The sequence below is a fragment of the Quercus lobata genome, chromosome 6 (assembly GCF_001633185.2).
Source record: "Quercus lobata isolate SW786 chromosome 6, ValleyOak3.0 Primary Assembly, whole genome shotgun sequence".
Classification (NCBI taxonomy): Eukaryota; Viridiplantae; Streptophyta; class Magnoliopsida; order Fagales; family Fagaceae; genus Quercus; species Quercus lobata.
This window is the reverse complement of record NC_044909.1, coordinates 15,280,478-15,352,566: the sequence shown is the minus strand read 5'-3', so window position 1 is coordinate 15,352,566 and position 72,089 is coordinate 15,280,478. Positions and strand designations below refer to the sequence as shown.

Genomic DNA, 72,089 nt, shown 5'->3' with positions numbered 1-72,089 from the left:
CACCTAAAAAAAAAATGTAAGGTTATAATTTGTCTCCAATAAAATAACAAATATAAAAGAAACAACGTGAGAAAATCACTTTTTATTTTTTTTAATATTTTTCTGTGAACCGAGAAAAATCACTTACAATAAAAAAAGAAATAGTCCAAATTTGACTAGTCAAAAACAACCACGTGAGCTGGAAGTTATGTCACCCACCAATTATAAATAAATAATAAATAAAACCAAGTCAGCTACTAAAGTCATACTTTGTCTTTTGCAAACTACTACTATCTTAATAATTTAGTGAAGTCTAGCAAACCTCAAAAAATAAAAATATAATGCATGCAAAACTAGTTAAATCATAAATGTGAAAACAACTTTGTTTTTATCAATGGCCTATCTATTTTAAAAGAGAAATTGGTGATGAGTCATCACTGATGATTCACACATCCATTTGGATCTATCTAAGCGGAAACTCCAAGAAGGGAAAAGGTTGAAAAACATCTCATTTTCACCGTTTGGTTGTACCAAAGCGAATAAAAATGGATAAGGTGGAATGATATTCCATGGAGTCCATTGTTTTGGTATCAGATCAATATGGACGGAAATGAGAGGAAAAAAAATAGGAGATTATAAATTTTATGGGCCTGTCATTTTATACTATAAAATGACTAATATATTTTTAATATTTTAAAAAATTACAAGTGTTATATATGAATTTTTTCTCTACGCATTTTTCTTTTCTTTTTTTTTGCAAACTAAACAAAAGAAAGATAAAATACTCATATTTTCTTCTTCTTTTTTTCTTACCCATATCCAAACACATAAAGAGAAATATTCTTCCCCTCCTCTTCCTCTTTTCCTTTCTCTTCCCATCCCCCAAGTACAACCAGACACAGAGTAATCGGTGATGACTCACGCCACACCCATTTGGAGCTATATACGGGGGAACTCCAAGATAAAGTTCACGTGCAACACGCAGCACTACTACTGCGAATGAAATAAATAGGTGGGCGGATTTTTTGTGCATAATCCAATGAGGCGATAACACATCAATATCAATCAATCAATCGCCACATTGTCGTTTACAAAAAAAAAAAAAAAAAAAAAAAAAAAAAAAAACCGAAGTTGTTTTCACATTTATGATTTAACTAGTTTTGCATGCATTTTATTTTTATTTTTTGAGGTTTGCTAGACTTCACAAAATTATTAAGATAGTAGTAGTTTGCAAAAGACAAATATGACTTTAGTAGCTGAGTTGGTTTTATTTATTATTTATTTATAATTGGTGGGTGACATAACTTTCAGCTCATTCAGCAAAAAAAAAAAAAAGACATAACTTCCAGCTCACGTGGTTGTTTTTAACTAGTCAAATTTGGACTATTTCTTCTTTATTTTAAGTGATTTTTCTCTGCTCACAGAAAAATATTAAAAAAAAATAAGAAGTGATTTTCTCACGTTGTTTCTTTTATATATGTTATTTTATTGGAGACACATTATAACCTTACATTTTTTTTAGGTGGTTTAACTTGAAACCTATAGTTTTAGAAGTTTTTAAAATTAAATTCTAAATTTTAAGATTGTTACAAATTAAATTTTATAATTTCTCTACACCATTGATATTTTGAGTTTTATGCGGAGAGTTTTATATCACAAATCTCCCATTCATTATCATAAACGTCAACCATCAGGCTATAGATGATTTCTATATTTCTTTTAATGAATAATTATTATATTTGTTTGAATATAAAAGCATAATAGTTACTAAAGGAACTCTCTCTCTCTCTCTCTCTCTCTCTCTCTCTCTCTCTCTCTCTCTCTCTATATATATATATATATATATATTTATTTATGAAAGTCTTTCCTATTTTACCTAATATGTACAATTACATGACAATCATTCCAAAATTGATTGTCAAGAATGATTTTCATCACTGCCTTTGCGTTCTAATCTTTTGCATATCTTGATTCAACATAAAATTTGCTAGTCATCAATGCTTGTAAGTCATGCTTATGTTCCTTAAGACTCCCTAAGGCAATGAAAGTTGTATTTTTTCTAGTCCTCAACCAAGCTTGCAAAGCCACATGGTTATAGATGAACACTGTGATCTTGGATGCACACTTTGCAAGTTTAGCTACATGATCCATCTTCCCAATCTCCTTAAAAATTAGGTTTAGACAATGTGCTGCACAAGGTGAACAACTAATGTTCCTATATTTTCAACAGAAAATTCTTCCAGTAGCTACATAATTTGCAGCATTGTCAGTGACCAAATGTACTATATTTGCAGGACCAACCCAACTAACAATTTCATCAAACAAGTTACTCAAATTAATAGCATCCTTAACCAAGTCAAAAGCATCAACAAAACGTATAAAAATAATTCCTTTAGGACAATAGATAAGGAAATTAATCAATGTTCTATGCCTAGTATCAGTCCACCCATCAGCCATTATTGTACAACCAGTGTCAGCCCAATATGAACGATGAGAATCAACAATCAATTGGACTTCTCTTTTGCGTCTCTCAACAAAGGCACTCGAAGGGCATGATAATTTGGGCCTCTATATCCAGGACCATAAGAAGCTACAGCACTGAACATAGGTTGATAATAACTAGAATTCACAACATTAATTGGAATGCAAGCATCATACATCCATCTTGCTACAAACATATCAACCCTCCACTTCTTTTCTTTGCTAGCAATCACACTTTTAATAGAAGGTTGAGCTCCCGATTTTGTTCTAGGAGCGAAGTAATTACCAATGTCACCAACCTTTCTCTTGCCAATATTGGATCTTGATGGAAAACTACTAGTACCACTTCTATTTCCCCTACCTAACCCCCTACTGTTAGGCTTTGTGGAGCCTAGTTTTGTTTGATTTGGTTCGACGACCCGACCCGACCCGAATAATATTGCGTGGTTTTTTAATGGGAGATTTACTGAGGTTTAGTCCATGGAGTGGAGGCTTAGGTCGATAAGCCCAAGCCGGAGCGCTCATGGACAAGCCTTTTGGGGGTCGGAGGGCAACGCCCCTAGGAAAAATTTTTTGGCCCGTTTAGCCCATTGTGGAACCGACTTTGGTGATTAGGGTTTTATAGGGTTGTTGCCGTGTTTTTTGAGATAGTGAAAAATCTTGTAGCCGCACTTTTGTACTTTCCCTAATAATAGTGAAATCCCTGCAACTCTGTGGACGTAGGCAAATTGCCGAACCACGTAAATATTGTTTTGTGCATGTGATTTTTTTCTTTGACGTGTGTTTTCTCTATTTTTATTTTCTCACAGGTTGGGATTTTGATTAAACTCCCTACACCTACCTCTAGGAGTAATTGCTTGGACATCTTAAATTCTAGTGAGTCCTCTAATGGCGGATAATTAGATGCTTCTTGATCCTTTTTTGTTTGTTCTTTAGATTTTGAAATTTCCTTCAAATTCTCAATCATTTGAAACCTAACATCATAAGGTATACCCATACATGCAACCACATCACCTTTAATTCCAGGTAGATGTCTTTTCATCCTATTGATGCCCCCTCCTTTATAAGTTTTCCCACAATGTATATATCTATAACTACTTTTTCCGTCTTTCAACCCTTCAGTTACATGATCTCATGTGGGATCACATTTCACTCTCACAGATGAAGAATTAGCATTAGACCCGGCTGTAGAAGCATGTTCATTAGATGGTACAGGCGGACTCCATTTCAGTCAACAATTTCAGACTGGCAGCAACCATTTTATCAACAAATAAATTCATCAAAACAACATACACAATCAATAGTATAATACTCTATAAACTATATTTCACAAACAATAATGCTCTGTAAATCAAATCCACAACATACAAAAAATCACAAATAAACTAAAATACTATTGTAAACTAATAATTGAAGTTACCACTTACCAGTGAAGTCACGGAAGGAGAACCTGAGATGAAGCCGAGAACATGAATTAAGAATCTGAGATGAAGCCAAGAGAAATGATTAAAAAAAAAAAAAAAATCCCAAAACAAAGAAAATGATAAATCAAAATCAAAATCAAGTAATCAAAATCATAAAAAAAAATATATATATATATATATATATATATTAATTATTAGTTTATTACCTGATGAAGCTGAGAGAAATGAAAATAAAAAAAAGAACAAGAACCGAGAAAACGAAAAAGAAAATCAAAATAAAAAGAAAAGAACATTTCCTAATTAGAAAATCCAAAACCCAAACACCGAGAAGCAGAGAGCAGAGCACAAAGGATGAGGGCGAGACCAACCAAGAAGGAAAAATAAAAAATAAAACCCTCAGCTTGAGTTGAACTTCAGAGAGCGCAGTGAGAGTGTGCCGCTATGTGTGAGGCAGAGAGCGTAGAGAGAGGTGCATGCTTGAGGTGAGTGAGGCAGAGAGAGCTTGACTGATCGTGAGATGAGAGAGTTAAGATTTGAGAGCTTGACTGATCGTGAGGGAGTAAGGCTGAGGCAGAGTGAGGCGTGAGTGATCGTGAGATGAGAGAGTTTGAGGGTGACGACTTTAGGCTTAGGGTTAGTTTTAGGACTTTAGTATAAATTTTGAGGACCAAAACGACGTAGTTTTCCCGGAAAAGTCAAAAAACCCCAACCAGTCATTAACCGGTTCGACCTCCAATTTTTCCGATTCTCAGGTTAAACCGGTCGGTTTTTACTATTTACCGTGTTTTAAGTCATTTTCGGTTTTTTATCATAACCGGATCGGATTAGAGGCCGGTTCTCGGTTGAACCGGTCAGACCGGCCGGTCCGGTCCGGTTTTTAAGCCCATGTACCACATTATTTATGTTTTTATTTATGTTTTTAGCTAATTAAAGCATCTGTAGTAGATGTTGCATAAAAAATGTCATTTTGATACATTAAAAGCCTATTTTATTATTTTACCACATCATTTTACAATATCTCATTTATTAGATGTTTTATCATTTAATTCTATACATTAAAATAATATTTACTACACATTAAAATAATATATTATTTCCTCCCCATTATCATCAACAAAAGCAACAACATCAATGGCACAACCACCAGCCACCAATATCCACTGCCACAACAACACCTCTACTGCAAACCAACCACCACAATTACTCGCTAATATGGCAATATCAGATCAACCCAAATTGCAGCAAAAAAAAAAAAAAAACCCCACAGATTGAACAAATTGCAGCAAAAACCCATCTACCATAGATTGCAGCAAAAAAACCCACAAAAAAAAAAAAAAAAACCCAAATTTCAAGCTCACACCGCCAAGCACCACCTTCAACCATTAAATCCACCAACCACTGGTTGCTGTTAAAACCCATCTACCACCATTGATGAACCCAAGAGAATCGATGAAACCTTCAAAGAATCAGTAAATCAATGAAACCTTCAGAGAATCGGTGAAACTGAGATTGAACAGCAAATCAATGATACCGAGATTGAACAGCGAATTGGCGACTCTAAGATAAACTAAACCGATTCGGTGTATGAGATAGAACAGAGAGGAGAGAGTGAACAAAAGAGGGGAAAAAACCGGTAAAGAAGATTTTATAGATCAGTGATGATGGAATTTGTGAGATGGTAGAGAGGAAATCGGTGGTGGCTCATGATTCATGAATGGGAAGAGAATAGAGCAAAAGGGAAGAGGGAAGAAGAAAGGGTATGAGAGAGTGGAGATGGAGGTGGTGAATCTGTGGCTGAAGGAGAAGATGAAAGAGATATTTTAATTGAGATGAGAGAGAAAGATGAATAAAAAAAATAATAAACCATATGCCATTCTTCGTCTGTACCATGTCAAAATAAAATGGTACTGTAGCATGTTGCAAAAGTTTAACATATTTAACACATCTGATAAAACTCCGTTTTTGGTGTTTGGTGTGCTAGATATCAAATATTATAGCATTTAACACAAATACCACATCTGCTGTGGATGCTCTTAGTAGTGACCACTGACCACATTGTCAAGTAAGGTACTACGCCCCATTACGCAACAGCAGGAATAGAATATGCTCCTCCCCATTGGAGAATTTCTTTTTCTCTGGTCTTTTTCTTTTCTTTTCTTTTATTTATTAACCTAAAAGATAAATACTAGGTTTTTTTTACAAAATTTTTTATAAAGTGGTAGTGGTTATTGTTAAATGAAAAAGTGGTATTAATGATATGCTTAAATAAAAACTAACAAGAAGTTGGCCACATTAACCATTTGTAAAAATATTGTAAAATAGTTTACGACTGTAGCATTGCTTTAACTTATAAAACAAAAGCTATTATCTTGCCATATAATGTGAAAAAATAAAATAAAAAAAGTTGCCTCTAGACGAAATTTGTCCACAAACCTTTACTTGACTGACATGGTTGATATCATTAAGAAGAACTACGAATAGCCTCGGTTAAAAAACGCGGCTATAGGCCTATTGCTGCGCTGTTTAGGCCGTGTTTGTAAATGCGGCTATAGGAAACGCAGCTCTACACTATAGCCACGTTTTTGGGGTCTATAGCCGCGTTTTTGAAACGCAGCTATAGACCCCTTTTTTTGTAGTGTCAACTATGAACCCATTCCATTCACATCTCATAGCCTTTAGCTTATTCTCTTTTATTAAGTAGTAAATATAATAGTTCACCGTAGTTGAATATTATAAATTTTTAGATATAACACTTTTGATGTAGCATGATTTTTATGGTTTAGGGTGCTAAAATAGCTTTTGCATCCTCACCTTTGTTGCTCTTTCCAACACAAAGCAACTCTATAGAAACCCTTGTGTCCTTTATTACTGGATCGTTTGCAAAGGCATTTGCACTTGTAGTAAATTGTTGAATCCACTCTTTGTCCTTGCCACCATAGAAGAAAATGTACTTCTCCTCTTTGATCTGATTGAGCAAAATGTTTTAATCATCAATTTTTTTTCTGCATGAATATCACTAGTTTAATTATGTTTGAGATTAAATCACATATGTCTACTCTCAATATTTCATTTTATACTCCATCAATTATATCAAAAATTTTATTATTTTAAATGGGAAAAAAAATACGCATGACAAAATGTGCAGAGTATAAAGTGAAACATTTAGAGTAAGATAAAAGATTTTTATTCATTTGTGAATGTGTGTTAGTGCCTAAGCAATTGAGTTTTAGAACTTGTATTACTAAACTTTACCCAATTATGTAAATTTGGGTTTATGCCAGTCACTATGGACCCCATCCAGTCTCTTCCATTTGATAGAGCTTCTTCAATAGAGCTACTGAAAGGAAATGCCCTCATTCCCCATACCCGAATCATATGGATTGCATTTGGGCATTCCACCTTCCCTTTTGGGTTCATCACCACGATAATAGGCTTGTTCTTAAAGTGCCACTCCTCTTTGATGAACCTGATCCCAGCTATGGGTGAAAGGTACTGCACTACGTACCATGGCATCTTGGACTTGAGCATCTCAAACTTCTTATGCGTGTCATCGTTCCATTGGTCAACAATCGGGATCCATACAATCTTATACTGCTCCTCCTTCCTTATTGCATCATATATTGGCTTTAAGATCGAAATTTCATCAATAGAGATTTCCACGCCCGAAATGAACAATTGAATAATCTTCTTTTTTAACTCTTCAATGCTGACCTATTTGTCAATACAATTGAGAACATCAGAGAGTCTCCATATTAGCACCAACTTTTTGCTCAAAAAAAAATATTAGCACCAACTTCATACCCGATAAACTAATTATTCTTTGATTTTTTTTTTATTTCACGTGATTCAACGAAATTAAATTACCAGTGGGTTCTAAAGAACTTGGTATTTGTTATGGTGACACATGATTTTATCTTCGTGATGATATTATGTTTTACTTCTTCAAAAAATAAAAGTTATCTCTTAAATAGTAGGAGTTCAACTTTTGTCCATATTAAAAATCAGTGTTTTAGCCTGATGAGAAAAACTATCATAATGAAACCAAACATTATATATTTAAATTTTTATCGTTATTATTATTATTTTTAAAAAAGTCTATATTTTAGTCAAGTTAAATTATAACTTGTTAGGACATATGTAGAACTTGTTAGAACATATGTCATTATAAATTGGCTAATCTTTTGACAAAATGCACTTTACTTGTAATTGAGTAGATTTAGGATGAGTTTAGTACTTCAAGGAACAAGAATTCAAGTCTAGTATTGAAGCCATGCAAATCTGTCCAAGAAACAAGTGAAGAAGTTTTGTTCATTAAAATTTGACAGACATCTCGACAGATATATCTACCGAGGTCTCGACAGCTTCTCAACAAATACAGTATCTATCGAGATCTACGAAATCAGAATTTTTAAATTTGATTTTCGGCCCATGCTGACATGTATGTGTAGGGTTTCTTTTCTCACAACCCTAGACATATATAAGGCTTATTTTAAAGGTCCTCACATAAGAAAATACAAGGAGAACACATGCAAAAAGTGACCGAGTGCCTTATTCTCTCTACAAGAAGTTACTACGTCTTTTGCGCCTTAGGGTTTTATAACCAAGTACTTCTTGATCTTCATTATTGATGAAGTGAAGAGTTTTGTAGCCAACAACATCTTCAAGTTGCTGGAGTTAGTCACGTACTGTGAGCCGTGTATCATTGGTTAGTCACCTACTAGGATCCATGCAAAAAGATGGTGTTCATATATTGAAGAGTTTAGAGGTTCTGAAGTAGTAGAAGGTTCTGCTATAAGTTCATCTACAGGGATTGTAGAGTCTAGGAATAAAGGTTTTGTACTAGATCTGGAACTTCTCTTTATTATAGTGGATTGCTTTTCGAGAAGGTTTCCCCCCAGGTTTTTTACTGTGAAACTAGTTTGTTTCATTGGTTTTTTTTTTTTGTCATCATATCTTGTCTTATTTACTTTTCCGCTATGCATGATATTAATGTTTGTTTGTTTTAACAACGTTTATTCATAACAAATCTAATTAACAACTTAGATTTAAAACTTGTTAATTCTATCAACCAGGGTCTAAATTTCCCAACAAGTGGTATCAGAGCGGGTACACTCTGATTGGATTAATTTCCTGAGTGTGATCATTGACCCCATTGTCATGGATTATGGACAGTCTTTTGATTCCTCCTTTATTTGATGGCACTCATTATGCATGCTGGAAAGTTCATATGAAAGTTTTTTTGCAGGCTCTAGGTGAAAAAGTATGGCACGCTGTTGAAATTGGCTGGATTAAGCCTAAGGAAGCGCCATTGGATTGGGATGAAGCAACAATCTAAGCAGCAAATTTCAATAGTAGGGCCTTGAATACTTTTTTTAGTGGGATGACCAATGAGGAATTCAAGAAAATATCTTCCAAGGAAGCATGGACCATTTTTTAGACTACCTATGAAGGTACCAAGGCAGTAAAGACTGTGAAACTTCAAAGACTCACTAGTAGTTTTGAAGAAATAATGATGGAGGAGGATGAGAATCTATAGTAGAATCCAAAATTATTAGGAAAATCCTTAGGTCCTTACCTAAAAGATTCCATGCCAAAATAACTGCCATGGAAAAAGTGAAAGACATTGATCAAATTCCTTTGATTGAGCTTGTAAGAAACCTTCAAACCTATGAGCTGAGATTATGTTTAATGGAAAAATGTGGAAAGAGTAGAAACTTGGCTCTTAAGGGTATAGAGGAAGAAATTGATGGCTCTGAAGATGAAGATGAAAGTGAAGATAAAGATGAAAGTAAAGATGAAGATGAAGATGATGATGAGGATGAGGATCTAACCTTCATAACTAATGAGATTATCAAACTTCTTCAATTTAGGAAAAATGATAAGGACAAACCTACTAGAAAATCTAAATCATCTAGGAAGGGTAAGAATGAGAAACCCCTTATCTAGTGCCATGAGTGTAAAGGTTTTGGTCATATGAGGATAGAGTGCCCAAACTACCTTATGAAAGAAGTCAAAGATTAAGTGTTGGTTGCTACCTAGAGTGATACTGAGAATGACTCTTCCGATGAGTATGTGGATGAATGTGGTCATTTTATGGCTTTTGCTGCCACAACCGATAAGATGACTGTGGAGAGTGCTAATGATAGTGAGGATTCTTCTAATGATGAAGTACCCAAGAAGATGACCCTTCAGAAAGCCTATGATAAGCTATGCACTGAATTTATAAAATCTGAAAAGACTTCTCATCTTTGTAGGAAAGAGCTTAATGTGGTAAAAACTGAAAAAGCTAATCTGTTAGTCAAACTAGATGAGACTACAAGATTAGTTGAGACTTTTGTTATGAAGAACACCTCATTAGAAGAGAAAGTTAAGAATCTCGAGGTTGAGCTTAGTCAAGCTAGAACTCAAATAGAGAGGATGTCTAGTGCAAAGCTTGATGAGGTATTGAGTACTCAAAAGCCTAGTTTTGACAAGATTGGCTTAGGATATGCTGTTTCCTCTAGCCCCTCCTCTTCCACAGCTTCTGGATCAAGGACTGTCTTTGTGTCCCAATCTGAGAAATGTGATAAAGGTATGAAATCCAAAACTAATTTGGCTAATTTTAAATCCTTTGTTAGACCTTATGTTTATCATCATTATGGTGTTTCTGGACACATTCATCCTAATCAATTTAAGTTGTATTCTTAAAAGCAAGTGTCCAAACGATCACAAGTTTCCTCTCAAAGACCTACATCTTTGTTTGTAGAGTTATTAAAAGCCTTGAGTTTTTTAACTCAATTTCAAGAAAATTCTAATTCTTCTGCGTCCTTTAGTAGACATACTAGGACACATGCCTTATCATCTTCACGGCCAAAGACTCGTGCTGTGTGGGTGAGAAGGAGCCTAAGACTTAATTTTCTATTCTGTTTGTCCTCTACTTTAATTCTTTCTATCTAAAGTATGACTCTCTTTACTTGATTTCTTATCAGCTTTAGAATCATGCTTACATGCATATGCGTCTCTCTTTCATGCTTTCATGTTATTTATCTATTTTTGTTTGGTAGTTTAGTCTTTTTTTTTAATAAAAATAAAAAGGATAAAAAATTTACACAAACAGTGTCTCTTTTTGTACATTGGTGCTTGTGTACTTTGGATGACCATTGAAATAAAATTTTCCAAACTTTGTATTTTTTGTACCTTAGATGAGCATCTCAATGCACAACTCAGCAAGTGAGTTTTGTGGCTCGTGTTTGTAATGAGTACGATTAAGTAATCTCTTGTACTTAACACTCATATCACTCTTTTTGACGGGAATGACTAAAAAAATCTTAAGAGAAAAGCATAAATAACCATCTCACCACTAAAGCCTGCCAATCATGAATAACATCTGTGTGTTTCGGTATAGCAAAATTATGATGTTTAAGCTTAACATAATTGGGTATTTCTTCTCTCTCTTATATGCCCATGCATGATATACTCAAAAGAAAAAAATATGCAAAGAAAATCAAAAGCAAAGAGAATCAAAATACTTTTAAATATGGTTACAAGTGTGTTTCTAGGAGATGTGGGAGTTATAGGATGTACCTCGAAAGTGATAGTTCCCATCAAGCAGTTATGATTGTGTGTGAGTTAAAATTGATTTTCTCATATCTCAAATCATCATAACATAAGACACTTATGTACTCTAACTATGTTTTCACACACAACACGCAAAATTCTTTTCTACTTTTGATACATGTGCAAGTACAATGTGATTTGACCATCACAAGGGATACATGTGTTAATGTGTACTCACTAAATTGTCTTGACTTGTTTTTGAAATATAAAATTGGTTAGACTTGTTGTGTGTGTGTGTGTGTGTGTGTGTGTTTTGGATCTATGAATGTTTTGCCTTTTTTTTTTTTTTTTTTTTTTTTTTTTTTTTTTTTGTTGAGGGATGTTTTTGAGAGCTTAACATGTTGCTTGGATCTTTGGTTGAGTAGCTTTTTTGATTGCATTTATTTCTTTGTGTTTTTCCTCTCTTTGAAAAACTGCTTTTTATTAAGTTCGACAACTTCTCGATAGATTCTCAACAGATTTCCATCTATCAAGCCCCTTTTTCTTCTTGTCTCGATAGAAGTTAATGCAATCTCAATCCCTCGAGGTTTCTGGATTTCTTCTCAATAGAATCTCAACAACTTCTCAATCCATCGAGAAACTTTCTTTCTGGCCGATAGATTCTCGATCCATCGAGGTTGGCTTCTGCTCGATAGCAACTCAACAACTTCTCAATTTGTTGAAGACCCTCTCACATGAATTTCTTTCCACATGTTTTGCATCTTTATCTTGTCATCCATAGCATCTTGTTTCATTACATTCATACATTTATATGGATTCCTTGTGCCCTCTTAATCATTTTTTATTATTTTTATGTTTCTCGGGTGAAACTTTATAGCTTCTTGTACCTTTTATCAATCATGACAAAAAGGGGGAGAAAATGTGGTTTCTACATGTTAGGGGGAGAAATACACGCCTTTGTAAGAGGGAGTTGTGTTTCATCTTGTTAAGGGGAGTGTTTACCTTCTTGTTATTTTAGGAACTTCTTTTAGCTTCTTGTACACCGGTCTTGTCACCATTTTTACATACATTGTATTTATTTTCACACACACACACACACACACACATATATATATATATGATGATGTATATTGTTCTTCACCTATCTCTCCATGTGTTATTTATTTTCTCTCTTTATACACATGTTTCTTATTGTATGCAATCCTTTATTTCTGTTTCACACTAAGATGTCTTGATGAGTTTTGTTTAAAGTGTTTCAGAAAGACAGGTTGTCAAAATCTATCAAGCCATAAACTCTCTTCTTGCAAAGTTTTTCAAGAGTTTGTGTTAGGATTAGATTTTATTGTACTCAACAAGTGATTATGAGTTTAGTGATTTACGACTTCTCTCATACTTCATTTTGTTGTTATGGTTTTGTCACGAATTGTCAAAGGGGGAGATTGTTATGACATATATGGAATTTGTTAAAACATATGTCATTGTAAATTGACTAATCCTTTGACAAAACGCACTTCACTTGTAATTTGGTAGATCTAGGATGGGTTTAGTACTTTAAGGAACAAGAGTTCAAGTCTAATATTGAAGTCATGTAAATCTGTCCAAGAAACAAGTAAAGAAGTGTTGTTCATTAAAACTCGACAGATATCTCGACAGCTTCTCGATAGATACAATATCTATCGAGATCTATAAAATCATAATTTCTAGATCTGATTTTCGCCCATGCTGACATGTATGTGTAGGGTTCCTTTTCTCATAACCCTAAACATATAAAAGACTTAATTTAAAAGCCATCACATAAGAAGATACAAGGAGAACACATGCAAAAAATGACCGAGTGCCTTATTCTCTCTACAAGAAGTTATTGCATCTTTTACACCTTAGGGTTTTGTAATCAAGTACTTCTTGATCTTCATTATTGATGAAGTGAAGAACTTTGCAGGCAATAACATCTTCAAGTTGCTGGAGTTAGTCACGTACTAAGAGTCGTGCATCATTGATTAGTCACATACTGGGATCCGTGCAAAAGGGTGACGTTCATATATTGAAGAGTTCAGAGGTTCTGAAGCGATAGAAGGTTTCTGTTGTAAGTTCATCTATGGGGATTGTAGAGTCTAAGAATAAAGATTTTGTACTAGATCTGAAACTTCTCTTTATTATAGTGGATTACTTTTCGGGAAGGTTTTCTCCCTAGGTTTTTAACTGTGAAACTAGTTTGTTTAATTGGTTTTCTTGGGTCATCATATCTTGTCTTATTTACTTTTTCACTGTGCATGATATTAACATGATATTGATGTTTATTTGTTTTAACAATGTTTATTCGTTTTAACAACGTTTATTCATAATAAATCTAATTAACAACTTGGTTTTAAAACTTATTAATTCTATCAACCAAGTCTAAATTTCCCAATGGGTCTACTAGTTAACACTCTCAGCTCAGCCTTAATGGGTTGCTGTGCAGAAGCTAGCACAATATTGGGGTTGGCCATTGACGTGTTGTGTATAAACAAAGCCAGAAAACTCAGAAACTTCAAAGTTTAGGGCAGAAGAGAGAAGTGGGCTTGTGGTGTTGTGCAGTAGCATGGTCCCCTGTTTATAGTCTTCAGGACTTGAATAAGGCAACAAGCAAAGATTAAATCTTGGTTCCATGGGGTCCATAATAATGAATGCACATTTAACGTATATGTATCTCAATGAATTAGATCAGATTTTTTGTATGATTTTCAAACATATGGCTCTCCCTTGTTTACGCACTAAATATTCATAATTCAACAATAGATACTACACGAATTAAATCTATGCAAAAAAAAGTGAAAAAAAATATTATTCAATAATTGGTACAAATCAAAAAAAGAAAAAGAAATCTAAAGTCAAACATCATAAATGAATTTCTCAAAAAAAAAAAAAAAAAAAAGGCGTCATAAATGAATATATAGGCATTTGTTCACTACACGTTTCACTTCATAAATTTTTTAAATACGTGTGGGTGAAAAAAGTGTGTAATATTGTTTAAAATGTGAAAATGTAAATTTGAGATTGATGACCAAACAAGCCCTTATTATTATTGTGGGGTCTTGGGTCCAGATCATACAATTGGGTTTTGGGCTTAAGGCCCAAGCCGAGGATAAGGGGCTGTCCGAGGATGGGTAAATATAGCCAAGGAAACCCATACTAGTGGATAAGGAAGACAATATTGAACATAATGGCCTAGGAGTTTGTGCCGAGGATGAATTTGTCCTCGGCTAGCCAAGGCCGAGGTCCGTAAAGGATGCCTGCCATCTAGGGGTGCGATCCATGAAGTTCTGGAAATATGGATAAGCCTTGCAAGAGCAAAAGACAGAGAAGAATCCCGAAATATCTTGGGAAAAGCTACTGTCACCGCATTGAATGCACCCCAGATAACTCCCTGTCTGCATTAATGAGGAAGTGACTTCTGCACAGTATTAATGCAGCCCTATAACCACCCCAAAAGACTTCTAGAGGGGGCTGATGGGACAAGTATCAGCATAAACCATTAACTATCCACGTGTAGGGTAGAGATAAAAGAAAATATGTAGTACAAATAAGAGTAGAAACCTCAGAGATCAGTGGCTGGGAAAAAAGGCCAAAAACCAGAGCCTCCTAGACCGTCTCGAGGAGAATGACTCCCCGAGCGAACATGGTTTAATTCTGTATGAACACCACGACTAACCACCGTTCGGTGACCAAGGCCTAGCCTTTCAAACCCACGCTCTACAAATTATATTGTTTGGGCCTTTTTACGTGCGAACCCAATATCGTTTTGTGGTCGTTACAAATTGAGTCATTACAATTATTATTATTATTATTATTATTATTTTGAGAATGTAGTATACTCTTTTATTTGCACTTTAAATTACGGACTAAAATAAAACTATTAGTATCCCATCCAAATTAAGCGTTTATTGTTCAATTATTTTATTTTTCATATCATTGATTTTGTGAATTTGTAATATTAAATTTTGGTCCAATGAATTAATTTATAATTTTTTAAATTTTTTTTCTATATTTTTCTTATTAGTAAATCTTAAGAGGTTTTATCTACTTTAGTGTATTCTATTCTTCTTTGTTGTCTTCTTTTGGATACAATTGAATTTCAACATCTGACATTTGCTTTATGATGATTACTCTTTATCATTAGGCTAAGATATCAATTAATTTCGATGTAAGTTGAATTTGAACCCCATTTCTTTCATTCGACGAGACAAAAAATTTTACCGATTGAGTTAACTAGAACCCATTCATAACCGTTAATTAAAGTACTGATTTTATCACTAAATTGTATAAATAAGTATTGATAAGATTACACTTTACACATGATACTTGTTTCTGTTTTCAGTGATTTTCTTACAAATTTTATCACAAAAATTTCCAAAACTCCTCAATACGAATATACAAATGTAGCTACTTGGCCCTTCCTTATGTTGCAATTGGCCACAAGCCCTTCCTTGTATTGCAATTCAGGCCTTGACCAAGTCAGTGCAAGGTGCAAACTGGACACATTTGTTAGAATTATGTGATTAAGTAATTAAATTTATCATTTCTCAATTGTTTAAGTTTTTGGGTGGATTGATAATTTAACATGGTATCAGAGCATGAGGTCATAAGTTTGATTCTTGTTTTTTCCACTCTATATCATATTTAAAATCTCATGTGTTGAGCTTTGTTATGACATATGTGATTCACTTGTTAGAAACATGTGTCACTATTTTATGTAATTGACTAATCCTTTGACAAAACGCACTTTACTTGTATTTGGGTAGATCTAGGATGTGTTTAATACTTCAAGAAACCTTGTTTCAAGATCAAGTGTTAAAACCATGCAAGTCTGTCCAAGATTCAAGCTGAGAAAACGCCTATCATTAAAACTCAACAACTAGCATCTATCGAGTTTTAAGAGCTGTTCCAGACCCGTGGCTCGACAACGACTCGACAAATAGCTATCTGTCGAGGTTTATGTAAAACTAAGTTTCAGATCTATTTTGAATCTAATCTGTAATTGTATGTTTGAGTTTTCTTTTCTCACAACCCTAGACATATAAAAGGATTATTTTAAGAGCTGTCAAAGAGGACACAAGTTGCACAAGTGTTGAGCAAAGTTTGTTCAAGCAAATTATGACCGGAGACAAAATTTGCCCTAATTCATCTTTCTTGGAAAGAAGTTGCTGTGTTTGTACACCGTAGGGTTTTGTGACCAAGCATCTTCTCAATCTTCATTGTTTGGATGAACAGAAGAATTTTGCAACCAACAACCTTCTCTAGTTAGTGATTGAAGTTGCGTATTGGGATCCGCGCAATTGGTTAGTCATATACTAGAAGCCGTGCATCAAAAGGAGAGATTGTCACTACAGAATAAGTCCAATTGGGTATTGGGGTAAGTATTCAACTGTAAGTTGGTATAAGGTACTAAGATTTCTTTACTTGTAACCGCTTGTTTTGATAATAGTGGATTCTCGGGAGTGGAAACCTTAAAATCACCTGGTGGGGTTTTTGTCATGTTAGTTTTCCTCATTCATAAACAAATCACCATGTCAATTTAATTTCCGCTACACTTAGTTTAATTGGTGATTTGTTTGTGCTACCACGCGCTTTGCATGTAAATTTAATTAATTAATAAACATGACTAATTAATAAACATAGCTAATTAATCAATTGATTAATCACAAGGGGTCAATACGTTTTTGGCCTATCAGGCTTCACTTATTAAAAGAGAATTTGAGCTCACACGTGAGGTGGAATTAATGTTAGAATTAAATAATTAAATTTACCATTTTCCAATAGCTTAAGATTTTTAGAGAATTGGTAATTTAACACTTTTGAACATCCCTCTCGAACCTCTAGCCCTGGTGGAGTGAACTAAATAATGAGAAAAATTCATCAAAATCATTCATCTTGCAGAATATTATTTTATGATGATGTTTTGATGAAACTCGTTTTCACAATACGTATAATTAGCATAGATGTGAAATCCATACCCTTCAAACGTGGAAGATGACAAGTCATGACCCCAGCCTAATTTAAATTCAAACCGCTAGAAATAGGGGTAACAATCCTCTTCTCATTTTATAAGGTACTTCTATAACTTTTATTGTTTTCCTTTCCTTTTCGTTTCTGATAAGCGTTCTCAACCATGTTAACTTGGCCAAAAAATTAACTACTTCGTCACTCGTAATTATTAGATTTTATACTTTATTTTCTGAACCAATGATGGATGTTATTCTGCTGCTTCTGCAAAAAAAACTAAGTGCATATACTCACCAGGGTCATTCTACCATACCCCCTCCAGAAAAAGGGGTGTACGGTACCCACCTTAATCTTAACCGTTGATTTAACGTTGTTTAAATCCTGACCATTGGTATAATTTTAAGGGATACTGGTTACTGGCTAAACAGGTTATATATATAAACCAAAAAAAATAAAGCAAAAGAATGCAGAATCATTCACGCATCAACAACGCCTCTGGTTTTCCTCTCTACTCTATCTTGTCTCAACGCTAAAGCCTCTCCAATCCAACCTCAAATCCACATCCAATCCAACTCAGCGGCGCTTCTTCCGTCTCTCTGCCCTTTTGTTTGAAGTTTCCACCGTTTATCGAATCTAAAATCTCACTACGTCTCATCCTTATTCTTTAATTTTCCATATGGGTTTTTTAACTGTTGCCATTTGTTCTCTATATGGCTGAATTGTTATTAATTTTGTTTTGTTTTGTTTTTGTTTACCTTTTGGTTTTGCAGGGTTGCTAGGAACAAAACCAATCTATTATTCCTTTTGGTACATAGCAAGTTCATAGTAGGTGAGAGAATAAGTTATTGTATATACTTGAATTAGTAAAACATGTAATTGTATGTTTAATACTGATTTCAATTTGGTTTATTTTTCTTAATTTTGTCTAGCTAGGTTTGTTAGTATTGCCGTTTATACTATTTGGGTTATTTATCATAGGTTTTTCTGGCTAGGTTGAACAATTTGGGTTTTTTTTATCTGGCTTGGCAAGGTAAACCCCTTACAATCAGATGATGTTTGCATGTCTTAATTATATCTTACTACGTTGAGAGTATCGTGGCAATGGAGGACTTATGTGTGACCAATATCTATTCTACATTGGAAACTAAATTGATGGGATTGGTTACATTGCCATTCGCAATATCGGTGGCAGTTAGTTTATGCAATCAATGATTGATTCTGTTGTTTAGTCTATGGTATGTTAATTTTTTATCTTGTTGGTAGAATAAAAGGCATATAGGAACAGAAAAAGTGGAGTTAGATAGTGTCTAGCAATGTGTCCAAAAATATTGCCAATGATCTGGACAAGCCATGAACTTAGCCAAATGTGGACTACTCTTTGCTCCAAGGAATGTGAGTAATGGCATGGTGAACAAGCTTTTGTCAAAGGTCTGGTTTCAAAAGACTTGGTGCCAATTTGAAAAATCTTGGGTCTCCTCTATTCTTAAACCAGATTAGAAGCAAAGGATTTTTAGTTTTTCAACCAAAAACTAGAAGCAAGCTAAGTGGTTAAGCCAATAAGTGTCTTTCCTGAGATGGCCGTGTCACTATGATTAAGTCAAGTTATAGCCTCAAGCTATTTCCCTCTACCTTCAAAGTTATCATCTCTGCATTGTTGGCAAAAATCAGTTGGATGATTGCTGTTATAGGGATCATTATTTGAGTATCTGAGTAAATTTATTACTTATACTCTTATATACTTGGATGAAACATTTGGAGCAAAATATTTTTGATTTAAAAAATGAATTTTTTATTTGGTTTTTCAATTACAATTAATTGGTTGACCACTGTAGAATTTTTTTAGGTTGCAGGTACATGACTAGGAAGCTGCTTTTGAAGTTGGGTACCATTAGATTCATAGCAACAAATCATACCATAATTTCAGCTCTGAACTATATCTTTAAATAGAAAAACATTTTCCACTTTTTATCTGACTGTCTATGAAATGAATCTTTATACTTATCGTAGTCACTCTTGTGTACTCATTTCTTTTGGATTATGGTATTTTACACTGCCTAATAGCAGCAACGACTGCAATGGCAACCCAACCTAGTGGCTGAAGTGATGCTTGAATGGTGAAAATGCCCTTGGGACAAGATTGAGTAGCCTAACTCCTTGTTTCATCTTTTCATTTTATGGAAATTGATTTATATCAAAGTTTTTGTTGTGCTTGTGGTTGGAGAAGAACACCTACTCTAATAGATGTACACTTGTATTATTGTGATGGAATTTGGAGTTGATTAGACATGCAGCCCTCTTGTCCACATTAGCTGCCATATTTGTTATTTTTTAGGGTCTATCCTGATTGAGTTCATTTACTTGATATAAATTTTTTTATTTATCTTAGTTTTGGTTAAATGTGGAATCAATTGGAAAAAAGAATTATCTTTTCTTTTTTCTAAGATCTAATCATATTAGCTTCTACCCCTCTCTTTGCATCTGCATTCTTTTAATAAGTGAAGGATAGAAGTTAAATAAGTAATGACTAATGAACAATGTATGCAACTAAAAACATATATACAGATACATGTCAATTGTTTTGGTTAAACTTCATTTTTTGGTTACTGTTATCACATTATTAGTTTTTGGAATAGAGTTACTAGATTGGAGTTGGTATTAAGTTCATCTTGTTACCACTAGTTCTTTTTAGTTGCTTGCTTTATGTTTTCTAATATAAAAAACTCTTTGAGTACCGATCTTAGAAGCAAACCCTGAGTTCTTAGTCATGTGGCTTAATGGTTAGAAATTTTCTGTTCTAAGTTCTGTTTTTATTTTTATTTTATTTTATTTTTTCATTTTTCAGCTGCTAACCAAAACAATATTTTTATGGAACTATGACATGAACAATATTTTTAGTCACTTCCTTTTTGCTTGTCTAATGTTTTCTGTTTTTCATTTCAGCTAGTGCTTATATACCTGGAGCACTAGATTTGATGACTGACTTACTTCACAACCTCCAATATAAGACTATGAATTATGGTTTCCATATGACAATTACAAAATGGGATGAAGTTGTTTCAAAAGAAATGGAAATCATGGTTAAGGAAAAAGGTTGCTTTTCTTATATTTTCTGTTTGTATTGTACGGATTTCATCTTACATTGGACCTTTGTGAACACTTCTTTAATTTCCTTTTTGTCCATTTCACGTGAAATCTATTTAAGTTTTCATGTATGTGCCAACTTATAGGTATAAACTCTTTCAAGTTCTTCAAAAGCAGGTACTAACTAAACATCCTAGTTAGGAACCTACATCATTATGGGCTAGTGTTATTTTCCATTGCAGCTTGTTGGTTGCATAAAATAGCCCTAATAATGATGAAAAAAAAAATACCGATAGAGTTCTCTAGAAGAAGCCATGATATCACCTGTACATATTTTGTTGACTTTATTTCAGCCTCATGGATGCTCTCACTAGCCCACTTTCAAATATTTCTTGAACGCATTGATTTGATCCCATAAGCAAGACTACCACCCCATAGCATGTTGCTACCAGAGGTTCAGTTGTTGTTCCACTTCAACCCACAGGAACTTCTTTGATCAATTTATTTCCCTTGTTGTTAAGGTGGAGAATTGAACCAAGAGTTCTCTTTCTTTATTGCTAACCAAATTCCAATTGAAATGAAATGTTTATGATGAATCAATGCTATTTAGGAGGACCTAATAATAGTTCATTAATTCAAATCCTTGATTTTCAAAGTTAAGGGATGCTTATATTGGCAAACTTAAAGATGTTGTTCATGTCATGTGACAACCTTATAGGGTGATACAAGTTGAGATGAGTGTAGGTAAGTGTTTACCATAGATTTGGATAGAAGGAAAATATGAGAAAGAAGGAAATGGAATTAGGAGTTATACACCCTCTTGACCATGGATCCATTTCTTTTAATAAATCACGAGTGCCTTAATAATGAACTAGTTCTTTAATTACAATGTTATCGAATGGTGCAAATATTGCAATAAGTCCCAAATAACTTAAATATTCAATTAATTGTGCTCTGCTAAAATTTAGATCTAAATTTTTTAATAACTTTTAAAAAATTACTATTGTGATGAGCGGTTATTAGTAAGTAAAAAAGTGACCTCAGTGATAAGCCTAAATGTAAAATTATGGTCAGATGTGATATTTGTAGTGCTTAAAATGACGGTTGAACAATCAATTGTAAGGAAAAAAAATAGGGTACCACCAAATGTGACAAAAAATATGGTCAGGAGTAATGTGGAACTGCCCAATGTAATATAGGAACGGCCAAATTTGAGAATATAAAAATAAGGTACCATTGAATGTGACAAAAATAGAGTCAAATGGGATGTCGGTACTACTTAATATGACAATGGAACCATCAAATGCGGGAAAAAAAAAAGTAAGGGAATCACTAAATGTGAGAAAAAAACTGTCACATGTTATGTTGGAACTGCACAATGTAAGGATGGAACAGTCAAAAGTGAGAAAAAAGTAAGGGAACCACCAAATGTGAGAAAAGAACTATCACATGTAATGTTAAAACTACACAATGTGAGAATGGAACCGTCAAGTGTGAAAAAAAAGTAAGAGAACCACTAAATATGAGAAAAAAACTGTCACATGTAATGTTAAAACTGCACAATGTTAGAATGGAACTGTCAACTGTGAGAAAAAAATAAGGGAAGCACCAAATATGAGAAAAAAATTGTAACGTGTAATGTTAGAACTATACAATGTGAGGATGAAATCATCAAATGTGAGAAAAAACTATCACATGTAATGTTAGAACTATACAATGTGAGGATGGGATCATCAAATGTGAGAAAAAAGTAAGGGAACCACCAAATGTGAGAAAAGAACTGTCACATGTGATGTTGGAACTACACAATGTGAGGATGAAACCGTCCAATGTGAGAAAAAAGTAAGGGAACCACCAAATGTGAGAAAATAACTGTCACATGTGATATTGGAATTGCACAATGTGAGGATGGTACTGTCAAGTGTGAGGAAAAAGTAAGAGAACCATCTAATGTGACAAAAAAATTGTCACATATGATATTGGAACCGCATAATGTGAGGATGGAATCGTTAAATGTGAGAAAAAAGTAAGGGAACCATCAAATATGAGAAAAAAACTGTCACATGTGATGTTGGAATTGTATAATGTGAAGATGGAACCGTCAAATGTGAGAAAAAAAGTAAAAGAATCATCAAATGTGAGAAAAGAACTGTCACATGTGATGTTGGAACTACACAATGTGAGGATGAAACCGTCATGTGTGAGAAAAAAGTACGAGAACCACCCAATGTGACAAAAGAATTGTCATATATGATATTGGAATTGCACATTGTGAGGATGAAAATATCAAATGTGAGAAAAAAAAGTAAGGGAACCACCAAATTTGAGAAAAAAATTGTCACATGTGATGTTGGAACTGCACAATATGAGGATGGAACCGTCAAATATGAGAAAAAAGTAAGGAAACTACCAAATGTGAGAAAAGAATTTATCACATGTGATATTAGAACTGCACAATGTAAGGATGAAACCGTCAAATGTGAGGAAAAAAAAAGTAATGAAACTATCAAATGTGAGAAAAAAACTGTTACATGTGATGTTGGAACTGCACAATGTGAGGATGGAACTGTCAAATGTGAGAAAAAAATTAACGGAACCACCAAGTGTGAGAAAAAAAAGGTCACATGTGATGTTGGAACTGCACAATGTGTGGAAAAAATTGTCAAATGTGAATAAAAAAAGTAAAAGAATAACCAAATGTGAGAAAAGAATTGTTATATGTGATGTTGGAACCGCACAATATGAGGATGAAACCATCAAATGTGAGAAAAAAAGTAAGGGAATCACCAAATGTGAGAAAAAAACTATCACATGTGATGTTGTAACTGCACAATGTGAAGATGAAACCGTCAAATGTGAGAAAAAAAAGTAAGGGAACCACCAAATGTGAGAAAAACACTGTCACATGTGATGTTGAAACTGCACAATGTGAGAATGAAACGGTCAAATGTGAGAAAAAAGTAAGGGAACCACCAAATGTGAGAAAAGAACTATCCCATGTGATGTTGGAATTACACAATGTGAGGATGGAACCGTCAAGTGTGAGAAAAAAAGTAAAGGAACCGCCCAATGTGACAAAAAAACTGACACATGTGATGTTAGACCTGTACAATATGAGGATGGAACCGTCAAATGTAAGAAAAAAGTAAGGGAACCACCAAATGTGAGAAAAAAACTGTCACTTGTGATGTTGGAACTGCACAATGTGAGGATGGAACCGTCAAATGTGAGAAAAAATAACGGAATCATCAAATGTGAGAAAAGAACTGTCACATGTGAGGTTGGAACTACACAATGTGAGGATGGAACCGTCAAGTGGGAGAAAAAAGTACGAGAACCACCTAATGTGACAAAAGAGCTATCATATGTGATATTGGAAATGCACAATATGAGGATGGAACCGTCAAATGTGAGAAAAAAATAGTAAAAGAACCACCAAATGTGAGAAAAAACTATCACATGTGATGTTGGAACTACACAATGTGAGGATGAAACCGTCAAATGTGAGAAAAAAGTAAGGGAACCACCTAATGTGAGAAAAGAACAGTCACATGTGATGTTGGAACTGCATAATGTGAGGATGGAACTATCATATGTGAGAAAAAAATAACTTGGTATAGCAGGTTACCTATTAGTGGGTACCATACCCCCCCTTTTTTTTGGGGGTACCGTAGAATTACTCTACTCACCAATGGTTTGATTTGACTAGTGTGAACCTGTTGTTTGGAAGATAATTTATTATGTTGTTTTTCTTTTCATAATTTCCTTATTTAATGTTATAATAACTCTCATCGATAACCTTCTTCTTCTTTTTTTTTCTTTTTTTTTTTTTTTTTTTTTTTTTTTTTTTTTTTTTTTTTTGTGTTTTGTTTTGTTTTGAGAGGATTCTCAAGACTTGTTTTGATTTGATTAACATTTTAAACCTTATGAGATTGTGTGTTAGTACATTGTAATTTGACTAGTACGGTCCTTTTTAATACAGTGCATACGCAATTAGTGCCTTTTTTAATTTCAAGTTGTGAAAAAGGATATCAGAACCAATCCGGTAGAATAATGTAGCTCACCAAAAAAAGAAATCGAATCAAGATAAGGCAAGAAACTCGCCACCTATCCAAACCACACTAAATGATTGTAAGAGTTAACAAAAAGAAATCCCTATTCTCAAACGTCAAGACTGATTTGATTCACAATAACACTTATTCTTTTTCAATCCATATATGATATCTTGGACTTAAATAGACCAACTTTTGTTTTTTTTTAAGAAGTCTTAAATAGACCAACTTGTAACATAAGTAATAAAAACTTATATTTTTAAGACAAGAACATTTAATAAAGCTCAAACACTTGATCAATTTATAATTCAAATCACAAAAAACATAACAAAATTGTTAATAAGACTAAGGAATTTTGAAAAAAAAAAATAGTAGAAACTAAATAGATATAACTAAAAAAAAAAAAGAGAAATCAAGCGTCTTCAAATGTATTATGTCATCTTAGATATTTTATATTAAAATGGCCATAATTCACTCTATTAAACTCCAAATTATATATAGTTGGATGCGTTGAAAACTATAGAAATTGAGTTTTGCAATTTCAAATGCCTTGCTAACTTATAATGCTTTCATAATAACTCCATAATTAATTTTGAACACACACCTTCAACTTTTTTTAACTTAATTAATCCACTTGAATTTGCAAAAAAGGAAAGAAAAGATGACAGAGATATAATTTTTCATAATCTATTTCACAAATGCTGATATGGTAAATTTTGATTAAAACAGCATTACTTTTACATGTATGAATTATTGTCACAATTTATAATAGCACGAATTACAGCACCCCATCCCAACCATTGTGAAAAAAATAAATATCTTTAGACTTCCATAAGGTGTAATTTTGATATGACTTGGACCTCTAAAACAAACTCCAGTACCACCACAAACTCATGGGATAAGAAGCTAGATTTTCTTCAACACAAACCACATGTTTCAGCAAACCAAACCCAAAAAATAATAATAATAATAAAAATAAAAGTCTCAACTCCATATCCTATTCTCAAATCTGAAACCCAACAGTTGGTTGCCATGTATGAAATAATAAAGCTTTTTGAAAAAGAGAAGAGGTCCAGTCATACTGAGGTTGATTTCCCCACATGCATGGATCAGCAATTGCAGATGTGAAACCTATTGCGCTGAAAAAACAATAAGTTAAAGAAGTTTGATAGGTGGGGTCGATCGAGCATTACCTACTGGACAGACCTTCTTGGAGCATACTAATAATAATGTGAGAAGAACAAAAAACAAAAAAAGACGACATAGGATAACGTGGAAAGGCGAAAGGATGTAAATAAAGCGAAAGCAACCAACGATACAACTTTTCTCCCGTTCAAATGACAACGTCTGATTCATATATTGGGGTTTGGACATTTTTGAGCTCACGTTTTCCACGCTTTAAATACTGTCAATGACATAATACGTGGCACCCTGACCTCTGTATCTCATGTCGGACTCTTTCTCACGTAGTGAAAGCAAAAGCAGAGAATATCTGTAGATTAGTTACATGGAATGATTACATTGTTTAATTAATTTTAGAAATTTTTTTATGAAAAAAAAAAAATACTAACTTTTTTTTTATACAGTTTTTTCAATTTTTCATAAACAAGTTTCCTAAAATGGAAAATAACACAAAATTTCTGAGATTGAAAGGCTGTGGAATCCAGAAGTTGCAGAGGTGAAGAACAAGAGAAGATGAGCGAGCTGGCTTTTTTATATCGTGTAGATTAAAACAGTGTTGTCAGCTCAAGTTAACTGTTTAGATTTCAAAATGGTGTCGAGCCTTAAGTGATAGAATCCCTTTTAATTTTCTTATTTAAGTCATACAATTGCAGTTTTGAAGCTGAGCTGGAATATAGCTGTTGGTTGCTGTTCTTCCTCTTTCATGTTCAACGTACACCTTGTTTCTCCAAAAAAATATATATATATATATTCAACTTACAGTTTGGGGTTAACTATTTGGAAAGGTATGTATTAATAAGAAATGGTGATTTATGAACTGCGGTAAGCATTTGATAAAACTTGTTAAAAAGATTGTTTTTGCCAATTATGTGTTTGGATAACATTGGTATAAAGTGTTATTTCGGATACAAATTACAACAAAGAGTTTTTTTTTTTTTTTTAAAGAAAGAACATTCCAGTCTTTAGAAAGAACACTCCAGTCTTTAGTTTTTTTTCCCCCTCAAGTTGCATCTTAAGTTTTATTAATTATTAAATTAATTTGTTGGGAGTAATCATTAAAGGTGGAAGTTATAAGTTGAAACTATTTCTCAAAAAAATTATTAAATCAATTTGTTATTAATTGTTAAGGTAAAGTTCCTTGAAACAAGGGATAAGCTAGGAGGTGCGTGCATGTACCAACCGATTAAGCTTCTAGACACTTGGCCAAAGTATAAGATTTAACAAAAAAATTAATTTAGGTCAAACCTTATCATTTTAGTTTCACAATTTTACATTGTACCCCAACTAAAGTCTAAATATTTGTATTTATCATATAAATTAAAGTAATTTTTTATTTTATTAAAATTAGTTACTTATTTTTTAAGTTATTATTACTATTCATTTAATAATTCAGTTTTAATTATATTTTTAATTTTCTTTTAGCTTACCCATGAATCTTCATCAATTTGTGTATCGTATGGGAATAATACTAATATATCGATAACTTCACAGGAGAAATACATTAAAATTTTCACAACACACAATCCATACTAGCCAATACATTTTAGTAAAAAAAATCCTAACCAATACATAAAAAATAGTCTAAAATAATTATATAAAAAACTATTATTAAGAGCCCACAAATTAATCAAGTTCTATTGTCGTGAATAACTTTCATCTTTTCATTGTCTAGATTCTCTATATCTATATCTAATATAAAAGTAGCACGTTTAACTATTTGTTAACTACTCCTTATTGCGTCATGTGACTATATAAATTTATATCATGTATACATTTAAAAACACCAAATAATTGTGTCTTTTCATTTTTCATTAAACACATTTTTGGTCAATAGGCATATTTTTGTATATCTAATATGAAGTGTTATGACCTTTCAATATGCATCTTTTGATATATCAAATTTGAAGGGTTATGACCTTTCAATAGATACTTTTTGGTATATATATTACAACCTATCTTATATATACCTATGTATACAACACAAACTAAACTAGAGACACAATATTCTGTTTCTTATTACTTCTCCACATAAATGCAGTCAGAGAAGTAGCTGTAGTGCATTCAATGTGGTAGTAGCAGCTTTCCCTTAGATATTTTTGAATTCCCCTCCTTTTCGTATGTTCATGATATACGTCCCTATCAATGGAGCTTCTTGGAAGGTTACCTCGATTGTTGGAGTACATATCTGAATTGTACTTATCGTATCTGAGGAGTTATTCCTCCTCAGAACAATTTCCCGTTTGTATCTTACCCACTAAACCCTGAGCCTGAATCATTCATTACTATTTGCTCCTCCTTGAATTGATCATGCTCTCGGACTAGGCCCAAAGCCCAATATATGATTTAGGCCCTTATCCCTACAGTGGCCATTGGTCCTAGCCTATAGTTGCATTTGTAAAAACGCAGCTATAGACCCCTGAGCCTATAGTTACGGGTTTTAGGCCACGGCTGAAAACGCGGCTATAGGCTGAATTGTCCTATAACCACGTTTTTAGGAGCTATAGCCGCGTTTATAGGACTTTTTTTTTTGTAGTGTTTAATCAATGAATTTACCAAGTCTTTTCCAGCTTCAAGCCTCTTTAGGAGCTTCTTTTCAAACATGGCAATTTTGCCATCAAGTGCAACTAGCACTTTTGGCATTGTTATGCTGATATAGCCATTGTAACAATGCCATTAGAGCACTAGCATTAGGTGTGTCAAATGAAAATTTTTTAGCATTTAGTACACCAAACACTAAAAAACCTCTCACATGAGGTATTTTAAACTCTAAAAGTTTTACCAATAATTAACAGCAGAATTCTATCTTTGGAATGGTATGATACAAATTCTATTTCCTTTTTATTCATCATCTCTCTCTCTTCTCAAATAAAATATCTCCTTATTCTTTCTCTCAACCACTCATTATTTCAATCTCTCTCTCTCCTCTTCCACTTTTGTGAGCCAACACTCCAAATCCTCTCTACCATTTTTATCACTCAAATTCTAGAGCATCATCACTAATTTTTATCTCCATCTCCTTCACTGAATTTTTTTTTTTTTTTTTTAAATTTTATCTCCACCTCTCTCACCGATATTTTTATTTATTTTTATCTCCATCTCTCTTAACTTACTTTTTTTTTTTAATCTCCATCTCCCTCACCAAATTTTGTGGTGGTGAATTGGGTGTTCTGTTTTCTTTCTTCTTCTTTTTTTGTTTTCTTTCTTTCTTTCTTTCTCCAGTGGTAGTGAGTTTCAAACATAAATAATGTGATTGTTATTTGTTTTGGTGGATGTGTGTGACTTCTTCTTTTTTGGTTGTGGGTTTGACTTTTGAGGTGATGATGGTGATGGTGTTTTGGTCTTTCATTTTTGGTGGTGGTCAGTTTAAAGAGAGAGAGAGAGAGAGAGAGGGGTTTTGGGTTAAGAGAAATTAAATAATTTTTAATTGGTTATTTATATTATTTTAATGTGTTGTAATGTTAAAATAGAACATTTTATGTAAGGAAAATTAAATGATGGGGTAAAATAGATAAATTAAGTTTTGGTGTGCCAAAATGGCATTTGGGATAGCACAGCTGATGTTAGTGCTCTTATGTGATATACAAGCAGACACCACCAAATTCTGTTTAGTCATTTTAAAGAGATAAAAGTTAGGACCAAAACAAATTACACAACTTTTGTCATAATTTGCCAAGTGGTAAGTTTTGAGTGGTGGGTCTACACCTTTAATAAGACTAAGGAATTTTGAAAAAAAGAAAAAAAAAGAAAAAAAAAACAGTAGAAACTAAATAGATATAACTAAAAAAAAAAAAGAGAAATCAAGCGTCTTCAAATGTATTATGTCATCTTAGATATTTTATATTAAAATGGCCATAATTCACTCTATTAAACTCCAAATTATATATAGTTGGATGCGTTGAAAACTATAGAAATTGAGTTTTGCAATTTCAAATGCCTTGCTAACTTATAATGCTTTCATAATAACTCCATAATTAATTTTGAATGCACACCTTCAACTTTTTTGAACTTAATTAATCCACTTGAATTTGCAAAAAAGAAAAGAAAAGATGACAGAGATATAATTTTTCATAATCTATTTCACAAATGCTGATATGGTAAATTTTGATTAAAACAACGTTACTTTTACATGTATGAATTATTGTCACAATTTATAATAGCACGAATTACAACACCCCATCCCAGCCATTGTGAAAAAAATAAATATCTTTAGACTTCATAAGGTGGAATTTTGATATGACTTGGACCTCTAAAACAACTTCCAGTACCACCACAAACTCATGGGATAAGAAGCCAGATTTTCTTCACCCATCCACCACAAACTCATGAGTGGAAATTGAAGAGAAACGATATTTTTTTTCCTTTTCTCTTCCCTTCTTTTGCTTTACGCTATGTTTGGTTGAAGTTGAGGGAAGGGAAGGGAAAGGAAAAGAAGAAAAGATGGGAAAGAGAAAAGAAAATATTTTCCATTGAGGTGTTTGGATATTGGATAGAAAGGAAGTAAGAAATGATGAAGATTTTTGTTTGGTTTACAAAAAGAGGGGAAAGGAAAATGTGTATTTTTACATTCATGTCCCTTGAAAAATTAAATAGTAACATAACTTAAGAGGGGCATTTTAGAAATTTTAAGATATAAAAAGAAAAAAATTATGCCATATCTTTCTCCCTTTCCTCCTCTTTCCGCCCAATTTGGGCTGATAGTAAAATGTTGTGTTCCATTGAACAGATTTTACTCCAAATCAGCCCCTCTCCTCTTCCCTCTTCCAACCAAACCAAGGAAAGAGCTACTTTCCCCTTCTCTTCTTTTCTTTTCCCTCTTAATCTTTCCAATCCAAACATAGCCTTACTGATTGTTTTTCTCTTTCTCTTCCCTCACTTGCAACCAAACAAAGCGTTTATTTGATCAATGCTATCCATATTGCATGGTACACTAAGTTACTTAACGCTAAGAACATATAAAATAAGATAATTTGTACCACAATTCGTCAATATGACAAGTTATAAGTGATAGATATACATCTCTACATAAACCTACCATCGCATGTTTACAACTCACAATTCTTTAAGTGGACAAATTATAGTACAAATTGTGTTATTTTATGTATCTCTAGTATTATTAGGCTAAAAAAATAAAGCTTTTTGAAAAAGAGAAGAGGTCCAGTCATACTGAGGTTGATTTCCCCACATGCATGGATCAGCAATTGCAGATGTGAAACCTATTGCGCTGAAAAAACAATAAGTTAAAGAAGTTTGATAGGCGGGGTCGATCGAGCATGACCTACTGGACAGACCTTCTTGGAGCATACTAATAATAATGTGAGAAGAACAAAAAACAAGAAAAGACGACATAGGATAATGTGGGAAGGCGAAAGGATGTAAATAAAGCAAAAGCAACCAACGATACAACTTTTCTCCCGTTCAATGACAACGTCTGATTCATATATTGGGGTTTGGACATTTTTGAGCTCACGTTTTCCACGCTTTAAATACTGTCAATGACATAATACGTGGCACCCTGACCTCTGTATCTCATGTCGGACTCTTTCTCACGGAGTGAAAGCAAAAGCAGAGAATATCTGTAGATTAGTTACATGGAACGATTACATTGTTTAATTAATTTTAGAAAATTTTTTATGAAAAAAATGAAAAAAAAAAAAATACTAACTTTTTTTTTTTATACAGTTTTTTCAATTTTTCATAAACAAGTTTCCTAAAATGGAAAACAGTGTTGTCAGCTCAAGTTAACTGTTTAGATTTCAAAATGGTGTCGAGCCTTAAGTGAAAGAATCCCTTTTAATTTTCTTATTTAAGTCATACAATTGCAGTTTTGAAGCTGAGCTGGAATATAGCTGTTGGTTGCTGTTCTTCCTCTTTCATGTTCAACGTACACCTTGTTTCTCCAAAAAAATAAAAATCCAACTTACAGTTTGGGGTTAACTATTTGGAAAGGTATGTTTTAATAAGAAATGGAGATTTATGAACTGCGGTAAGCATTTGATAAAACTTGTTAAAAAGATTGTTTTTGCCAATTATGTGTTTGGATAACATTGGTATAAAGTGTTACTTCGGATACAGATTACAACAAAGAGCTTTTTTTATTTTTAGAAAGAACACTCCAGGCTTTAGTTTTTTTTCCCCCTCAAGTTGCATATTAAGTTTTATTAATTATTAAATTAATTTGTTGGGACTTGGGAGTAATCATTAGAGGCGGAAGTTATAAGTTGAAACTATTTCTCAAAAAGATTATTAAATCAATTTGTTATTAATTGTTAAGGTAAAGTTCCTTGAAACAAGGGATAAGCTAGAATGTGCGTGCATGTACCAACCGATTAAGCTTCTAGACACTTGGCCAAAGTATAAGATTTAACAAAAAAATTAATTTATATCAAACTTTATCATTTTAGTTTCACAAATTTAAATTGTACCCCAACTAAAAGTCTAAACACCTGTATTTATCATATAAATTAAAGTAATTTTTTATTTTATTAAAATTAGTTACTTATTTTATTAGTTATTATTACAATTCATTTAATAATTCAGTTTTAATTATATTTTTAAATTTCTTTTGGCTCACCCATGAATCTTCATCAATTTGTGTATAGTATGGGAATAATACTAATATATCGATAACTTCATAGGAGAAATACATTAAAATTTTCACAACACACAATCCATACTAGCCAATACATTTTAGTCAAAAAAATCCTAACCAATACATAAAAAATAGTCTAAAATAATTATATAAAAAACTATTATTAAGAGTCCACAAATTAATCAAGTTCTATTGTCAACTTTCATCTTTTCCTTGTCTAGATTCACTATATCTATATCTACTATAAAAGTAGAACGTTTGACTTTTTGTTAACTACTCTTTATTGCGTTACATGACTATATAAATTTATACCACATATATATTTAAAAACACCAAACAATTGTGTCTTTTCATTTTTCATTAAACACATTTTTGGTCAATAGGCACATTTTTGTATATCTAATATGAAGTGTTATGACCTTTCAATGTGCATCTTTTGATATATCAAATTTGAAGGATTATGACATTTCAATAGATACATTTTGGTATATATATTACAACCTATCTTATATATACATATGTAAACAACACAAACTAAACTAGAGATGCAATATTCTGTCTCTTATTACTTCCCACAAAAATTAATAAATAAAACAACATTGTTTTCTTTTGCCTAATTATTAAAACTTGGTTCTATTTCTTTTAATATCATTTTTTTATGCATTTTTACTTACTACTCCAACTCAAAAATAATGATTTTTTTTTTTTTTTCTGAAACTCATCCAGTAGCTATTCATGTGCATCACACGACTTAGCGACTAGTTCTCTTAATTGCTAATACTCCCACCTTCACTGGCATTTTTGCCAAATTTATCTAAGTTATAATCATCCCACCTAGACCTAACATCGTCTCTATCATGTATTCTTGTAATATTATCTAAGACCCATGTAACAACTACAATGTTTTGTTGGTCTTTAATATAAATCATAACTTGACATTTGTTCAAAATTCTTCATCTATTCTTGCACATTCCAAAATTTCTCTTTTAAGTACTACGTGAACATAGTTAAATCACTACACCAAAATTACTTTATTACATTAAGTGCTGGTGCAACAAAAAGTAATACTATTGTAATAGTAATTATTGCAACTATAATAATTAGTTATAATAATTTATAATTTTTTTCCAGTTGCTATAGAAGCCTTAATACCTACTATTGCATTAGAAATTTTCTTAAAATGAAGAAATTGCAAATTGATACAAATTATTTTTGCAACCTATACCTATGACTATGAAAATCTAGAAGTGGTAACTTATTGTAACAAAGATCAGTCACTAAGAAAGTAGGGTCTCCTACTTCACTTAGACTATAGAAGTTTTGTCCCTTCTTCGAAGGAGAGTTTTGTTTGTTAAAATTTTGACCTCAAAGAGTATCAAGCGTACTCTTCGAGCTAGTGGTAACTTTCATTCGTGGGGTCTGGGAAACAATTCTTATCTTCTCTCCTTTGAAATTAGGAATTCTCATTGAGCATTGCTAGGAGACAATGGAGCAGTTGACAAGGAGCTGGAACAATCTATCATAATCGGAAAAAGAGCGGACTGGTTTCATCCTTCTGAAAGACCATAGGAGGGGTGAGTTCTTGATCGCTGCAAAATTCTTTACTACATGCTTTCTCCAAATGGAGGCAGTAGCTCGAACTTTCAGGCAACTATAGACGATAGCTAACGGATTTAGAATCAGGAACCAAGGCAACAAAATAGTGTTATTCGTGTTTGATAATCTCTCGGATGTGGATAAGATTCTAAAAAGCCAACCTTGGAGTTTTGATAAGCATTTGACTCATGCAAAGGTATAAAAGAGATACCCTAGTGCAAGAGCTTGAGTTTAAAAAGGTTTTGTTTTGGGTGCAAGTCCATGACATTCCTACTAGCTTCCAAACAAGGAAAGTGGCAGAAAGTTTGTGTGATACTATGGGTGACATTCAAAAATCCAATGGAGTGGTGGACGAGGATGGAGGTAGCTTTTTTCGTGTGAGGGTGGCAATTGATATTACCCTTCCTTTGTGTAGAGGTAGGGTCATTACTCTACCTAGTGGTGAGAAACGATGGGTCAAGTTCAAATATGAATGACTACCTAGCTTGTGTTATTGGTGTGGTTGTCTGACTCACGATGATAAGGATTGCGATTTATGGGTCCAAAGCAATGGTACACTAACCTTGGATAAGCAGCAGTTCGGACCTTCATTGAGAGCGTCACCTTACACTTCGGTGGGAAAGGGTGTCATTTATGTCCCAGGATACTATGAGAGGAAAGGAGGAAGGGAAAAGACATAGAGTAGGGGTGAAGGTGGTGATCAGAACGTGGCTCACCAAAATTCAATCACCATGTCTCTAGTGGAAACTGAACCAATCATGGAAGAGGAAGAGCGGAATGACAGGCAGACAGAAGAGGTAGTTACGAAGTTAAATGCACGGCAAATTTTGGGGGTTGAAATTGACTCGGTGGAGATTATGAGGGACAATCATTCTTTTCCAAAAAATTAGGAAGCTATTAAGGCTAACGGAAAGAGCATTAACTCGGGTTGCCTTTCTCAATTTGTTGAAGTTGATAAGGAAGTTAACCTTGAATGCAATTACCACCAATTCGTTAGGTTTGGAGAATGACAACATATCATTGGTTTCAACCCTAGTCGCCTCCCATCAAACTAATCACGTGGTCACCAATTCATGTGATGAGCTAAACATATCAACGGCTAAGGTAAATGTGCAACCAACAAACATTAGGTCATGGAAGAGAATTATGTGCCAAGCCAACCCTACTGGAGCCACAAACACTCTTGACTTGGAAAAAAAGAGAAAAGTGAGCACATGCATGGCGTCCACCTTAGACTTTCCCTATAAACGAATGCAAGTGTTGGATGACAAAGTTTTATCAGATTTAATGGTGGAGGCTACTGTGCAGCCCCGCCAGAAGCCATGAGTCTCATAGGGTGGAACTATCACGAGCTTGGGTATCTAGTGACAGAAAAGGAGATTGGTGATTTAACCTGGGCTAAAGATCCCTTTGCCGTGTTCATTGTCGAGACATGGATAGATGAAGCAAGGCTAAAAAATAAAATAAAACAAAGATTACATTTTGATCATATGTTCTTTGTACCTCGGATTCATCGAAGAGGCGGACTAGTGTTATATTGGAAGGAAACAATGAAACTGAAAGTAGAAACAACCTCAAAAAATTAGATTGATTGTATTATTGGGAAAGGCAGCAAGGGTGCTTGGAGGTTTACAGGCTTCTATGGTGATTTTAACGAGATTCCGAGAGAAGCAGAGAAGAAAGATGGCAGTAATCGGGGTCATGCTCAAATGCAACTGTTTAGGGATGTAGTTGATGGATGTGGATTCAAAGACATGAATGAGCAAGTGGTTGCGTCTATGGCTGAAACATTCCCACTGCCTTTTTCGGTGATAGCAGTGGAGGTCATAGCTGCAACTAAAGCTCTCCGTTTTGCAAATGATCTTGGTTTGCCCTCTATCATGCTAGAAGGAGATTCCAAGATTACTATAGATGCTCTAGCAAGTGAGAACTCGTCTTTGACAGAATATGGACACTTGGTTGATGAAGCAAAGGAGCTTGCTAAGGATTTTACATATATTGAATTTAGTCATGTATTGAGACAAAAGAATAGTGCAGCCCATAACATTGTTAGACATACAAGACATGTTAGCGAGTATTCAGTGTGGATGGAGGATGTTCCTCCGCATCTTTTTTCTATAATTCAAGCCGATTCGGTTTATGTTTGAATAAAATTACAGTGTTATTTCTCAAAATATATATATATATATATATATATTGTAACAAAGATATCATTGCAAAAACCTAATAGTAATTGTTTTGTAATTTGCTACAATAACAAACACAAAGCAATAAATAATTACACTGAATATATTATTGTAGTAACTTAACCCGAATTATTTTTGTCAATTTATTTCAATAAGATCCATGAAACAATAGTCTATTGTTATGCATGCAATATATTGCAATTATACCTTATTTTGCAATTATATTTGCCAGCATTCTTAACACTAATGGGTGATGAAGCTGTTGTTTAAACAATTAAGAAAAAAATTAAACAAGGTTATAGAAAGATGATTTTAGATGGAGGTTGAAATGTACAACCCTAGAGCTTTGCTCTTCTTTTTCAGGCATGTGAATTTGGTTGTTTTGTTCTTTCCTAGAATTTCATATACACCTTCTAATCCCATATATTACACTTACAAATCACGAAGTTTTTATTTTTTTTCAATTAGTGAACTAGCTATCATTGAACTCTAGTCCACAATAAACTATTGACTTAATTACAGGACAAAATTCTTCTTTTTCTTCAACCTACTTAATTAGGAATAATTTTATTTTTCTAAAAAAAAAAGAATAATTTTATAAGTAAAAATATAGAGTGTAGTGTAGATCACATGAACATCTATCTCTCTAGTCTTGTCCGCCCCCTCGCCTCTTTTGTATAATTGTCCTACTCTCTCTTATGTTTTTTTTTTTCTTTAAATAATACTTGTGAAAAAGTAATTAACTTAATTTCATCATGTCTTAAAGGAATGGACCAGGCACATGAAAGGAAAGAGCAAATGCAAGAACCAAGCAGTGAGAAACAACTTATGCTTTCTTATCCTCCTACTGACCCACAATCATATCCTTGGTTAGTAATATGTGATGGGTATGATAAAGAAAAACAAACTTTTTTCAGCATATCAAAAGATTATTTTCACACCAGAAACATTCCTGAGATGCGCAATAAACTAATATACACTAGTTGTGATGGATGGTTGGTTGGCTGGGTACCTTATGTTTCTTAAAGTTTTGTTGTTCAGCTAGTTTTTTATTTGATTCTCCTGATTGTGGTACATACTTATAATATTTCTGGATAATTGTTATAGTACAAAACATAAATTATAGAAGTGGCACATTTTAATTAGTGCCTTACTGAATTAGAACCATTCTCAATGCCTATTGCATATATGTGTACTCATGGCCTTCCGGCTTAGTGGCATGTCCACCTTTTTGGTGGTTCAATGTTTGGGGTTCAATCTCTAGTAACTTTACCTAAATTTTTTTTTTTTTTTTTAAAAAAGCCTAATTTTGCAACCAGAAGCTGCCCCATGCCCACTTTCTCTAATTGCTTTTGCATTATTATAATGACATTCTTATTTGCATTTTGTATAGGTTAAACTAAAGCAAGGGCTGAAAATTGCAATGAGCATTTATAGCGAAGGGAATGGATATCTGCAAGTAAGTCTAGAACATTTTTGTTTGTACTGATTTGAATGTTTGTTTAATATGTTCTTTTATGAGGATGTTGGTTGGAAATCGCCCTTTGGCTGCCCATGAAACAAATTTTTCTCTCCTAAGGTGTACTTTGCTCATGATTGCTATGTAGGAAAAGCCGATTCTGGAAGCTTTACAATGACGATCGACCTTCTTGCTCTCTTTTCATAAGAACTTCAGCTGGGCTAGTATATCTTCTCGCATATTTGTTAGAAACTTTTATGCTATCTTTTTCACTTGAGGTAATTTAACCTACCAGTAGACCTCTCTGAAGCACTTAGGGCAATGCTAGTATTCTTTATTGTGAATTAGCTAATATGGTTGTGCATGCTGACAATATTTGTATTGTTGGTTGTGTTGAAGGTACTTAAGCAGCTTAATTTGCCTTCTGATACTCCAATTTTTCTTGAACAAGGAGATATGGATAGGGTAAGCCGAACTTGGGAGATCCTACCTACTGGTCACAAAATTGGGACACCAAAGCCATTGTTTAAGGAATTGGTATAACTCTCCTACTTCTATGATTTGTTTTGTGAATTGTGATGGAGATTTTTTGTTTGGAATTGAGGGTTTTTTGTTTCATTAGTAAAATCTGCTCAAGGCTTAAAATAAGATGTTGGGAGATAATTTCCTTTAAAGGAACGTTAGATAGTGTCATTTCATTTGTACATATTCATTGTTTCCCTTGGATCATTTTGGAACTGAGAGAAGAGTTGAAGTTGGAGATAATGTCACGATTACTTTATTCATTTATGTCACTGGATTAGTAAAATATATTTGCACTTAACCCTCATCATTTGGTTATGTTTTACTTGGAATCTTCCTTTTGTTATAGTTCAAGAAAGTTGTATGTACATATATGTATTTATGTATTACATACATAGATCCATATATATATCCAATGCATTTGCCATCTGGCCAGGAATAAAAAATAAAAATAAAAAACTACAGCCGCATTTTAAAAACGCAGCTATAGCCAAATTCAAAAAAAAAAAAAACAAACAAAAAAAAAAACAAACAAACAAACAAAACAAAACAAAAGGGTTATAGCCGCATTTTTAAGATGTGGCTGTAGTTGTCTCCTATAGTCACTTTTTATAAACGCGGCTAGAGTATGTCCTATAGCCATGTTTCTAAAAACACGGCCATTGGTCCTAGCCTATAGCCACATTTGTAAAAACGCAGCTATAGACCCCTAAGCCTATAGTTATGAGTTTTAGGCCACAGCTGAAAATGCTGCTATAGGCCGAATTGTCCTATAGCCACGTTTTTAGGAGCTATAGCCGCATTTTAAAAGCGCGACTATAGGACTTTTTTTGTAGTGTCTAATCAATGCATTTACCAGGTCTTTTCTAGGTTTAAGCCTCTTTAGGAGCTTCCTTTCAAACATGGCAATTTCGCCATCAAGTGCAACTAGCACTTTTGGCATTGTTGATGCTGATATAGCCATTGTAACAATGCCATTAGAGCACTAGCATTAGATGTGTCAAATGACAAAATTTTGCCATTTGGCACACCAAAAACCCTCTCACATGAGGTATTTTAAACGCTAAAAGTTTTACCAATAATTAACAGTAGAATTCTATCTTTGGAATGGTATGATACAAATGCTATTTCTTTTTTATTCATCTTCTCTCTCTTCTCAAACAAAATTTCTCATTATTCTTTCTCCCAACCACTCATTAATATCTCCTTATTCTTTCTCTCAACCACTCTCTCTCTCTCTCTCTCTCTCTTGTTCTTCACTTCTCCTCTTCCACTTTTGTGAGCCAACACTCCAAATCCTCTCTACAATTTTTATCACTCAAATTCTAGAGCATCATTACTAATTTTTATCTCCATCTCCTTCATTGATTTTTTTTTTTTTTTTTTAATTTTATCTCCACCTCTCTCACCAATTTTTTATTTATTTTTATCTCCATCTCTCTTATTGATTTTTTTTTTTTAATTTTATGTCCATCTCCCTCACCAAATTTTGTGGTGGTGAATTGGGTGTTCTGTTTTCTTTCTTTTCTTTTCTTTTCTTTTTTTGTTTTCTTTCTTTCTTTCTTTCTCCAGTGGTAGTGAGTTTCAAACATAAATAATGTGATTGTGATTTGTTTTGGTGGATGTGTGTGATTTTTTTTTTTGTGGTTGTGGGTTTGAGTAGGGGTGGCAATTCGTGTTTGTGGGTTAGGTTCATTTTGTGTCAAGCCATTAGTATTCGACTATATAGGTTGACCCGAACCTGACCTGTTTAGTAAACATGTCAGGAATCCTCAATCCGAACACAACCTGTTTATTAAACGGGTCGACCCAACCCGACACGTTTAACTCATTTAATTAACAAGTCATGTAAGGGTCAATACAAATGACCCATTTAATAACCTATTTGATTAATAGGTCATACCAAACCTATAAAATTCTTATCAATTCCCATATATCTAAAATTAAAATACAACTACAACTATAAATATAGTAATAAACATATAAAAATAACCATTAATTAAGCAATAATATCAAAATAACTAATAATTTTATAAGTTAAACGGGTCAAACGGGTTCGCATGTTGAACACAAACACGACCCATTTATTAAACGGGTTAACCATGTTAACCCGAATATGACTCGAACCTGTTTAACCTCAACCCATAACCTGTTTATAAACGAGTTAGTCATGTCGGGTTCGGGGGTCATGTTAGATTTTGCCACCCCTAGGTTTGAGGTGATGGTGTTTTGGTCTTTCGTTTCTGGTGGTGGTCAGTTTAGAGAGAGAGAGGTTTTGGGTTAAGAGAAATTAAATAATATTTTATTGGTTATTTATATTATTTTAATGTGTTGTAATGTTAAAATAGAACATTTTACGTAAGGAAAATTAAATGATGGGGTAAAATAGATAAATTAAGTTTTGGTGTGCCAAAATGGCATTTGGGATAGCACAGTTAATGTTAGTGCTCTTATGTGATGTACAAGCTGACACCACCAAATTCTGTTTAGTCATTTTAAAAAGAAAAAAGTTAGGACCAAAACAAATTATACAACTTTTGCCATAATTTACCAAGTGGTAAGTTGTGAGTGGTGGGTCTACACCTTTACCACTGATCAAAATTCGCCACATTGTAAGTTGTGATAAAAGTTGTGTGTGTGTGTGTGTGTGTGTGTGTGTTTTTTTTTTTTTTTTTTTTTTTTTTTGGTGGTCTTAGCATTGTTGTTATAAATTTTTCAATACATATAGAAAGAACAAAATACTATATGACAATTAAAAAAAAAAAAATCAAACAAGCCCATTTAAAAATTGGATTTGTACCTTAAAGTTTTGAGAAGTTTGAGGAATGATAGATAAGAGTAGGGGAATGAAAACTTATAGCAAGAATGGAACAGAGGAAAAACAGATAGTAATGTCTAAGTTATTGAGCTGAAACAAAGAGGTTTGATAGATTACAAAATAATTGCCAAAGATCGCAATTCGGCCTTATTTTTTGCAATTATTTTTGTCAATTATGCTCAGGGATGGACCCAAGTGGGGGCCCGGGCCCTCTTGGCCCAAAAAAAAATTAGTAGGTAAATTTTTAGTATAAAAAAAAAATATATATATATATATATATATATATACTTGGGCCCCCATTACTTTGTAGCTTAGGCCCCTTTCAAAATCATGAACCATTAACCTAGCCCATGTAAATCTTTAAAAAAAAACAAATATAAATCCAAATTTTATTAAAAAAAGAAACGAAAAAATGAATGGAAAAAGAAAAATAAAAATAAAGAGACCTAGAGACTAGAGAGTAGTCAAGACAGAGAAACTGAGAGGTGAGAGAGATCGAGAGGCCACTCACGCCCGTGCCGACACACGAGACCCATCTTGCTGCCCTGACACAAAACCAAATGGCCACACCAATGCTGCGACGTGAGACCCATGTTGCCACCGGTTGCTCAATTTGCCCAACCCAGCTTCATTGCTCCAGCTTCACAATTCACAATTCACACTCAAGTATTTAATCTCTCCTTCAAAACCTAATATCATGTTAGTGAATCTCAAAATCTGTACTTGTGATGTTTATGTTTTTACAGATGAGTGATGGTAATTGTGAATTGAATATATGACACTACAAAAAAAATGAGTTATAACAGTGGTCTTTTTTGTGGTGCTTACAAAAAATGCTACTAGAGTGGGTTTATTGTAGCGGATTTTTAAATGCTACTATAAATCTCTTTTTAACAGTGGTTTTCTTTTTTGTAACCGCTACAATATACTTTTTTTTTTTTTGTAGCGGTTTTCTAGCTGCTACAATATATTTTATTTTTTGTGCTTCTATAGTTGTTTTCTAAATACATTTTTTTTTTTTTTTTGTTGCGGTTTCCCAACTGCTACAATATACTTTATTTTTTGTGCTTCTACAAGTGTTTTCTAAATACAAAACTACAAAGTTTAGTCCATTTTGTTTTTTTTTTTTTTTTTTTTTTTTTTTTTTTTACTCCAATGTAGAAAACTAATACCCTAATGACCAAAATACCCCTAAAATACTCAAAATGACACAAATACCCCTAGAAATAGAAAATGACCAAAATATCTCCAGAATGTCCATAACTATAGAAATATTTTTTAAATTTTCAAAATGAACAATATACCCCTAGGCCTCTAGATTTACAAAATACATTAGGAATGATTAAAATGAACAAAAAAAAAAAAAAATCCTAAAATCACTAAATGATAAAAATACCCCCAAACCATAGTATTACTACTATTATCTATTGGTTTAAATTGTGAAGATGTTTATCCTCAGGAATCTTAGTGTGGTGTCAAACACCTATTGAGAAGACCATAATTTCCTAACTCATTTTAGTGACATGTAATACAAACACACATATGTCTATGTGGGGGGGGGGGGGGGGAGAGAGAGAACTAACATTTTAGTTTTTATTATATGTGATTAGAAAGATTACTAATAGAATAAATATGTTTTTTTTGTTATAGTAATTATTTTAAGCATAATGAAACTTTAATGTCATTTTTCTAAGATTTAAAAGAGAAACAATTGAATTTTTTTTATATGTGAGAAACAATTGGTTTGAAATATGGTGTTCTTGCTCAAATTAAGTTGTTTTTGCAACAATTGAAACAATGTCCAACAAAAAGGAAAAAAAAAAATTAGTTACACACAATCAAGAATGTAAAAAATTAATAATAATTAAAGGATATTTGCATTTTTTTTTTTTTTTAGTAGGCATGAAACATGCCTGTCTATATTAGCCACTATATCATGCAATTTTCAATTTGTAAACACACACACACATATAGTGTAATCAAATCACAACAATATTCTTGCAGTCTTTCTATTTTGTATATAAAATAACTAAATATTACAAAAAAAATTTCCAGGAAAAATTATTGAAATAAATTTTTTGTACATCGATTGTTGGGGTGGGAGATTTAAACTTTGGATATCTCTGTTGGAAATGTGCCTACAAGTTAAACTACAAGATTCTTGGCTTAAATTATTGAAATATTGGAGAAAACTTAAGTTTCCCTACACATCGTGTAGGAACTCAGCTAGCATTAAAGAGCGTAAATTCCAAACTATTGAACCAAGAAGAGAAACAAATAGAGAAGTGAAAGCAATAGAAACAATTAAAGAGAACCAAGGCAAAGCAATGGTTTGTGACTCTCTGTCTCATAAAGTAAAATATTTTATTAAGATTATATTTCTTCCTTCAATTAAAAAACTCAAATTCTCTCGCTTCCTTTATTATTTTAATGAATTGTTTATATTATTTTAAAAGAAGTGATAAAAAAAATAGAACATTTGATATTGAATGTATTGTAAAGTGGGTGGTAAAATAGATAAAGTAGCTTTTTGAAGTGCAAAAAGCTAAAAATTTTAGTACCACCACTGTGAATGCTCTAACTTTAAAAAAAAATATATATATATATATATATATATATTTAAAAATCCTATCTAGCCTAGTATTAAAGAAAACATTATTTTGCTTTTGTTTTTGTCTTTGTTGGTAAATGATTTCATCTTAATATATTTAGAAATAATAATTTTGAGTATTTATAACTTTTTAATACTATATGGATGCCTATTTGGAGTTTTTTCTTTTTTTTTTTTTTACTCTGGCCCCCGCTAACTTAAAATCCTGAGTCTGTTAGAATTGCAGCGGCTGGGCCGACACCCATGATTGCAGGATCAACACCAATGCCAGTAAAAGTCCTAAATACACCAAGGATGGGAAGTCCCTTTTGCACTGCAATGCTTCTCTTCATGAGGAGAATAGACCCAGCACCGTCACTCACTTGGCAAGAATTGCCAGCATTGGTACTCCCATCTTTAAAAACAAGCTGCATCTCTGTTAGATCTGAAAATCCTGGGTCCGTCCCTGATTTGACTATTTGTTGTTTGGTAGTAGGGCAATAATAGGGATATGTGACAGAAAGAGGAACAGTGATTCAACTTTCAAGGAATAAAAATGGTAAAGTTAGGAAAAGTGTTTGCTGGTAGTGCATAATAAATTTATAGTATCGGTAGTAGGACTGGGTGAGTAACATAAATATGGAAACAAAGACAATGAAAAAGAGATAAAGGCAAATAATATAATATAATAAAATGTGACACAAATTTAAGAAAATAAAATTGTCACTTGTGCCTATTGTTAACTCATAATGCAATAACTAGAAATTTATGTCTTTTATTAACTCATAGATGATGTATTAAGAAACAATAGTGTTTTGTGTAAATTGTCACTTGTGCCTATTGTTAACTCATAGATAATGTATTAAGAAACAATAGTGTTTTGTGTCTTTTGTTTTTGTTGATAGATGATTGTATCTTAATATATTAAAAAACAATGATTTTGTGCATTTGTCTTAGTTGATAGTTTGTTAATACTATATGAATGCTTATTTGAAGTTTTTTTTTCCTGCTTATCTCCACCGCCCCTAACTTGAAATTCTAGGTCCGTCCCTGATTATGCTGCAATCTATTTTAATCTAATGACAATAAATTATTGTTTCACGGCTCTTATTGCAACAAATTGCAAATAATTGACAAAAAAATTGGGATAAGTTATTGCAACAATATTTTCATTGTAATTATTTATTACTTCATATTTGTCATTATAATAGATTTAAAAATAATTCCTATAAGGTGTTTGTAATAATATGGTCGCTGCAATAGACTGTTATTTCAAAAAAAAAATTTGTTATAATATATTATAAAAAAAATAATTGTAATTCATTTATTACTACAATTTTTTCCTTTTAAGTTATTGTAAGTAAATTTCCTAATACAGCAAGCAAGATATTAAGGCTTCTATTGCAATAAAAAACTATAAGTTATTATGACTATTATTGTTATTTTTTTGTTAATACCTCCATTCGCATTGACTTTTTCTAGATCAAGTTCCAGCTTGTTAGGACAAGCTACAAATTAGGACGCAAATGCCTCATTAATCTCAAAAAGGTCAATATCACCAAGCTCTAAACTGACAGTCTTGACAATAGTTGGAATTGCAGCAGCTAGACCAACACCCTTGATTGCAGGATCAACAACAACAGCAGTAAAAGTCCTAAATACTCCAAGAATGGGAAGTCCCTTTTGCACTGCAATGCTTCTCTTCATAAGGAGAACAGACCCAACACCATCACTCACTTGGCAAGAATTGCTAGCAGTGGTACTCCCATCTTTAAAAACAAGCTGCAGCTCTACCAAATTTGAAAATCTTGCATTAGGTCGAATCTCATCATCAATAGAGATTGTAATAGGCTTCCTGTCACTAGTTTTTGGAACGACTATTATTGTTGATACAATATTTTACCACTCTTAAGTTACTATTGCAATGATAGTTATTTTTGTTACATTAATACTTGATGATATAGAGTTATTTTGGTTGACATTTTAGTTATGGACATTATTGTTATCAAAAAGAAGTTCATGAGTGTGGACACAAGAGGGAGTCGCCACCTAGTTTTTACAATGGTTTAGGAACCATATATATAGTGTCCTCTTGAGGAAGGACCATTGATCTTACTACTAGAGATATGGGTTCGGAGTTTAGGTCCGTTCTTGGGAAGGTGTTAGGCACCCAAAACCACTCAATCCTAAGGTTAGCCTCCCATCATTGTGTCTTACGTCTTAACCTCAATAAAATCATGTTCAACACTTGTATTCTAACTCACACACACATACTAGCATACATCTAAGCATACAACATGGCATCATTCATCCCAAAACACATACATATCCACCCATAAAGCAAAAGGAGCCAAACCACACATATACAATCCTAGCATTCATCTAACATGGCCTCAAAGCATTGACATAAACCTTAGTGTCATACATCTAAACATGATTCACCATATTACATCATAGGATACCCTTACATCTCATCATAACATCTAACATCGAAACAAGATCATATCACAAGTGCATGAACATTTCCAATGCATGATTTACCTTTTACTTACCTTGCAGTAACTCAGCACCTGTGGTATTATACATGAGCATATGAATGCATGATCATGGCATTGAAACAAAGCAAACACAAGTTAAACCCTAATTCTAACATGTGATAACAAACAAACAAACAAACATGTGAAACAAAGACTTTGGAAGCATAAAAACATGGAAAAGAAACTAAACAAAACAAACATGTGAAAGCAGAAGCAAAACCAACAAAAACGAGAATTAGGATTCCTGGGCAGCGGCTTGTGCACGCAAGAACAAGCCTATGTACATAGCCTCTTGCCCAGGAAACCTAAAAACACAAAAACAAGGTAGAACCTCAAAACAGAAATTCTAACAACCTAACATGCATTTTAAACATACAAAAAATGTAAACCTAATCTAGAAAAGCATACTAAAACATATTATAACCAACAAATAAAGCAAACAAAAAGATTTAAAGGCAGAAAATGAAAGAAAGGAAAGAAGAAAAGTTTAGACTAGTACCTCAAAAAAGTTCTTCAAGCTTGATTTTTGATCATTCCTCTCAGTCAAGTCCATTCACAAACCAATAACAAAGTGATTAGCAACGTTAAACTAAAAGGATTATGGCTAGAAAATGTCTCAATCAAATAAAATTGATTTAAGGGTGTTTGTAAAAAACTCTCTTTTGATTCACTATTTTCTAGTGAATCTTGTATTTTTCTCATGGGTTTTCTGTATGTTTTGAAAATATACCATGTAAGGCTTTTTATAGTGAAAAAAATGGGGTTTGGAATGGCTCTCAGACGATGTGGGATTCGTTTCAAACCTCAGCCATTATTGCAGAAAACTTGCCTTTTTTATGTCTCTGAAACCCTAGCTGCGTACACAAGAGTGTACCTGTGTACGCATGCTTTAGCCTATGTACGCAGGCTGCTGCCCACATATGCGAGCCGAGGGCCTCTTTGATCATTTAATTTCAAAAATAGATTTTTGCTCACTTAAAAATGTTATATTTTTCATTTTATCACTCCTCGAGTCAATCTGATATATGATTGGGCTTTAAATTGGCCTTAGGCCTTAGAGTTTAGGCATCATTGGGGAACGAGAGCCCAATTCATAAGGAGTACAAAATACGGTGTCTACAATGAGATCTTCCCGCACTTGGGTATTATCTGAAAGGGGCTATTGTTGCTGATTGAAATTTCTTCCCCTCTCCCACTTTAATACTAGGTACTATTTGAAAGGGGCTATTGTTATTGTTTGAATTTTCAATTTGGCAATTATCTAAAAGGGCTATTATTGTTTGAAATTTTCGCTCTATCTAAAATCTCTCATCTGTGGAATTATTTGAAAATATTGTGGATATATCATTTCTCTTATATTTAAGCACAATATCATAAGGAAGGTGAGCACTTTGTCAAAAAAAGTAATAAAAAGGAAGGTGAGCATAACATGAAGATGTGGTATTCTCAGCCTCTGCAAGCCTCCATGAAACGCCAGTTGCTTTCAGCTTTCGCTTAATGTCCCTCTTTTTCCCCCAATGTATGCCAATTTCATCTTTTCTTTTTTAACTAATTTAACCGTTTTTTTTTTTAATATATTTTAAATAAATGTAATCAAAACCCTAGCTTTGCCTTCTTGAAATTTTCTAAGTCGCAATTCCATGAAATTTCTTTTAGTTTGAATTAGCAAAGCTAGGTCACTCTCTTGCACTTTAGTCGTAATTTTGTGGGTTTTGGATAGTCTTCAAGTTTATCTGTTTGATGCTTACTAATTACTAAAAGAATCATCATTGATCTGCTGGGCTTAGATACACAAGACTCACTATCCTACTCCTTGACACAAAATCATACCCTTTTGTTAAAAATTAAACATTGTATGATTCAGTTGCACACTTGCACTTTGGTAGCAACATAGAAGGAAAAACAAGCCTCTTTACTGAAGTGGCAATTATCAATTATAGCTTAATAAGTGGATAAAACATAGCTGAGACATCTCTCTGGCTCTCAAACCGGTCAAGCAAAGCTTTCATCGTTTGAAGGGTATTAGATGATTCAATCAAAACAACAAGCTACTCAAATTCGTAGAATATATTAAAGACAACGAAGATCATTGAAGGAGGGAGAAAGAATGAATGGGGCTTACAGTTTTCTTAGTAGCCAAACGGGTCAAGACAGTCGCATTTTCTACGATGGTACCTTAAATGCGAAGTCGCAAGGGTGGAAGTACGAGTTTTGGTGACAGTGCTATGGTGATTCTGATGGTGATGTTGACAGGAATTTCGGTTTTCGCAAGATCAGACCAATGCTGTCAATTGTGGTAAGCACAAGAGAGAGATACGATGGTGTGATATTTTTTTTTGAGAATGTACGATGGTGTGATATTAGTATAGTGTTTTGTATAATCTTTTGGTTACTTTTTTGTCACAAAAATACCTTTTTCTCGAACGTAAATTTTTTTTACCAAATATCTTTTTTTTTTTTTTTAGTACTTTTAAAATTGTTCTAAAAAGTAGAAGTCAAACATATATAATGTAAAATTGTTATCTAAAAAGTAGTTTCAATTTTTTGAAAACAAAAACAAGAATCCTCCTACCAAATAGACTCATTCCCTACTTAGATTCTAATTAAAGACTACCAAACTGGAATTCATCGAATGCCAATTCGAAGAACACTCATTTGAATGCAGCCTGCCTAAGGGTTGTCTCCAATTTGGAAAATTTTAATTCATTCCAAATTCTTGAGAATCACAATAATTCCCAAGAATTTGGGTTCAAAGAAAATAATTTTGGCTCCCAAACCATAATACTAAACCCATTAAATAAAATAACCAAAATAACAAGAACAACAACAACAACAAAAAACTGAAATAATATAGCATAAATAGTTCAAAACGACAACAAATGAACAAAATATTCAACAAAAATCTCATTCAAAAATAAAAAATAAAAACCCCATAAACATTCATATTTGTAACTCGTTCAATCAATTCCATAAAAAGAATCTCTAACTTTATTTTTCCTAGAAATGGTACTAAGAGAGATGTTGTGGCTATGAGTTCTCCTTTGTGGTGTTGGCAACTTTGCTTTCCTTGGCAGCTTGGCTCGTAGCTACAATGGGTATCATCTCTCTCTCTCTCTCTCTCTCTCTCTCTCTCTCTCTCTATATATATATATATATATATATATACTTTCTTTTTCTTCTCTCTATCACCATTTCAAACTCTTTCTCACTTTATCACTCTCATTTTAGCATTTTCAAATTTCACTTTTTTTTTTTTAGGGAAAAGACATCGAAGCTTTATTGATGTGTAACAACTATATCAGCCTAAATTACAAGATAAATGCATGACGGAACATCCTCCATCCACACCACACAGTCAACAATATTGGCAACTAATCTCGCCAAACTATGAGCGACTTTATTACCCTTCTTCTTTGTATGAGAGTAAAGTAATTTTGAATATTGTCTAGAAAAACAAACTTCTCAGTTTTCACTTCATCTCTCATTATTCTCTTTTTGCTTTTTTATTATATTATTAATAGGAAATTGAAAAAACTTCATTTATTTGCTTCTCTTTTTTGTGTGTATGATGTCAATATATATATATATATATAAAAGTTTTCTTTTATTAGATTTTTTATAGTTTAATTTTCTTAACAACTATCATAGAAAAAAGTTCTAAAACTGCGCGTTTGACATGTCGCTGTATGCACATATATTAAGTTTTTTTATTTTTTATTTTTAGTGAAAAACATGTATTAAGTTAACACTTGAGTAAGAAGTTTCACTTCCGTCTCTCCACCTCATTGTTAAAGTTTTGGGCACGAGTGTCTCTTACTTGTCCTAGATTTGGCACAAGGCATTGATGAGGGAAGAATGAAGCGTACTGACTTGGAAGAAAGGAAAACAGATTGTGCTACAGCTTACATCTATGTCACAAATCAGTTAGCCAGGGGGAAAAAGTTTTACAAATCATCCGCTAGGAAAAACAGAAATCTACTGTGCTAATAAAAGTCCTTTGTAGGAAATTTTTTCTTTTTGGGTGGGGTGATGTATCTTATATATAAAAGCGGCTATGCCGCTACAATGTTTTGGCACTGTTCATTCAGTGTTTTGGCACTGTTTATCTACAATGCCATTTTGGTGAGATACTTTTTTTTTTTTTTTAGTCTTTCCTTTGTACTTTTTTTTTTCTTTTATATATATTGTTATACTGACACAACAAATTTCATAATATTTTCACAATTATTGAGATGTAAAACGCGAATGCGCATACAGTATTTTTGCATTGTACATCTACAGTGCCATTTTGTTGAGCCACTTCGTCTTTTTTTTTTTTTTTTTTAGTTTTGAACAATAGCTACAGTACCAAGCGGCACTGTAGCTACCGTTGCTACAGTTACTACAGTTCATGAATAGTGTTTTTTTGGTTTATTCAATTAGTGACATGCACTTTTTTTTTCCTTCAAGTATGCTAGTTGGTTTAAGCTTTGTTTTTTTTTTTTTTTAAATCTTTATATGTTTACTTTGTACTTGCAATGCAACTTTATATTGTAAGTACACAAAAGTGGTTAATATTATACATATTTGCACAAAAAATGGTAAATATTGTACAAATTTTGTAAATGTGTACAAAATTTGCCAATTTTTTTGTGTCTACAATATAAATTTACATTGTAATTAAGTACAATGTATATATAGAGATATTGTGAAAATGTTGTGATGCATGTGTCAATTCCTTATGGGTCAAAATAAAATAATAAAATATCATACCGAGATCTAGCACAACTAAAAATGTCGTGACATATTTTGTTATTACAATATATTCACAACTACTGAAGTGTAAGTTATAGGTCAAAATAAAATGATAAAATATTGGACTGGGATCCATCATGGTCTTATACGAATGAGATTAACTTTTTATAACATAATTATCAAAATTCTTAAAATTCTTAAAATTAATAGCTTACAGTACCAAGCGGCACTGTAGCTACCGTTGCTACAGTTACTACAGTTCATGAATAGTATTTTTTTGGTTTATTCAATTAGTGACATGCACTTTTTTTTTCCTTCAAGTATGCTAGTTGGTTTAAGCTTTGTTTTTTTTTTTTTTTAAATCTTTATATGTTTACTTTGTACTTGCAATGCAACTTTATATTGTAAGTACACAAAAGTGGTTAATATTATACATATTTGCACAAAAAATGGTAAATATTGTACAAATTTTGTAAATGTGTACAAAATTTGCCAATTTTTTTGTGTCTACAATATAAATTTACATTGTAATTAAGTACAATGTATATATAGAGATATTGTGAAAATGTTGTGATGCATGTGTCAATTCCTTATGGGTCAAAATAAAATAATAAAATATCATACCGAGATCTAGCACAACTAAAAATGTCGTGACATATTTTGTTATTACAATATATTCACAACTACTGAAGTGTAAGTTATAGGTCAAAATAAAATGATAAAATATTGGACTGGGATCTATCATGGTCTTATACGAATGAGATTAACTTTTTATAACATAATTATCAAAATTCTTAAAATTAATGTCACTTTTTATTAACGTAAATCTCTATGTATTTTAAAAATCAAATAATTTATATCTTTATTTTATGATACAAATAAAATTTAAAATTGATCATAATCACTACTTTTTTTTTTCATGACTAGCACATGTCTTGACCGTGCTGCCCTACCTAGTAGGAAATAAAATGCATAGCAAATTGAACGACATTAAACGAGCTATGCTTACATTAGGCCCACTAGTACAAAACCAGCTCAGATTCTCATCCGTTTATGGACTGTTTTTTTTTCTTTCTTGAGAAACTATGGACTTCGGATAGTTCAGCTTCTGTTATGGCCCAAATATAAAAAGACCGGATTGTAATTTGTGGAGATCATGGACGAATGTGATTTTTTTTTTTTTTTTTTTCCTCGTAATAATTCAATAGATAAAATGGGGGCAGGGGAAACTTAAATCGTGGCACCTCTATTAGAAATATCAAAATTCGATAGTTGAGTTACAAAATTCTTGAAAACATATGCGAGGCTTTGGTACTTTGATGTAGAAGTTTTTAATTTGGACCACAAGACAACAATGTATCTACTAAAACAACTTTGTAATTGTTTTGCACTTTTTCCACAATTGATTTAGCTCAGCCACTTAACACTTAAGTAAAATGGTGTGTAGCCATGTACATATGCACGGATACAATATATATACATATATTACTAATTATACAATTCAAATTATACATAGTATTAGTTTACATTTTTTTTTTAAACCATTCATTTTTAAAATATGTAATAGTCTCTCAAATATATATATATATATATATATAATTTAGTCTTTAATTGGTTTTAGACTCTTAAGTTTATGCACTCAATAATTCACTTGCCACAAAATTTTAAAACTTTGATGGATACGTGGCGAAAAATTGGACTCCAATTGAAATTTAATTTAGAATCTAATTGAATTTGTACTTTTCAATTTTTATACTCAATAATTCACTTGCCACAAAATTTTAAAACTTTGATGGATACGTGGCGAAAAATTGGACTCCAATTGAAATTTAATTTAGAATCTAATTGAATTTGTACTTTTCAATTTTTATACTCAATAATTCACTTGACACAAAAATTAAAACTTAAATAGGACACGTGCCACAAAATTTTGAATCCAACTAAAATCTAATTGAATTTTCTCTAATGTTTCTTGCCTAGTAGGAAATAAAAAGCATAGCAAATTGAACGACATTAAACAAGCTGGGCTTACATTAGGCCCACTAATACAAAACCAGCTCAGATTCTCATCCGTTTATGGACTGTTTTTTTTTTCTTGAGAAACTATGGAGTTTGGATAGTTCGGCTTCTGTTATGGCCCAAATATAAAAAGACCGGATTGTAATTTGTGGAGATCATGGACGAATGTGATTTTTTTTTTTTTTTTTTCTCGTAATAATTCAATAGATAAAATGGGGGCAGGGGAAACTTAAATCGTGGCATCTCTATTAGAAATATCAAAATACGGCAGTTAAATTACAAAACTCTTGAAAACATATGCGAAGCTTTGGTACTTTGATGTAGAAGTTTTTAATTTGGGCCACAAGACAATGATGTATCTACTAAAACAACTTTGTAATTGTTTTGCACTTTTTTCACAATTGATTTAGCTCAGCTACTTAACACTTAAGTAAAATGTTGTGTAGTCATGTACATATGTACTGATACAATATATATATTTACAATTATACAGTTCAAATTATATATAGTATTAGCTTACACTTTTTTTTAAACCATTCATTTCTAAAATATGTAATAGTTTCTCAAATATATATTGTGGGGCCCAATAATTTGTGACCCTGGCCCATTTTTGCATTGGGGCCCAAGGCCCGAGCCGAGGGGGGATATAGCCGAGGACGTATAATAAAAGCCCAAGTTATCCTGAGACATAACCGAGGACGATTCTGTCCTCGGCATCCCCGAGGCCCTCCTGAAAGAGAGGGCAAGAATGGTATAGGAACGGTTTTGGGGAAAATCTAAAATATCTATGCTGATAGAGAAAGGGCCGCTGGACAGTATGGCGACCAAGGACAAAGGGAAAGCTGTCATTACTGCCATTAAATACTCTGCGCCTGACAGAACCATGCTCTTCAGCTTTTACAACCACCTCCAACCACTCTGGGTATGGGCTGATGGGACAAGTATCTGTCCTGGAAAGTCGAACCTACACGTGGACGTTGGATGAGGAATACAAACTAATATAAAAGGGGAAGTAAGCAGTCCAGAAAAGGAGCTGGGAAAAGTGGCCAAAAACCAGAGCCTCCCAGTCAGCCTCCAGGAGAAAGACTCCTCGAGCGAACATGATTTAATTCTATATGAACACCACGACAAACCCCCGTCCGGTGACCAAGGCCTAGCCTTTCAAACCCACGCTCTACAAATGATAGTATTTGGGCCTTTTTTACGTGCGAACCCAATATCATTTTGGGTCGTTACAAATTGTGTCCTTACATATATATATATATATATATATAAAATTTAGTCTTTAATTGGTTTTAGACTCTTAAGTTTATGTACCCAATAATTCACTTGCCACAAAAATTAAAAACTTAGATAGACACATGGCGAAAAATTAGATTCCAATTGAAATTTAATTTAGAATCTAATTGAATTTGTACTTTTCAATTTTTATACTCAATAATTCACTTGACACAAAAATTAAAAATTAAATAGGACACGTGGTGCAAAATTGTGAATCCAATTAAAATCTGATTGAGTTTTCTCTAAGGTTTGCCTATTAATATATTATATAGCATGTAACTCATGCAAATGCATGGATGCATTTAAAATTAAACACAATTTTTATTATAAAAATATAAATAATTAATCAAATTATTAAAAAAACTAGTATGTAACATATGCATACGTATGGATACATTTAAAATTCAACACAATTTTTATCATAAAAATATAAATAATTAGTCAAATTAGTATTATTTTTTTAAAGTAAACGTAATTAGTCACATATTAAATTTCTTACCTAAATTTAATACTACTTATGATTTTTTTTTCTAATTTTTAATAAGATAGAACGTGTGGTAATCTTTGTTGTGTGGTGATTTTATTGAGTATATGTGATTTTTTTTTTTTTTTAAATTTTATAGTTCAATAATATTATATTCTTAGAGCCTGTTTGGTTAACTCATCACTCATAACCCATATCCTCTATCCCATAACTCAATTTTCAATTTTTAAAAACTCCTAAAAGTTGTTTTCAGTTTTCATGACCCTAACTCATTTTTTTTGAGTAATGAGTCTTGAGAATTGAGATAAAAAAATTGAACCAAGCAAGCATCCTTAAGGTGGGGCCCATGAAATTTAAGAATTGAATGATGAAAAGTGAAAATGAGTGATGAAAATTCCTAAACCAAACCCTCCCTTAGTATCTTGCACTCATTAACTCACTTGACCAAAAATTAAAAAACTTAAGAAGACACATGATACAAACTTAAGTTGATAATTATAGCGTAGTTTCCACATAAATTTAGACACATAACACAAAATTGAATTCTAATTGAACTTTCTCTAAGTTTTGCCTATATATATATATATATAGACTAATGTGTAACCCCATGCACATATACAAATACATTTAAAAACAATCACAATTACACACACACACACACATATAATTTAGAATCTAATTGAATTTAAACTCTTTAATTTTTGCACCTAATAATTCACTTGACCCACAAATTTATACAAATACATTTAAAAACAATCACAATTACACACACACACACACATATAATTTAGAATCTAATTGAATTTAAACTCTTTAATTTTTGCACCTAATAATTCACTTGACCCACAAATTTAAAAATTAAATGAGACACGTAACATAAAATTAAACTTAAATTTAGAATTTAATTGAATTTTCTTTTAACTTCGCTTATATATATATATATATATATATATATATAGATGAATTGGACCTTCTTCGGATATCCTTAAGTATACATCTATGAATTTCTCGGAAACTTAGCCAAAAAACAAAAAACCCAGCAAAAATGGAAAAAAAGAAAAATATATATATATATATATATATATATGGATTTCTCAAATGTCCGGTTATGTGCAAAGTGCAATTGCAGAATTCTTTTCATTTATTTCGGAATAAAAGTACTTTTAGTTAAATCCCATTCCATCAATAAAGAACGCCAATTAATTTTAAATAGGAAAAAAATATTTTTGGTCATTATATTTTAACTCTATTTTCAAAACTTTCATTTTGGTCCTTAGATTTTTAAACTTACCTTCTTTTTTGTCCTTTTTGTCATCTTATTTACGAAAAATACTTACATGACTAATGGACTATATTAAAAATAGCATTTTTTTTCCTTGCAACTGAAAAAAATGTAAGTCATGAAATTAATAACCAAATTGAAAATAAAGCCAAAATAAAAGAACCGAAAATGTGTTTTTACCTTTTAAATAATGTGACATGTTATTCAACTTTAACTTTATAAAATACTTAATTTTTAGGTTTATGAATTGGTTTTGTTTATTTTAAAATGATGAATTTAATAGAAATTCTAATTTTTCGTATGAACCAAATGCGAAAAATATTTTCCAAAAATTTTCAATAACATAACAAAAAATAGATTACGGTTTACATTGAAACAAGCAAAACTTAACTCATTTTTAATTCATGATCGATATTGGCTATAGTTTATTGGACCCAACATGATTACTAGACCCAAATTGTTGCCCATATTGGTTTCATAATAATAAGACTAAATTTCAATTTGCACCCTTAAATTTTAAGATAATTTTGATTTTTCTCCTTAAATTCAAAATTTGGATTCATACCCTACCATTCATTTAGATTTAAGCCCCTCCGTGATTAGATGTTTGTTAAGTGTTAAATAAGCTCAAAATGACATTGTTTTAAAATCTATTAAAGTTATATAAGATCTTATTTTCATCAAATTGCCATTTATTTACACCTTTAAAGTTTAGAAGCAATAATTCGAAATGAGAAGGGCGAAGTTATGGCTGGTATGTCTGCTATTGGGGCGAAGGTGGATACAAGTGAGGAAGCTGAACTCTTTGCGTGTAGAAGATCTCTTGAATTCGCTATGGATGCTGGTTTCACTAGATTAATGATAGAAGGAGATAATACCAATGTTGTGCAAGCTATTTCTTCAGATGTGGCTAACTATTCATTCCTAGGCAATGTAGTTGATGATATTCGTCATTTGATGTCTAGTTTACAGTAAGTTACAACTAGTAAGATTAGGAGAAGAGACAATAAGGCAGCGCATGTTCTTACTCAACATGCTAAAAATTTAGAATATAATTTGTATTGGTTAGAGGACTCTCCCCCACCAGCTTTGGAAGCCTTGTATCAAGATTCATTAAAATTACTCAATGAAATATTTCATGACGAGGCATAAACAAAATGAATCTAGACCATAAGTAACATCGAGGGTACGAATTTAATTTTAAAACTTTAAAGGGATAAACTCAAAATTATCCCAAAAAGTTTAGATATAAATTGCAGTTGCGTCTAATAACAAACCAAATGGAACGGAGGTAGCAGAGAAATATGACTATTATATAAATCTGGTCAACAGTCGAGAAGAATCTTCTTCTTCATCTCCCAAAACTTGAGTCTTAAGTCTTGAGTCTTCGCACAACACAAGTATCCAAGAGCCAAGCAAAACCAAAACCATCTTCAATTTTTTTTTTGGGAGGCAAAATTACAGATTTGTCCTCAACAATGTCGACCACCGCCGAATCCCTAACCGCCACGCTCCGGCCATGGCGCGACTTCCTGGACCCAACCTCCCTGAGCCTGCCGCCGTCTCTCTCCGAGGCGACCAGCCGAGTCTCCCAAAACCTAACCCACTTCTTCTCCAACTACGCCCTCGTCATCCTCCTCGTCCTCTTCCTCTCTCTCCTCTACCACCCTCTCTCCCTCATCGTCTTCCTCCTCATCTTCGCCGCCTGGCTCTTCCTCTTCTTCTCTCGCACCGAACCCCTCACCGTCTTCGGCCTCTCCCTCGACCAACGGCTCGTCGTCGGGGTTCTCGCTGTCGTAACCCTCGTTGCACTCTTTTTCACTCAGGTCTGGCTCAACGTCGTCGTTTCGGTCCTCATCGGCGCCGCCTTGGTCTGTCTCCACGCCGCACTTAGGGGCACCGAAGATCTCGTGCGCGACTCTCCTTACGGTTCTTTGCTCCCGGATAGTCCAAGGGGAGCCTACACTGGTGTATGACTTTGAATCTTTGACCCTTTTGCGCTTTTATTTTTTTTGGGTTATTGTAGGCTTACAATGAATTGAAATTCGAAAAATACACACGCTTTGGTGATTTTATTTTCATTGTAGTATTGGGGGATTATGCTTTATAGTCTTGTCAATTTGTGTATGATAATTGGTTTAATGCACGAGCTTTGCTCTGGCTCTTTTCTCATTGCTTCGTTATAATCTGTGGTAGGAGAATTGAAACAAAGTGGACTAGATTGGATTTATGAGTGTATGCATCGAGGAATAGTGCTTGTCTTTTATGTGTTACTTGTGATTTTTGCGTAATTTTGTACACAAATGTGTTCTTGATCATATTAGCTCGTTTAGGGAGCTTGGTGATAGCTCTTACTTCTAGTATTGAAAAGGAAAAGTGTTTTGAATTTATCATAATTCCCATTTTCTAATCAAGTTATAGTTTAGCTTTGCTTCTCTTTTTAGTTGCGTTTTTCTAATTTGTGCTCGGATTGAAACAAAATGGAATGGATCAGATTTCATGCCCTTACACAATTAAATTGTGTTAGTCGCAAAACTTATACATTGAGCAATAAATTCTTCATTCTGTATTTCTTATGCTATGCTTGTTTGTGTGTGTTATAGGTGCGCTTGAGCTATCAAGATACATAATGGTCTGGTTGTTAAATAATTCTTGCCTTATATGTGTTACTATCCTTGTGATTTATGTGTTCTTGAATCTTGATCATATTAGATCATCTATGGAGCTTGGTGATAGCTCTTACTTCCAGTATCGAAAAGGGACAGTATTTTGAATTTATCTTAATTCTCATATTCTAATCAAGTTATAGGTTCACCGTTGTTTTTTACTTAACCATAAAGACTTATCAATTAAGGAGATAACAAGAAATATGACTTTGGATATAATAAAATGGAGGAAAAGTATACATGTGGCCAACCCAAACTAAATTTGGGATTAAGGCTTGTTTGTTGTTATATAATAAATACAAAAGAATTTCTTTTGGAAAACAGCTGCTATTTTTGTTTTTGTTTTATATTTTTTCAATGTGTATCTTGCCATGTCAATTTGGTACGCAGCTCTCTATGTTGAAGTTCTTCCAACTGAAGAAAAATAAATTGCAGAACTGGAGTTGGTTGACATTAATTGTCTCATAGTTTTTTCTTTCTCATTGGAGAAAATCATCATTCCATGGTACAAGTTCTTAATCTAGTAGTTGTGGTGTCGTGTCGTTCTTATAAACTACCCGATTTTTAATGGGTTAGCATTATAATTTATCAGTGTGGAATTTGTTTCTTTATGCCAAATGTGTTATTACTTATTGGGTTCTCTCTTGCTATTTAAACTTTAAAATTTCCTTCTGATAGTGATTGGCTTAGCAAACTAGCCCATGATAGATATTTGTCTTTGAAGTGATCAGAATAGGGCACTACGATGTAATAATTCCTTTGCTTGAGAATTTAGACTCTTTAAATACTCCTTAACTGTGCTATGCACAATATTTGGTCGGTATAAGAGTCAAACTTTCCACCATTTATATTTTACACAGACTGGACATGGATTGGAAACTATATACCCACATACGAATGTTCACTATGATATTTACAGACATAGCTACAAATATAATGTGCTGAAATTTTTCTGAGAGTCTGCATCTTGCTGATGCATGGTGCCATGGTCTAAAATTAGTGATTAGTTTGGTGCTTGCATCTGCTGTTCTTGTGAAATTATGTGATATATGTTTGCTCAGTAATTGTGATAATTTTAACTGTTTTACTTCATTAATTCTATTTGGCTTTTAGTAATTTCATTTTAATTGAAGTCTTCCTTGTCATATGTTTACTTTGCATTTTAAATGCACAGAATGTTTTGTTTAAAATTTAAAAAGACATTTTGTTTCCCATAGTGGAGGCCCTGAATAAAATGGATTTGTAGGCTTTCTATGATATCCATTCATCTTCCTAGATGATGGAAATAGACAAATCTTATGAGGTATCATGAATGCAATAGAATTAATCAAGTTTTAAGCACTCTAAAGTCTGAAATTATTCATATCTGTGGGTCATCAATGCGTGCCCTTGCTTATAAAGAATAGATTTACATGTGATGAAAAGTTTGGAAGGTAGAATGCTGGTTGCTTTACAAGTCTTTCTGGCAGGTGTGCAAGGTGGCTAGTAAAAGTTTCAATAGTTTCGCTAATAACCAGCTTTAGCTCTCAGCTCTATCTGGCTAATTTGTGTGTGTTTTCAAATTACATTCACAGTAACTTTCTAGATAAAGGGAGGGTTAATCTTAATTTTTTAAGGTTGCCTTTTAGCCTTACCTGAGTTTTATATTTTTTGAAGGGGGTGAGGGGAAAAATATCAATAAGAGAGCCTTTCTTGGTCCATACTCAATAGTGCTTGACTTGGTCTTTGTTGTTCAGATTTGTCTTGGCTTCTCAAGAGTCAAGAGTCAAGACTATTCATTAACATGTAAATAAATTGCTTAACCAACTAAAATACTAAATGTAATGGCCTTAGGGGTGAGGAACATGTATCTCGATGGTGATTTATTATGGTAATTGTGGAAGAAGCAAGGGTGAAAAAAAAAAAAAAAAAAAAAAAAAGCAGAGACAAATGAAACTCTCAAATGACTCCCAAGAATTATTGCCAGAAAGGATCCCTGTAGTGATAGACTGCGATTCTTGTAATCATTTCATTGAAGGATTTTAAACTGGCCAATTTCAGCTTTGTGGAAAAGCCAGAAAATTTTGCGCCTAGAAAGGCTAGAATTCAAATATAATGAAGGGGTAAAACTTAGGTACAATTTTAAGTGGGAATTTAGTTTTTAATAATTCAATAGTTACAACGAGAGATGGTGGATTTGAACTTTGGATGTCTTTTCAAAGAGGTGTCAATTAGTTGAGTTATAAAGTTCTTTAGCGTTGCATTGAATGTCATTGTCTTTGAAAAAGATAATACTTCTTGTGTTTTATTGTAACCATCTATGTATTTGAATGTAATTGGGAACACCAAAGGATTTGCAAGATTGCTAAGTACTAATGGCTCCCCCGATCCTGCAGTGTTCAGCACTGAATACTTTTTTTGTTTTTTATTTTTTAATGTCATTGCTCTACTCTTTATTCATTTTTTGTAGAGAGCATTCATATATTACATGAAATAAAAAATAACTATTAGTGGTCTGGGAGGAGGCTAAAGTGTTTTTGTTTGTTTAGTTTGCGAGAAGAGAGGAGCCTTAAGTTGTGTTGCTGTTAAATGATCATGGATAAACAGCTTGGGAAATTTTCTAGTCAGGCTAGTCCATTTTTAGCATGAAGAGAATGGCTATTCAGTTTTCAGTGTACACACACACAAAAGAGAGAAAAAAAGGATATGGGATGTATATATTCGAAAATGTAGTACCACTAATAATTTTGGAATGAATGCTACTGGCCTAAAATCATAAATCCTACGCCAAATGTTCTGGTTCTCATCTGAAAATGACCAGGAATCAATCATAAAAATCTCACCGTGGCTGCGTTGGTGCTGTATGCTATCGGTATGTTCAACCACGTATAAATACATTGAAGCTAAAATATATACTTGACAACATGCCATGGCTATAGGTTAGCTTTCATATTTAGTTGTCTTTACTATAATTTGATTTTAAAATGTCTTTAGGTGGAAAATAATAACATAACAAACAAATTCATGAAACCAATTACCAATAACATGTTAATGTTATGGAGCATATGGCATGAATTTCATTTATCACGTTTGTATTTTTCTATCCATCAAATGGCAATTAAAAAAAAAAAAAAATTGGAACAATTTTGTAAGTATAGAAATCAAAGTGAAACAATTTGAAGTATAATGACGATTTTGAAATAAATGTCAAAAGACGAGAATCAATTATATAATTTTATCTAAAATATTCTGCCCGAAAGATAGAGGAGAGAAAGAAAATGATACAAAGGGTCCGTTTGGATACAATTTATTTTTGTTGAAAACTGAAAACACTGTAGTAAAATAATTTTTAAACTTGTGAATAGTACTGTGGGATTTATTTTTAATTAAAAAATTGCTGAAATATGAAATTTGTGGGATCCATGAACAGTGTACGGATGCACGGTTCCCGGGAGAATTGGTCAAAAGTTGCGGCTGAAAAAAAAAAAAAAAAAAAACGCGCAACGGCGAAAATGCAGACGTGAGAAGTTGGATCCAAACAGATACAAAGTTGAAAATCCCAAGAAGTGAAAGAGACTGAAAAATGTGTATATATTTTTCATTTTTTTGTCCATATTGGGGGATTATATGGCTCTTAGTATAATGGCTAGGGCGCTATATCTATGCTATCCTTATCAATTGTTCCTTCAATACTATTTGATCCTGGACGCATTTCCTACCAAATAAGACTTGCCTGAAAAATAAAAAAATAAAAAAATAAAGAAAAAAAGAAAAAAGGAAAATTGAATTGCTTAAGAGTTGGGATTGTCCTTTAATTTGTATCCATAATTTAAGCTAGCATCACATCTTATATTACTTCATTTAAGTATGAGCAAGTTTTATAAAGCAAGAAAAACTCCTATAGTGAAAGCGCATATATATCCACATAGCATGTATATGCATGCCTGAACGCAATAAAACATAGGGGAATTTAAGATTTTCCATGCAAATGCATGCTGGGAAGATTTGTGCTGCCTCAGATTGCCTTGGCTGAGATAATTGTTGGGATACAGCTGACTCTAAGCATCATTGAAACATGTTCATTTTAGCTGAGCCTTTCGACAATAAGACAGAACCATCACAAAATTCTTCGCAGAGCTGCCCACAGACGTATTTATTCCTTCTGATGATGGTGCTGCCTGCAACCATAAATCTACCAAGTTGTGAAGTTGCAGTGTAGAAATCACAGGCTGACCCCGCAGCAAGATCTCCACCTGTAAGAAAATTTTCCTTTTAGCAAACAAATCCCCATCCACGATTCCATGTTTCATATGGTGGCCACATAGAGAAACAGCTCAGTGTTAAATGATATATATAACCCAAGGACAGAAAAAACTAGGCAAAGATAAAGTTACCTCAGCCTCACTAGCAAGATGCAGTTTTTGCACAAGATACTTTTTGATAAATGAAACGGGTAAACTACCATCCCTGTGACAATTCGAAGAACAAATCAGTAAAATTGGGAGTATTTTCTCAATGAAGTTACAGGAGTCATCTATGCCAAGAATTCCAGTAAAAAATTATTTTAAAGAGTGCTCTCAATTTATGTTGATGCAGAGACCAACAAAGGCAAAAGGCACATATATATATATATATATATGCAGCACCCAGCGCCAACCAAACTAATTGGATGAACACAAATGCATCAGTGTCACCTGTAACTCTTAATCATATAGGAACTTTCATGAAAACAGTGATATTAATAATATATTGAAATTCATACATTTAGGCATATTGCCTTTCCCATTTTCAATACATGATGATTCCATCATATTCTTCATGGCACTAAAAAGGCATTAATTGATCCCTCTTGGTTACCCATTAAAGATAATTAGGATCATTTTAGGATTTCATACAAACAAATCATTCAAGCTTTGGAACATCATACATTATTATGGATCCAATTTCGTATTAACTCTAAAAATGAGAACTTTTTTTATTGATGAAAGAATTATCAACAAAATCTAATGCAATAACTGTTTAATTTCAACAATACAAAAAGATGAGACTTTTTAAATAATGCAAAAGTTATTCAGAAACAAGCAAGATCGCATACTCCAAGAAAGAAAATTAAAAAGAAGCAAAATGTCTAGAAGGGAGCTTTAGTTCTATAGAAACAAATATAAGTTGGATCATCCTGTCAACACTTGTGATTCCCCAATTAAGGTGAGATTAATGAAAAGGCAGTTATATTTGTACCCAAAAAAGTTTTTTTTTTTATTTTTTTATTTTTTTTTATTTTAATAATTCAATAGTTACAATGGGGGAGGAGGAATTTGAACCTTGGATGTTTTCATGGGAAACACTAGGAGGCACTAGTAATGTCATATGATTTCTATGGAGTATTATGGATATATTATCTCTCATCATAAGATGCTGGTCTATTTAAATTTTTATGACATTTGAAGGCACAAACCTGGACTCATTATGAAATACTATAGAATCTGATGCAGACAATAAAGATTAGTTGAGTAAAAACAAGATTAACTATGCAAAGATCTAAGAATTGTGGCCCAGTTTTGTGCATGGTCTTCTTGGCACCTTTCATAGGTTATTTTAGTCATTATCAAGTCTTAGTTATAAGTTTTGTCGGTTAGAAAGCTGTTGGTTTAGTTTTCAAAAAGTAGTAAACAAATAGAGATAGTTTGGTAATTTCAGGATTTCCGGGAATGGGCTGTATGGGCTGTCCTAGAGGCCCATTACTCTTTTCTTGTGTTTGAGTTCTTTTCCTATTTGGTTTAGAAATTCTTAAGTACTTTTTGTATGTTATTAGTAATCCTAGTCATTCTAGGAATAGTTTATTTAATGCACAATACACTATCAGCACATTATCATACAGAGTTAATTAGTGAATTTAATGGTCAATTGCAATTGTCTTAAAAAGAAAAGAAAAAAAATGCAAACCAATTTTCTAATTTCACCAGGGCCCCCCTCATACTATCAGCAAACAGAACGGTTTTGATACTACAGAAATTCAGAAAGATGTGTGCTCCTTGGCCACCAATGTTTGTCCTAGTTTATTTTATTGATTGCATGTCATTATTTTGTAATACCAATATATTTCAGTTCAAAATCACACATTTTTATAGCTGTGAAAGGAAGCAGACAGAAAGGGATCATCAAAAAGCTTTGATAATTGTATGTCTTATGAGTGTCTGATCTTTGTTTAGATAACAAACAATTATAAAGCATGTAATGTGATATGGTAACCTTATTTCAAATTTATTACCATATAATATGTTCCACAAAAATAAAAACATACTGCATTAGTGTGCATGCAGGGGTTAGCTTGGGATACACATGGCCTTAGGTAAAGTTAAAGTCAGTTAATTTTGTAGTATTTAGGCCTGACACTAGGTCTGTAAAGTTCATCCTTAGTCTACCTAGTGGGTAAATAGCTTAGTCTACCTAGTGGGTAAACAGCTAGGGTGGTTCAGTACAACCTGATGTTTGCAGCCTAAGTAACAGAGACTAATAAGTGAGCTAACAAGGGACACTGAAATTGCAGAAATTCTTGTTTCTACCCAAAAAAAATATGTAAAAAAAGGAATATTCAATTGGAAGAGTTGTAGGTTTATAAAATCTGTCTTAGGAAGCATAATATTTCCATCAGCTGAATTATCCTACACCTTACATGGGTAGATCACTGCGCTGTATAAATTTGCGCATATTTCAATAATATAGAGAGTATGGGGCTGATCACCCTGTTTCTATCACATTTCTATATTTAGGTGGCTTAGAAAGTAGTCAAGTCTCAACTCATTAACCTAGACAAAAAGATTTTATCTATATTTTAATCAAATTCTAGTATGGAAGCTTCATTTTAGTCAAGCACATTTTTATGGTTTTTCTGCTTATGTCTTAGGTTTTATACTAAATAATACGTTCCTAATTGATAGTTTACTTTTCCTTTTCTTGATCAGAAAGTTCCACCTTCATGTGTTCAAAGTTGTTATGTCTTAGGTTCCGCAATTGGTTGATAAGGTGTTGCAAGATTATAAAAATCCATGATAATAAATTTTCTCTATTGGAATTGAAAATTATGTTTATGTAGAATTACTTGATATTCCTTGTCCAAAGAGGGAAACAAAATTCCAGACTACTAAATATGTATCTGAGAAAGTACTACAAAAATTCTATAGAAATGGTCATTTTCTAATCTGACATTTTTCCCTAAATAAATCTTCTCTTGCACTGTATTAAGTTTCTAAAAGAATGTGACAAAAAAATATTCAGTCAAAACCTTGCACGTATCAATCAACCAAAAAAAATTAAGAAAAATAATAAGACACACCCCATGCTCCATATAAGGCATCATCAACTTGGACTAGAGCATATTAAGAGTAACATAACAATAACATTCTAATATTTCATAAATTCCAAAATACCTCCAAACTTATACCAAAACGGACAAACATGGTGTAGAGAATGACTTCAACCACAAATTTTTTTATTTGTCATAACTAAAATGGACAAGAATAAACAAACCAATTATAGAAGAAGACAGCAGGAAGTGGGGTTAATGAAACTCACTTAACCCTCAAGTAGCAAGAGGATATCTGTGGCAACGGTGCATCTTGTCCCCTGAAACCATTAAGCACAAAATCAAAACTCAGTAATTGAGATAGGATAGAATAACTCTTTGATGATGAATTATTTTATTACACCAAAGAAACAAAAGCTCACTGATCATTAGAAGTGACTAATGAGAACCAAATTGGACTAAATCTTCTGTCACGTTTACTATTTGCTTTAACCATGGCTTGTGCTGGCAACTTCATTCCCTTAGAGACAGCTCTTCTTTGTCGAACACCTTGCACCTTTCTAGGATTCCTTGAACCTGACGGTGTAGGAGTCGAGCCATTTTCATCTCCTTGGCCTTTTAATTTATTACCATGTGCCTTAATTTTGGTTTTAGGTACATGCGCTTCATTGTCATGGCCATTAGACAGCACTGGCTTGTCCATGGGCCCATGCCTGGTCAACTTACTAGGCCTTGTTTTGCTTGCAGCTTCCACCAGGTCATTCAAGGGTTTCCACATGTCAGTTTTCCCTTCACATGGTTTCGCATGGTCCTCTGTATCTTTATTAGACATGTGTTGCTTAGACTCAACATTAGAAGAATTCTGCATCACAAAGATAATTATCAAGGAAATTGCTATAAATTAAAGGCATACCCATGTTCATAATAATATATAGACAACCAAACTATCAGAAATTTTCCTTTTTCCTTTTTAATAAAATATATAGGCAAAAAAAAATTGAGTAAGCTCAAGTAAAAAAAAGCTTTTGATCCTTTACCTGCTTTCCATTTTGTGGAATTTCACATAGAGTCTCTAGTGAGCTTAAATTTACAGGGGAATCCTCCATTGTCTTATCATCTTCCACTTCGTTAACAGGCCTGTCAACAGAATGAGTGGATTCTTGTAGAGAATGACGCTTTCTTGCAGCACTTTTCAGTCTTCTTCCAATCAGACCAGACTGGGCTGATACACTTGGTGTACTGACCCCCAATGAAGACAGAGATCTCTCTTTCCTTTTGCCTAGCAATGGAACTAAGGGCAGAGCTTCAGGTGCCACAGCCTTTTTTATTTTTAAAGGGAAGAGTTTAGCCCTTAAATCTTGCACATTGTGGTCCACCCTGTAGTTTAGCACAAAATTGAAGCAACTTAAAACAAAATTAAACAACTTCTCCAGTCAATTTTATGAATACACCTTTAATTTTTGTTGTTTCTTTTAATTTAAAAAGATATAATTTATCAAAAATGGCTTTTTAAATGTGACATTGTAAGTCAGGAAACCGAACAACAGCCTCTGGCATAGAATGGGCTACATGCAGTACCCATGCACACGCAAACATGCACACACACAGGCGAGAAACCAAAGACCCTGCATTAAGTGGGGGAGGGGGACTATTCAGGCTTGTCTTCATCATGATCATCAAAATTTCAATCATTAAGATCTATGATTTCTGCTATATATAACTTTATTTTTAATTTAAAAGTTAAACGAGAATGCTTCAGAATAGCCCCCAAGAAGACCATGAATTTTGTAAAATCAAGGCAGTACTTTATGCAACAATACATCAAACAAATTCAAATTAAATGAAAACAATTCCTTAAGGAAATCAAAATGGGACTACTGGTTCATACAATCCAAAAATAACTGAAATGGGCTATACCACCAACCATCCTGTAAATGGAATTACATTTGGACAAATTAGCTCTACCAAACTAATTGATCAACAGTTGAATAGGCCCAACTTCCGAAAGTGACTAATTTTTCCTTTTTAACATACAAAAGCATGTTTCCTACTACAGTAATATGTCATTTAGAGTAGACCAAAACACTTTCCCCGCTAGAATTACTACATCCTCCACACAGAAACATAAAACAAACAAGCAACCTTATAAATCACAACAATGTGGTGTGTCATTGAATCAAAATGTACCATTCCTTTGGCTTTGCAATTACTGTCTACAATTCTTCTGGCTTGGCAAGCACAGAAACAAAAGGAAGGAGTTAATTCCATGAAACACATTTTATTAAAAGAACCAAATAATTCTTTGCTTTAGCAAAGATGGCATAATTTCAACAGAGTATGCAAGTTAAATTCATCTTTTCCACATGTATTGGTGGAAAGAAATATAAAGAGGGTCAAATTTATGGTCGAACTGAGTTTAAATGTTTGAATAGCAAAGAGAATTCTCATTCAAATATCTGAAATATATTTTGTTTTCATAACAATTTTACATTAATGAACTATATAATTGCAACATTCCACAGCCGAAATATGCCTAAACCACATGGAGGTATCATGTAGGTTCCTATAAGTTTTACCCAGAGGGAACATGAATTGTGCATTTTGATGCTTCCAACTAAAACATATCTATGCAATATCCTTACATTAAACAAAAATTTAATTACAACTTTAAGCATACAATCTATCACATCTTTTGGACACATGTAACAGAATAAACACTAAAAATTAACTGAAAGAAGTTATGGATATGACAATCATCAGTTCACTCATTCCATGTTAAATATGCCCAATAGTCGCTAGTAAGTAAATTAAAGGTTGAGTTCCTTGCTAGTGGTTGAGCAAAATGTGAATCACATATAATGCTGGAATGATAAGAAAAATTATCACTTTGGCATCCTTAGAGTTACCATATTTATAAAGTAAGTCTGAAATTTGTAAATTTCCAAAATCATAGGAGCAATGATGATGAAATACCTTAGTTTCTCTAGTGGAGAGCAACCTAAATCTATATTGCACACTGGACAGGAGTTCACTTCCTCATCTGTTAACTTCTCATATATGCATCCCCTGCAAACTGTTTTCAAATTTATAAATAATAATAATTATATATTGTTTGATAATGGATACTTCATAAGCATTCATGCAACTTGCAATGCACATGATACTGAAAGGAAATACAGTCTTTGATGCAGCCTATATGCATCAATCAAATTTTTTTCAAGGAAACAAAAATTAATTAGATGGAAAATAAGGAAATTAATTTTGTTACATGCAAGAACTAGAAATTTAATTTTTTTGAGAAGTCTCAATAAAAATTCTAAGTTACACAGCCGCAAATAATCCAGCCATAGGAAGTGTATTGCTTTGAAGCACTTCCATTCATAAGACCAAACTATTTAAAAACATCAAATTTTTTCCAAAAATAGAATGTAGCCAACAAACTTTATGGTTATAATGCAAATCATACTATTCATCAAAATAATATAAATGCATCAAAATATCAAAATTGCCCCTTGTGTTAGTATACAAAGGATTATACCTCAAAGCTAGAGTCTAATAATTTACTAGGATTACTAACATGAAGAGCATTATTCAGATTGATAACAATAAACCAACATGACAAAAATGCAAATTGAGGAAGACCCAGTTCAGAAAAACGAAAATTACAAAATACCCAGATCACAAAAGAACACAGAGAACGTAAACTACAAAGAACCGAGACAAAAGAAACGAATACACCACGTAAAATCACATACAAAAAATCAGAAATTGGAGGAACACAGCGTGAGAAACAGAGAGAGATTGAGAAGGAGAGAAGCACTCACAGGTGTGGAGGCACTCAGATATGGTGGTGGCGTCAATGAAAAGCCTATTGCATAGAGGACAAGTCATGCATGCCGCTAGCTTCTCTCTCTGCACCTTCGCTACTTCTCTCTCGCTTGTCATCATCTTCTTCTTCTTCTTCTTCTTCTTGCTATTCTTCTTGTTCTTCCTCCGACACTGACACGCCCACAGAGAAAAACAAACAAAAGGAACACAATTAATTAATCAAGCAGCTTTCTTGTTCACGTACCCACATGGTGCATGCCACCAATACGCTACAAATCTTGAACTATTTTGCCGTGGTTCTTGACGAGAAAGACCACGGCAATCACGAAGAATAATCAATCGTGCAACAACACGATGATTGGTAATTTTGGGTGACTCTGTTTGGTTTTGTTAACGACAAGGAAAAGAAGAGAGAAAGAGTGAGATTTTGGAGTCTTCGACGTGGGTCTTGTACGATTTGGACAACAGCAAAGGGGTTGATCATTGATCAGTTCGAGGTTCAATAGTTCGAAACCATATTCACTCACCCAAACAGCATGAAAAAATAGTTTATATGTTTTCTGTGCGTGTTGTGTGTGAGAGTTACGAGAAGTACAAAAGTGAGTTCGGGAGCGAGATATATTATATATGTAAAGGGATTCGGACTAGAGTGCACTGATGGGTGATTTTGTGTTAACCTGCGCACCCTTTAACCCCAAGTTTTCAGTGTTTTTTTGTTTTTTTTTTGTTTTTGTTTTCTGTGTGCCACTGACCAGTGTGGTTTTAACGAGGGTTTGTTTTTTGTTTTGGGTAAATCCCATTAACCTAAGGATTGGGTTAATACCAAATTGGTTTAAAAAATTTTAAAACCAACTAATTTGGTCCTTCAAAGTGAAAAGAAAAATAACTAAAGAGTCTAATAGTGTTTATCGCTTAGGGGTTAAATTGAGTTTAGGCCTTAAAGACTAAATTGGTTAGTTTTAAAATATCTTGAACTTGGTTAATATTAACTCAAAAAGGTAAATAGAATTTACCCTTTGTTTTTTGAGAGATACTACGTTCATAATATTTTCATAACATTTTTCCAACAAATCATAGGTGATTAGTTGTTATTGGTTCAAATTTGAACCTAACAGTAAGATTATTTTTTAATCCCAATAATAATAACCAATAACAACTTGTCACTTAAGATTTGTTGTAAAAATATTGTGAACATATTATTTTTCTTGTTTTTTTAGCAGACTGCGCACATTAGCGGAGAACATGTGCTGGTCACGTGATCAGTGTGTTTAGGAATTATCCGCAAAGTCAAAGAGGATCTATTGTGCCAAGTGGGATGTGGGATCTAAAATCAAGAACTTGGGATAGTGTGGATCCCACACCCACAATGTTCATGATTGCTGTGCATAGACGGCTCTGATTTTGTCTCACTTGAGATGTGTTTGTTTGTGTGTTAATTGTTGGGTGGTTTTATGTGCAGGTGAAAGTGCAGAGAGAGATTGTGAACTGAAATGAAGATGGGTAGCCCTGGCCCATGCAGTTTGCGTGTGTGTCTGTGCATATGTTTTGAGTGAGTACTGTGAGAGTGAAAATCGTATCTTTATGGTCAAAGATATGTGTGTGTACTTTGTGAATCTCGGCCGTCTATGTGATGTGCCACTTCATGAACAGTCTACATCTGACACACACACATGAAATTGGAATTGTAATTTGTATTGTACGTAACAAAGAGAAAAGAAAATGCAGAAAAATAACAAAGTTTCCGGGATTTCCAAAGCGATACCCGGATTCAATCTGAGTTATTAAGGAGAGGATTTGCGGGGGGACAACTATCACTTATATTTTTGTATTTATTTTTGCCAGGGATCACAATAAAACTTTTGAAAACTCAATCACACATAGTTGAAGAATCTCAACTGATACTTTTAGTTTTAGGTGTTTCAAACAAACAAAAGCTTATAAGTTCAAGTCTTCCTACCCTTATTATAACTATCAAATTATAAAAAAAGAATTTTTTCAAAAAAAATAATCAAAAATAAATTAAGAGAGATTGTAAACTCTTGTCATCTCTACCAAGAGTTTATAACTTAACTGGGTTTTTTTAGAGTCTCCAATAAAAATATATAAAGTTCAAATCTCCATTTTCAAATATTGAATTAGCAACCAAAAAAAACTCTGTAATCTCCTATTAAACTTAGGTAATGCAAATCTTACATTATTAGTGCAATATAAATTAAGAATTTTCCTTTAACTTAGTGGTATAATTACATAACATTTGTTCTTATGTGCACGAAATAGAGCATGTGGAGAAGGAAAACTAATCAAAACTGACTAACAAACTCAACAGTATACAGCTACACATGTCTAATCCTTAAACCGTTAGATACAAGATCAAGATGGTACTAACAGAACTTGTAGCTCGAGTTTACCGAACCAATACGACAGTCATTTATTAGTGTAGCCTTGGTATAAACGGATATTATATATCCATTAAAATGACTGGTCAAATACCATATTTTCTCG

General features: G+C 33.0%; 3 protein-coding genes, 1 long non-coding RNA gene and 1 pseudogene across 4 annotated transcripts; 3 read left to right on the top strand and 2 right to left on the bottom strand.

The window, feature by feature from the left end:
- The first annotated feature begins 17,880 nt into the window (after positions 1-17,880).
- On the top strand, positions 17,881-20,653 carry LOC115994522. The gene is made up of 2 exons (XR_004093230.1): positions 17,881-18,228; positions 18,392-20,653. It is a non-coding gene; the product is annotated as an uncharacterized LOC115994522 (long non-coding RNA).
- Positions 20,654-36,743: 16,090 nt separating this feature from the next.
- On the top strand, positions 36,744-44,006 carry LOC115994520 (methionine--tRNA ligase, cytoplasmic-like). Its single transcript, XM_031118709.1, has 7 exons — positions 36,744-36,760; positions 36,852-36,954; positions 37,479-37,544; positions 37,693-37,822; positions 37,944-38,081; positions 43,714-43,879; positions 43,971-44,006. Exons 3-7 carry the CDS (start codon positions 37,531-37,533, stop codon positions 43,976-43,978), a joined length of 456 nt encoding a protein of 151 aa, XP_030974569.1. The 5' UTR covers positions 36,744-36,760; positions 36,852-36,954; positions 37,479-37,530; the 3' UTR covers positions 43,979-44,006.
- An 814-nt stretch (positions 44,007-44,820) lies between these two features.
- Positions 44,821-46,060, bottom strand: LOC115949887 (annotated as a pseudogene).
- Positions 46,061-57,077: 11,017 nt separating this feature from the next.
- LOC115993949 (PRA1 family protein D-like) lies at positions 57,078-57,983 on the top strand. Its single transcript, XM_031117950.1, has one exon. The coding sequence runs from the start codon at positions 57,290-57,292 to the stop codon at positions 57,785-57,787; it is 498 nt and encodes a 165-aa protein (XP_030973810.1). The 5' UTR covers positions 57,078-57,289; the 3' UTR covers positions 57,788-57,983.
- A 4,278-nt stretch (positions 57,984-62,261) lies between these two features.
- LOC115950537 (E3 ubiquitin protein ligase DRIP2-like) lies at positions 62,262-70,161 on the bottom strand. The gene is made up of 7 exons (XM_031067727.1): positions 69,584-70,161; positions 68,733-68,832; positions 66,797-67,136; positions 66,182-66,621; positions 66,029-66,079; positions 62,851-62,923; positions 62,262-62,709 (listed from the first exon to the last, which is right to left on the bottom strand). Exons 1-7 carry the CDS (start codon positions 69,705-69,707, stop codon positions 62,536-62,538), a joined length of 1,302 nt encoding a protein of 433 aa, XP_030923587.1. The 5' UTR covers positions 69,708-70,161; the 3' UTR covers positions 62,262-62,535.
- Positions 70,162-72,089: the final 1,928 nt, after the last annotated feature.

Coding starts and splice junctions, on each gene's coding strand:
- LOC115994520 (XM_031118709.1), top strand. Junction 37,823..37,943: donor TGCTATCTTTTTCACTTGAG/GTAATTTAACCT, acceptor GTTGTGTTGAAG/GTACTTAAGCAGCTTAATTT. Junction 38,082..43,713: donor AGCCATTGTTTAAGGAATTG/GTATAACTCTCC, acceptor TGAGTCTGTTAG/AATTGCAGCGGCTGGGCCGA.
- LOC115993949 (XM_031117950.1), top strand. CDS start 57,290: ATGTCGACCACCGCCGAATCCCTAACCGCCACGCTCCGGCCATGGCGC.
- LOC115950537 (XM_031067727.1), bottom strand. CDS start 69,707: ATGATGACAAGCGAGAGAGAAGTAGCGAAGGTGCAGAGAGAGAAGCTA. Junction 68,833..69,583: donor ATCTGAGTGCCTCCACACCT/GTGAGTGCTTCT, acceptor ATTTGAAAACAG/TTTGCAGGGGATGCATATAT. Junction 67,137..68,732: donor TCTCCACTAGAGAAACTAAG/GTATTTCATCAT, acceptor GCTAAACTACAG/GGTGGACCACAATGTGCAAG.